The following is a 72,089-nucleotide window of genomic DNA, read 5'->3' on the forward strand; positions in this document are numbered from 1 at the left end:
TTGCCCTGTCACTTAAACAATAGCGAATGGTGTTAAATATGCGCGTTATCGCTAGCAGAGAAATTGCACGTACTGTGCGTGGCAAAAAACCAATAATGCAGGCCAAGGGCACACATGCGCCGTGCTCGCTTACCGAGATCCTGCGACGGGCGGGCATCTGCGGTGTGTCGACTCCCGAGTTCCATGGCCAGGACACTGACCTCGACGGCCTGGCCAGTGTGTGCGCTCTCTGAAGCTTTTGCGAATGGCAGCTCGTTCGACTCCTGGCAAAGCTCATCGAACTCTTTTTTGGTCGTCATGTGGAACCGAGAAAGCTACGAAAAGCTTTGCCACACCGAACGCTGTACCTGCTCCTGTTCTGTAGCGCGCACGAACCTAGACCATGAATTTTCTTTCTCGTCTACATGCCCTCGTTCTGGCACGCGGGGCGAAACAGTGTAATTGCACATGTAACCACTGCGCAGCTAGGAATCCAATAAATCTCATTTAATGAGATATTGTGTCTTTAGTATCTCATTTAATGAGATACTCAAGAATTTAATGTTCGTAATAATTTTATTAAGGTGAAAGCCTTAGATGCCTCATCAAGCGCGAAATTTCATGAAGTTTGATTCGGTATCCTGCGGCGTGTGGGACCAGTGATGCCCCCTCCTCCACCCCCCCCACCCGCCCTAAAAAATAATAAAAAATGGCCGGCATTCTGCCCTGCGAAAGTGAACGTCCAGCGAATGTAGCAAACGCCACACATAGTGATGGGAGGGGAGGGGGGTATGTTTTATTGTTACTTTAAAGTAATGGCAGTGGTAATCGTTTTGTGGTCGCTTAGATACACCGTGATTGGCTCCGCGAGCATTTTCAGCAAGACAAATTTGTTCATTTGGTCGAGCCTTGTATTTACGCTGTTTTTTTTTCTGGTGTCTTTAATTTCCTTTTTCTACCCATTGCAGTTTTAGAATGAACTGAATGAGTAGCTAGACGGGTCTCCCTTTTATATATGGAAGCGGGAAAGACACGCGAGGAGGAGGAGGAAGGGCCTTTTGTCGTCAGTCGAAGCCCTCGTGTGAAGTGCAAAGCAGCTGCAACCTAATCATTACCGGGAACGCGTGGGAGGGTGTTCCCATTGTTCACAGGCGCCTTATCATCCATCATGCGGTTTTGATGCTTGTTTTGTGGTTTTCTTTATTGGAACGAGCACTGAGCTCTGCTGTACGCCTGATTTCAGAGAAAGATATGCCGTTTGCCTTCCGTTGTTAAAAGGCCCCTAGACCACACAGAGGTCGAAATTTAGTCGAGGCGTTGCAGTTGTGCACGACGCAACAGCGAACGCGTTCGTGGACTCGACTGTCCACCTCTCCGAAAGCCCTTCCTCAGCGTCCGAGGTGAAAACGCAACGAGCGCGCGTATCTGATAGCAGAGGAGCACGAGAGCCCGAGAGTCTGTTCGTCGTTTAGGGGCCTGGCGTTTTGTTTTTTAGTCCACCGAGACAGAACCGTTGCGTGGTAGATCTCAGCGCTGTAAAATCACCATCGCGTATTGACGTCACCACATAACGTCATGATGACGTCACAGATCGCCAAAAATTTGCCACGTCATTATGACGTCTCATGATGACGTCATCGCATGACATCTAACTTTGTCAAATGTGGTCCGATCACGGAGGCAATGCAAAAACAGGTGAAGTGCTTCTGATCTACGAGGCAGTGCAAAACCACGTTAGGTGCAGAAAGCTATCGAAGGGCGGCGGGGCAGGATCGATACATCGACTTAGAAGAAAAACACGGTGGCTTTTGCCTTCGTGTCGTCCTAATTGAATGCATGACGGAGCATGTGAGTTTTTTCGAGCGACATTCTCCTAATAGCATCGAAATTCTTAACATCCGTGTAGTGGGTATATACCATTATTAAATAGAAGGAATTAACGTGATGGGAAGTGTCTCTACGAACTTTTAGCACAGAAACTGCATTAATGACACGAATACGCAACTTACAAACGTAAGCACGAATGCGAAGTCTCTCATTTAACGTGTCATTAAACTGATTTCGAGACTGCGATAACGAGCCCGTGTATATACAGGGAGAAGAGCAGTGCGTTCATTGTGCCCGCATGTGATAATAAATCATACAACAGAACAATCCCATTTGCCAACGTTTAAATAATGTTATATGCAGCCTCGCACTTGTGGTGCCAAGCCTGAAGGAAGAGCGGAGCCGGGTGCCCTTTCTTCTCTTTACTTTTTCTTTCATTCCTCTCTTTCTTTCTCATCCTCGCTTTTTCTATCTTTATTTCAGTTTCTTTTTCTATCTTTCTGCTTCTTTATCTTTCTCTCTCTCTCTCTTCATTCCCTTTATTCCTGTCTACTTTTTCTTTCTCTCTCATTTTCTTTCTCTCTCTCTCTTTAACGACTTTCCACTTCACCGAGATGAGAGAAACGGAGAAAGGCAGGCAGGTTAACCAAGCTGGCTATGCGTATGCGCATGCGTCACATGACGCGTACGCATACGTCTTCATGCGTATGCGTCATGTGATCTTCCGGTTCCGATGCCGAACAGGGCAGGGAAGGAATTTGGCTCGCGAAGGCTAAACGGGGCGAGTGGCAAGGGTTTCAAGCTCGCATCCTCACATCATGGTTTCGCGCCGCTTCAAATTATTGTTTTTCACAGCTCGTAATGAACCGATTTGAAGAACTCTGGCGGCATAATGCTCTTCATTCGGCACACATCAACTTCCAGCGTCTAACTAAAATTTGCTATGTGGCCCGGTGAGGGGCCCTTTAAACTGCTATTTTGCTGACCCAGTGACGTAAAGGCCTTCATCAGCATTATGAAGCACCACGTTTGCCTTACCTCACGGGCGAACCTTGTATTTGTTTAGTTCAGCATAAAATTAGTGTTTTGTTTCAAAGCGCTTTATTTTACCTGTTTGTGTCAAGAATATTGGCGAGCACCGCAGATTGGACAACAATAATAGAATACCCCGTGTGTTGCATAAAAGGTACACAGTCTCAAAATAGTTTTCACTATTCTTTATTGTAAGAATTTGACGATCGCAGCATGTTTGGCGAGCATAACATGCGAATGATTCGGAAGGTTTTCGACGCCGCAGCGTTGCTTTTCCTCCTTAGCGACGAAAACCTCACCAGATGGCGCACCGGTATCTTCGGTTCATAGTGGAATACGGTGGGCACTTGAACGTATCGGAGAAGGCGGGCAAGTTTGACAGTGGCACGTTGACGCTAAAAGAAAAAAAAGAAAAGGAAATATAGCTATCGGAGTTGGGAAGCACCCACGAATGCACATTTGAAAGCGTGGTCTGGCTGGGTCAGTGTTTCACTTGCCCCCCCCCCCCTCCCCTGCCTGACCCCCCTTGTACGCACGCTTATGCAAAGACTGAGCGATGCGAGCCAGCCATGCGCGTTCGCTCGACACTGCGCTCTGCTGCGAGTGTAATTAAACGTTACCGAGTGATAGCCCGCGAGTGACACTACTGGCGAAGCGCACGTACTCGCTCGAAACGACACTAAGTTTGACCATGTGACATTCGTATACGAAGCGTCGAAATGTTTCTCCCTAAAATTCGAGAGATTCCGGACTTTTCAAATTTCATAAAGATATCTTAAATGGACAAAATAGGCTGATTAGATAGTTGGTGTAATGTATATCGTGAGGATTAGCGCAAGGAAACGTCGCAGGACGACTGAATACATGAGGACGGAAGCGCTGTGTCCTTGTGCCTTGGTCATCCTTCGTCGTTTCGTTGCGGTAAACAACAATATCTCTCGTATACGTTCTCACCTCTTCTCCAGTGTGGGGTATTAAAGGAGCCATCGTCAAGCGAATTTTGTTACCAATTAGATTTCTGTGGCGGCGGCGTTACACGCGAAAAACCGGGTGCCGGCGAGCCTATACAGAAATGTGCTCCGCGAAGGTGCGCCGGTGACATCGAATTTGTATGCGCCGTTTTCGAATGACTGATGCTCTCACGGTCGTGGGCTTGTGTGCGATTAGTCCGGCCTGATACGGCAATCTGATCTTTTTAATCGAGGTGACTTGTCTTTTCACGTTGCCACATTTTGCTGTTACCCGGATATGAACGCATATGACCGTCGTTGTTGCCGGTAGCATCTGAAGTGTTGCTCTGCTAAGTACGCGAGTGAAGGTCTGAGTCCCAGCATGGAAGAAAGAAAAGAAGTTAGGAGGTAGCATTGCGCAATGCGATAGTAATCCGGGTCAACTACGCACACGCCAACCTTCGCTTGCCTCCATTTTTCCGGTTGGGGAAAGGCTCCTTAATTTTTTTTTTTGACGCCGAGATGAAATTCTGTGTGACTTCTTCTGCACTTTGCATTTTTAAAATACAATAATGAAATGTCAAACTTTCGTTATACCCGTATTGACTTGGGCTGTGTGGGTCGTACTGTATTTGCTCTTTCAGGTACTCGGGACGACTCAGGCTGCACATTACCTGTAATAAGATGAACGTGACCGGCACTTTTAAGAGCTTACGTTATGTTCAAGAGATGACTAGGTGGATAATGTTGCCCATAAAGAAAACAGGAAACATCGCCGTGATGACGCTTACCATAGCATTCGCGATAAAGAACAGCTGCTCCCCGGAGAATTCTTCCAGGTCTTTCAGACGAGTGTCTACGTTTTTGTATTCCGCTTGCAGAAGCTTTTTGTACGCCTGCAAAGTGAGATGTTAGTTGACTTCGTGATTTTAGGTCGTGCTGTGACAACTTGTAACACTTTCGAGACGCTTTGTACACATTCGAATAAAAAACTTGTCTTTTGCTGGTTGTGTCGACTTGTGGCTACGAAAGAGCAACATACGTTAAGGTTTGCATGAATTGAACCTTCTGCGTAATAAACGCTTCTGCATTTAACTTAATTTTGCAGTGCACCGTTGCCTACGATGACTTTGCTAGAGGCACTACCATGTTCGACGAGTCGTTCTGCGTGCCGCTTTACGCGAGCCACGTCAAAAAGTTTAATTTTTCTTTGCTCGAAATGAACATAAACGAAAACGAATTTCAGCTGCATTTCTAGCCTGAGATTTGAGTCTACTTACGCAAAAGCAGAACATGAATGACTTCGGAATAAACTTATATTTAAGTACAGTTTAGTTAGTAATAATTACTTGAAAATAAATAAACGTATTCTGACATCATTTTTGTTGCATTAAAATATCGAGCGCCCTGAAATAATTAATGCCTAAATTTGACGCATTTACAGACAGTTGCTCATAGGCGGCGTCTCAAAAAGGTTAAGGTAGCTAAAATACCTTATCTTCATGGGTTTTTCTTTTTTTTTTTCGTATGCCAAAGCAATGCACGCATAAGTAAACGTAAGAATATTTACGGGAACATGTTTCTTATGCTGTTTGCGGATTTATTCTCTAACAATGACTGTTAAGAGTCGCATTAAGCCCTTCTACTGTACAACTATCTACGCATACTCGCCAGCAAGGGCCTCTGAACTGGCGACTAATATATAAAATTCGGATAATGTATCAAAGAAGCGAAACGCAGTTAGGAACAGATTTGTGCAAACATCAGCCACGCAGTAATGAAGGTCACGTGCGAGCGACGTTTTATTAGCCTCAATAGGCCATACGTTCAACTGGAAAAGCCACTCAGGGACATTGATATTCCGGCAACTAGCGCAATTTTGACCAACGTTACCGAAATTTCCGAGTGGCATATATCAATGGCTTAGCAGTACTTGTTTCTGGGCTAGTTCGTTCTTGTTTACGACTTTTTCTTTCTCGTCTTCCTACCCACCGCGGTTGCCTAGCTTGGCTGCTGACCCGAAGGTCGCAGTCAAGCTGCGGCGGGCGCATTTCGATGGAGGCGAAGTGCCAGAGGCGCGTATGCTTAGATTTGGGTGCGCTTTGAACAACCCCAGGTGGTCGAAATTTCCGGACCCCTTCACTACGGTGTCTCTCATAATCATCGAGGTTTTGGGACATAAAACCCAAACAATTATCGTCTCTCGTCTCCTTCTGTGGTGGTTTTAGCGACTTTTGTGTTCCAGTAAATATATTGGTGGCATTCTGACGTGACCACGTTTCTCCGAGCGAGTGCATTACCATCATTTAAACACAAGGTCGAGTGAAAGACAAAAAAAAATTACACCATTTTCCGCTAAAGGGGACCGTGAGGCGATGCGAAGCCGGAGCACTTGCACGATCGCGTTCCGTTGGCGTTCGTTGGGCATGCTACCGACCTCGCGTCGTGGAACGCGAAGAGGAACGCTACGCGCGTCTTGTCTTCCCTCTAGCCTGGCCGTTAATTCTCATAGGGCGAGCGGGGGCACCGTAGGAGAGGAGAGAGAGGGGGAGGGGACGCGCATGCGCTGGCGCTCATCGCGGCGTTGCGCAGGAGAGAATTTCGGCATGTCTAGCCGGCGTTTCAAAGAGCGGAGAGGGGAAGTGCAGAGGGGGAAAGGGGAGAGGGGAGGGTAGAGGAGAGGAGGTGTGTGGAGAGGTATGCGCATGCGCAGTAAGGGTGGTCACGCCGCACACCACCACCACCACCGGTTTGAACTCCGCTATAAGATGCTTCGCATCTAAAAGAGAAAGGTTCGATACAGAGAAAGGTCGTGTATTCCACGTCCTGCTTACATGTATATACACCCTTAATCAGGTCCCGGATTAAGCGCTGCCTCTAGCTAGGAAAATATAGCGAGACGAAAAAGGTCTGGTTTCCTGGCTGTATACCGTGCTTTACAGTGTTTTCGTCTCAATTTCCAGATTGTATAAGTGCCTTCACTCATGTTGTTTATCGTAGTCTTAAGAAAATTATTGCATGATGTACTGTTAAAAACTTACGGATTAAACGATCTCGATTACCTTTACGTATCTGCTAGCTTTTCATGACAAAATAACACTTTTTATGGGAAAAAATGCGAGGACGAGGAAGTGCGAAGAAATATTTATCTAAGGTACAAAGATCATTATAGCTTGTGGATACACTACAACATCTGGACTCCTCTCGTTATGCTCCTAAACACAAGTGTCTTTTTAATGGAAGAAATAACATGTCATTCAACCCGAATGGTGCTACCATTTGAAGGTGGAACTCACAAGCTTTGAGCAGTCTGAATTACGGTGAAGAATACAAAACCGTATGTACAATTATATTTATTATATGCCGCCAAATCACTGATTCAATGCTTTTTGTCATGTAGAAGTAGCGTATATTACATTCCATGGCGTAATTAAGTCGAATAGCCGTTGAGAAACTGATTGCAACAGGGCACACATTAGCAATGAAGCTTCAGGGCAACTGCAGCACCAACTATACAACATTAATGTCCGGTATTATGTTGAGAATAAGCAAAATTTTAGGGGTACAGTTTTTTATTTTCGTTTTATCTTGAGATTTTTTTATGCATATAACATTCTGTTCTCTATAACCGCTTCCTAGATGCATATCCTGCTGTTGGTTACTAGCTATCTTGTGCGCGTTGTTAAACTGGATGTCCCCCTGAAATGTTCTGCTTTAGGAGCTCCTGTTGTATTGTTCAAATTGTATGCACGTTTCTTTTGAGTTACAAGTGAAAGCGAATTGAATATCAGACAGTTTACGCGGTACCCGATTAAGCGCTTTAAGCACTTCACACCAGCAAAACAATAGAAAGCAGCGCAACTTACCTCGAAAGCCAGGCGCAGTCCGCCGTTGTCTGCAATGTTCTCGCCTACGGTGTTCTTGCCATTGAGCTGCAGTTCGGAAAATTACTCAGTAAGTTTTGTTTATTATGTGTGATATAGGGTCAAACTACGTAGTATTCTATCAGATATACCGAAAGTAACAATTGCAGAGAGACGCTGCTAAGCCGGAATTTTAGGACTCCTCTTGTCTTGCGTATTGATGTGTCCAGGATCTAAGTAGAAATCATACTACTGCAACATTTCTTTGATATGGACGATTAGCCTTAAGTACTACGCCTTGACTTTCTAATCACAAAGAGCTGCACAATGTGGCCCTTATTCAGGTAGAGCCAACGTAAATAAGTAAAAAAAATGTACTGGTATGTCCCATGGTTTTACGTTCTTCGTAGTAACTCGGCCAAATGAAACTGCAGTTGAAAGGAAACTACCATCCTTAGCAGCGGCATTGCGAATTTTACTGCGAATCTCCACTAAAAAACAGCAGTACCATGCGCCCACATGATAGGTTATTTTGGCTGTATCCTTTTGGCCGCCGCTGTGCTATACTGTAAAAATGTCTGTTAACACTGCCCGCGGCAAGTTATCTTTTCGTCCACTTTTCTTCACATTTACCTTACATTTACTACTAATAACATCCCCTATACTTTCCTTGGCATTATTGTCTGTTAGTCCTCAATAATATTGTGCATAACAAAGAAAAACTAGCCCTTAAATTAACACTTCTTCCCTTCATTCACAGCGAGGGTCTCGTTCTGGCAGACTTGATGCTTTCAGATGGTATGCGAGGGATTATTGGTCATCTGCCAGCTCGTAATAAGTTCACGTGATACGTGACGTCAACCAGCAGAAAAAAAAGTGTTCCAAACTGGCCGTCATGGCTACTGGCGGCGCTGACTGACGCTCCCACGTTTAAATGTACATATATACCCTATAAAGTGGATGGGGGGATGGCCGCCGCGGTAGCTCAGTTGGTAGATCATCGGACGCGTTATTCGAAGGTCGCAGGTTCGGTCCCTGCCCGCGGCAGGTTATCTTTTCGTCCACTTTTCTTTCTTCACATTTACCTTACATTTACTACTAATAACATCCCCTATACTTTCCTTGGCATTATTGTCTGTTAGTCCTCAATAATATTGTGCATAACAAAGAAAAACGAGCCCTTAAATTAACACTTCTTCCTTTCATAAAATTTATAGGTATTTTCTGTTTTACCTATATGGAATTCCTTGGATTAGGAGAAATCTACACCCGGTTTTTCAAATTATTTAATTTGATAGTTTTGCCCAGTAAACAAGTAGTTTTTGTAGATATCACAGCCACATCGTAATATATGCATGCAGAACACTGTTAGATCTTACCTGGTCTTCAACATAAAAGTTATGTTAGGGCTGTCAAGATGTTGTGCATGGCAGCAATTCGCCTAAAAGTTCGCAACGCAGGCGTTTACACGACATAGCGCACTGTATACATCAACATTAGAAACTGGCGCAGTGTTAGCATATATAGTGAGCAGCGTGCCAGCCACGCATTTGCCCAGATGCTCGCAGCCTCGTCACTGCGTCGATGCACACCGGCCCTCTGGTGGTCAGAGGACATGAGCGCGCGTCGGCTTACGCGAGAGAAGAGCCAAGAAACAATGTATTTTATCCATAAATAACGAGAAAAATAGCTACCAAATGCGCCAAAGTAGAAGTTCAAAGCAGCCAAAAAAAGTAGCCATGGCGCCAACCAGAAATTTTCGTCGCCATACGGGGTCGTAATGTAGCCAATTTGACGCAAGGTAGCCCCCAATGGCAACCCTGCTGTCGACACAGTTTAGCTAGCAGGTGGAAACCCTTTGAGAAGTTGCACCCTTGGTGGCGCTCCTGTTAGGAAAGCGAATGGGGTGAGGCAGACCATCGCAACGGCGTATTGCAAGGGGAATTGATAACGTGCGCGTTGGATCAAAAATGCTCGCCTCTACTAACCTGTGCATACGCAGAACGATCGCCTGAGCAAAGACAGAAAGCGCTTGATTTCCTCGACTTCTCGTGTCTCTCTCCCTCTCTTTCACCGCTGCAAAAAAACGTGAAACTTGAAAGGAAGGCCACCTATCGCTACTGTGCTGTGTTGCTTTCCCGAGAGCGTCACGCATAGCGTCGTTGGTGTCATTCTAAGATTGTCTTGTCCGTCGACGAGGCCAGCAGTCCCATGCGCGAGCATCGATCGCCTTTTCAGTGCTTACGAGCGTGTGTCGTCAGAGGCTTTGCAGTGGTTCTCGAGGAAAAACGAGCGGTCTGTCTGCAAGCATGCTCTTCCAGAAAAAGTCACTTCTCCGGCTCCGTGATAAACTACCGGACTCCATGCACGAGCGGTGAGAGTCGTCTACGCAACATCTTCGCAGACCTTGCCTGGAATGAGTTCTTGTGGCAGGTGGGTCTCCAACTGAGGGAATTTTCTCCGGGCCAACTGTCTCTCGCAATGCGTTGCGCGTGCGTTGTTCCGAATATAGCGGAACAGGAAGAGACGGCAACGCTATTGTGCGAATTTCTGTCGCATCACCGCTGCACCGTTTCGGTGCACCTCTATGATCATGTATTCAAGTGTGACCACCAAAGTATAGGGCTTTTTTTAACATCCCCTATACTTACCTTGGCTTCTTGATGTTAGTTCTAATTTTCGATGTATTTTCGATGGAGGCGAAAATGCTTGAGGCCCGTGTGCTTAGATTTAGGCGCACCCCAAGTGGTCGAAATTTCCGGAGCTTCTCTGATAATTATATCGTGGTTTTGGGACGTTAAACACCTACAATGAATATATTATGTTCCCCTTTGATAATGTCTTAAAGAAGCGTTCAGTATTTCAAATGATTGTTGTAAAGATGCTTTTTTGTAAACTTTTTACGTGCTTTCAACTGGCGTGCTGTTCGCGAGCGTGTGCTAGTTGTTATGGTCTTCTTGCTAACTTGCTCGTTCCTTTCCGATCTGAGTGTTGTTTAAAATTGTGATACCGTGCTGATGAATACGCACTGAGCCATGTGCGACGAAATGTTTGGAACGTTTTTAAACTGTGCTGTGTTTGATAATGAAGAAGAAAAATATTCCGGCGCATCCCACATATTTTGCGAGTCGACGTCATGTGAAGCAGTAGGCCAGTAGCTGCTTTTACCGCATTTTTTTATTGCTTTGAGCAAAACGCTTCGAGTTGGACCGACTTCTTTGGGCACTTTGAGTAGTTCGGGGTATATCGTGGATAAACCAAAGGGTATCCTATCCTAGTTTTATCCTATGGTACGACGTAACGTCGACAATCGCGTTAGAGCGCATCTCAATTTTATCGAAACGAACTGCACGTTACCGTGCGATGATGTGCATATTATAAGCGGCGGTTTTCACCGTATTTCTCCGCGTTGAGCAATGGTTGACTATAGGTTGGCGAATCAAAGGAGTTCGTATGTAATGCTTATTACATTATTATGAAAGCGTATAGCCAACACTGCAACCACGTTTGACGTTGCCCCGACATGACGAGCGTACGTATTGCCGTGAGCAGTATGAAAGGGAACACGCGAGCGCGTGCAAATAGCTTCAAACCCAAAGCGGAGCGATTCGCTGCTGCAGCTCTAGGAAATAAAGTGGAAAGGGCGCCGCGGTCACTTAAAGTGTCGGCAAGCCGGCCTCGCTGTTGCTCATAAAACACGGCAGATGATTGCGTATCACGGGCCTCTATATTTTCCTTGGATCGATTGTCCGTTAATTCTCATTAATGTTGTGTATAACAAAGATAAATGATGCACTTAAAATTCCCCTAATTTCTGAAGCAGTTATACAAGCGATGTTTTAATGGCGCAGCTGGTCTAGGCTGGGCCTGACGACAGACGAGTGTCCGCATGTCACGCTCCGGTTCCCAGATACACCCGTAGATGGCGTAACCGCCTCGGTGGCGGATGAAGCGGTAGCCGCACTGTCACCGCAGAAAACCGCAAGGGAAACCCACAGTATTACCACCGCTCCACTGTTTTTTGTAGATTTCACTCTGGGTGGTACTGGACAATTCTTTTTTGTTAAAAAGTATCTTGCGATGCCGTTAGGGCGCCTCCAACGTTGCTCACGGGAGTGAAAACTGTGTCAGGCATAATAACTTATAAAATTTGTTCTGTTCTAGTCATTAGTGGTAAACATTTCTTTTTTTTGTTGAATGCGCCGCGGTATTTCGTGAGGATGACTGCAGTATATGAATTTTTGTTTCACTTTACATTGCCGAGTGGTACTAAAGGTTGCCGATTGGCACCCGTGGTTCCCGTCGGGATGCGAGTCATGTGTTATGGTGAAAACAGCCAAATATCGCTTGCTTCCTCATTGGCAATGGCGTCGCCAACTAAGCAGCAAGCGACCTTTTTATCTATGTGCTTTTTAGTTCATCTATATGCTTCAATGCTCTTTCTAGCGAACCCTAACGTGCATGAACTAATATTTAAATGCGTATAGGATAGCTTAATTAGGCCTTCTCGAATGGTGATGTTCGGCTATTCGCTGCTTGATTGTCGTGTTCGTTCTTTTTTCTGAACTTACAAGAATGCATTGCCGCTCCTTTTCTTTCGCGCCCGCAAGGGCCTTGAAAGTATTTGAAAAAACAACAACAACAACAACAACAAAAAACAAACAAACAAACTCGCAGGCTCCCATATGCATTCGCCTAAGACGATTCGAAGGCGAAAGCCATGTTCTTCTCAGTCGTACTGATCCTCTTCCTCCCCCCTCCGAAAGCTTTCTGCACCTAACGTGGTTTTGCACTGCCTCCGTGATCGGCGCACCTTTGACCAAGCGACGATTTCACGCGATGACGTCACATAGTGACGTCATCACGTGATGGTTTTCTTGCATCACTGTGTTGAAGCCGACGCCTGCTTTTCGCGTTTGATGAGGCATCGAAGTCTTTCGCCTTAATAAATAATGAGCGGGAAACTTTGATTCTGTGGTTCGCAGATTTTCCTTGGCTGCGTGACAGGCCCTCCCATCTTGGAGCCAAGCTGGTATTTTATGCACGCGGCTGCGGTGTTTCCTCTCGGCAACGGCCGCATATCCGAAACCATGGTCGCCGACATACGGAGGTGCGTGTAATATAACCCCGCCTTTGTAAAAGTTGCATTATTAACATATAATTATGCACTTATTTATGAGGCCTTGACTATATGATAAGCTTCAGGCTAGAAAAATTCCTAGGATGTATTATATGTCTACAATTCTGCTTGTCTCATATCGAGACCATAGCAGGTGGGTATATGATTACACACGCAATGCACGTTTAAACAGCAACAGTTGGAACAGTATGTAGAATCTAAGCAAATACCAAAAATATATGCGAGCATGCACAGGAGCTTGTAAATATGAAAGTAGAACGAATTGTTTAAATGCGTTTACTTTCAAAAATAGTAATATTAACAAAAGAAGAACTCGCATTAAAAGCAACCTCATTTTACATTTCTGTATAGATTGTGGAAAGGTCACAAAAACCAAGGAAGAAAAAACAACAACAAATATTTCGTATATTTCAGAAAACTGGAAGTTTCGACTGTTGCGAGTTAATAGATACTATTCGCTACATCTTCAAACGACTTGGCGAAATCGGATTGCGATACTGTGCTAGTTATACAAACAAGAAATACCTTCAAGGGAAGGTGGATGCTAGTAGTGATGAACGATCGTCAAGCAGGCAATTCCGAAACATTGGCTCCAGAGACGTTCCCTGTTCGACGATTTCCCACCTACGCATTAGCTATAGATGCACCTTCCACTCGCCAATCAACACGGGGGAAAAGAGAAAACTGCAAGGTATGTTTGTTACAAGATAATTCATATCACAACCCCTGTATGAATACGTGAGCATTTATCGTCGCCGTGTGTGGTACCGGAATCGCGCTGTATCCTCGGTAACGCGACAGGAGCATCCACACTATTTCCCGCCGCTATATCGCGTCCCTGAAAAGCGGTCTGAGTCGCCACGCGATAGCGGAACACCCTATCTGCTTCACGGGAAGCCGTACTTTTGGCTGCGCTAGCATATAAACCACGTGATGTAAAGATCCGGCCGCAAATTCAAAATGGTGGCCAAGGAATCTGCATACAACGATGGTTCTCGGGTGCTGACCCGAATCTCGCGGGTTTGATCCCGGCCGCGGTGGTCGCATTTCGATGGAGGCGAAATGCTAGAGGCCCGTGTGCTGTGCGATGTCAGTGCACGTTCAATAACACCAGATGGTCGAAATTTACCGGAGCCTTCCACTACGGCCTGCCTCATAATCCTATCGTAATTTTGGGACACAAAACCCCATATTATTATTATTATTATTATTATTATTATTATTATTATTATTATTATTATTATTATTATTATTATTATTATTATTATTGGGCTGTACACTATCACCCTTGTGTTACGAGTCAATGTTAAGGTAATGCTGTTCATCGGCAGCCGAGTCTCGAAATTGCGTGTCTTTCGGTGGCACAGAAAGTGCTAATACCTGTCATTATTCTTTCAGAAGAAAGTGACATTTTATAGCCTGCTTGCAAACAAAGCACAACGCTTGCTCATATCGCTCAGCAACATCTGCGGGGTAAGACCTAGTCTGAAGCCTTACCGTCATATTAGTTTCCACGTCTGTGATGTTTCCGTATTCGTCCTCAAAGCATTTCGCTTTGTCCATGAACTTGGCACGGGTATCATTTGTCCACCATTGTTTCAGTGCGCCATTTGCGTCGAACTGACTCCCTGCCGAGTCAAGAAATAAAAAAGAAACGCGAGCACTGTTGAAGGACGCAATTTCTCAGTAAGATGCCTGGACGCGTTTATTGCACACTTAACTGCGTTATCCCAGCGTGAAAGATAGGAAAGACGCCCACTCCCCCTCACACTCCAGTCACTGGTAAGCGTAACTGTTTTTTTGTGTGTGTGTGGTTAGACGCTCACGCAAAACATTTTTCGAAAGATGTCACGTGTAATTTTCATTCCATTTCTTTGTATGTTCGAACAGGTTTTGTTGTACAATGAAAACAATTTGTCCGCATGCGGTTTACTTTCGTCAGAAAATGATCATATATGCTTTAATATTTTTTTACTACTAGGCTTTCTTTAACCGCTACCCTTTCAGTGGACTCGCACTCAACAAGAATTTGGCTATGGCTCCAGCTAGCATTTTTTGTGTACTTTGTATGGCTTACGTCTCGAAGTAAATCGAATTGGATTGAAATCTACGCCCCGGGTCAACATCAATGTTATTCGGCGCTTGAGCCTGAGAGAATTGGACTATTCCGATTACATTGAGCATGTTCTGAACAATTTCAAATCGCGTAGCTTTTCACTGCAAGAAACATGTAGAGTAGGGTGTTAGCGTATACATTGCCTGTACATAATGCAAAGCAAAGTGAAGATCGAGGTCGTGGTGATGACACGTACTTTTGTATTTAACTCTGCTCGTTAGTTTATTGATCGCACCATACTGTTCTATGTTGCAGCGCAACACACACGGCCGTGCGAGGTGAGAGGCGCGCAGTAGAGGAAGGGACTAAACATCGATTACCTGAGGCTCCTAAGATTTCCTTGTGAGATACGTTGCGCTTTGTGGGGTTACCTAGGAAACTGTCACTAATCCCGTTAATCGGGACGGCAATCGCCGGGCGGATTCTAAGGGCTGGCGTCACGGCCCTCCGAAAACGCACCACGAAAGCGCGGACAATTTAGAGTTGGTCCTTTGGTGCGCCAGCGAACGCCGGTTGTGGTCCAAAGACCGAGTCAGAGCCGAGAGTCGATAACACAAACGAAGACGAAATATATTCTCAGTTAAGGCAATACAAATAACACAAACACGTGCACACTCGGCTGGTACCAGTTACAACTTCACAATACAATTCAGATGGTGTTTACACAACGGGAGCTAAACAAACAGATCACACGCTACACATGCAATCGCATGCATTACAACTATTCAACGACCGTTAAAGTCCTGAATAGATAATGGCGTATCCAGTCCGCAATACTTGGACGGTAATCGAATGCTTCTCTTCAAGGAAACACTCACGCCAGCTCCAGCGTTGATCGTCGTAGCTCAACCGTCGTCGTGACTTGTCACGGCTCACACGGTGTCGTCATCGGATTCTTCCAAATCGACGAGCGACCGACCACACACCATCATAAACACGTCTTCTTTGGCTAACGAAGCCAAACTTCACCATCACCGGGCCGACTGACTCGCTCACTGACTTGCCGACTCCCTTCACTCCTCACTGGCTCTCGTCGTTTGCACGCTTTTATCTCTTCTTCCCCGGTTTCTAGAAGCGTCGGGAGAGTTCTTCCGCGTGCAATACAGCCAAGCCTAGAGAAAGGGCGAGAGCTTTCTCGTATGTTCGAATCGCGGCGGCACCGCTCGCGGATGCGTCACCCCATCCTTCTAGAAAGATCCAGGCTTTGCCAGGCGTTCGATCGTGTTTACGGCGTCTGGCTCGAGTGGGTGAGGAGGATGCGGCGCGCCGGCGTCTTTTGATGCTTGTTTTTTCGTCAATCGCGCTTCTTGGGCGCGCGATTCGCGCCGTTCTGTCTCGTAGCAGTTTGAAAGCGGCCTCGCGCGCGCTTTATAACCCGCTAATTTGTGACAGAAACACAACTTTATACGTTTCGCATTTAGCGAGCGTATATTCGGTCGCTTCGAATATTTAAACGTGCGCAGTAAGTAAGTTGTACCTTATGTCTTGTTATTCTAATATACAAAAAAATCGATTATCGTAATCTCAAAAGCGCCAATAATTGTCCGCTATGTCACCTGTTGCAGTCTTGCACTTTGGTTCCCTCGCCTGTATATTTTTCCTTCGTCTGTATATGTAAATAACCTACGATGTAATAATAAAACTGATTGATTGATTGAATGATTGAGTGATTGAATGATTGATTGATTGATTGATTGATTGATTGATTGATTGATTGATTGATTGATTCATTCATTCATTGATATTGCAAAATCACCCACCTGTGTCATCGAAGCCGTGCGTCATTTCGTGACCAACCACTGTGCCAATGGCCCCAAAGTTGATGGAACTGTCATTCAAAACGTAGTTAGTGGAACGGACAGGACACCGTTAATTAACGATAAATCAGAAATTCAGAAACTGCTAAAGCACCTTATTATAGATAACTTGTTATTAAGGTTGCTGGAAAATTTGCAAAATCAGCCTATGTATTATAGTCTGCATTCTCTCCATCTTATAAGTCCTCCTACTTTCAATTGTTGCAGTAAATTGTTCTGAAAAGTCGGGATTGGTAACTAATCAAATGATCTTATTATCTAGGTCGTCTAAATATCTGGATCATCTGTTGTTAACGATCGAGATCTCAGTACTTGCAGCAGTTCTAGCTAAGTTTAACGCGGTGTTAACCCCGCTTTTCAAATGATGTAAATTTTTACTTATATTTCTGGATTTAAGATTCATAACAGAAGCGACTTTTCAAATGTTGTTGATAACGTACAGTTTTGAGTGCCTGTAGCGTGGTAATGATGTGTCAATATTTCTAAGAAGACACCTTCAACGGCGGTCACACGCCCACAATGGATGTCAAAACGCGACAGCTTAAGACGAAGCCTTTGCCCTGTGCTTCCGAATTCGAATGCGTAAAAAAAGACACTCTTTATTCTGTCTGCAAACGAACGATTTGATGTTATATGAACTTGTTTAACAAAAGTGGAAAGGTATCCCAACTGTTCTGAGAATATTTCATTTCTATTCGCGATAGCCGTCGCGTTGGTCGAGTGGTTATGGTGCTCGACTGCGAAGTTGAAGGTCGCAGGATCGAATCCCAGCCGCGGCGACCACATTTCGAGGGAAGGGAAATGCTAGAGGCCCGTGTACTTAGATTTAGGTGTACATGTACGTTAAAAAACCTGAGGTGGTTGAAATTTCCCTCGACTACTGCGTCCCTCATAATTATATCAAGTGTTTTGGGACTTAAAAGCCGAACAGTTATTTATATTATTATTATTCCTTTACTCACCGTGGAAGTCCTTGTCCGTAGAAGACCCCTTGAAGAATCCCTGAAGGAAACACTGTGGAGAAACGTGTATGCGATTCCATGTAGGCTTTGATAACGATCGCAACATACGGGATCGATTATAATGCTTGTAAGCATAAAGGACATAAAGAAAATTCTCACGTCGTATTCGCAGTGCATTTCATTACACGACGTCGCCATGGAAGTCGAGCTATTTTGGTATCGCCACGTGCGTTTCGAACACTGTTTTGCGACTGTAGACTTTCTAAACATTTCAAGTTGACTTCAATAGGATTTCAGCGAGCAGTGACGTCAGGGATTCTAGATTCATTCGTGTCCTTCAGTTGTGGTAGCGATGAGAAGTAGTTTAGTTAACGTGATTTCTAAAGAGGTTCATAAGGTTGCAGGTACAGTGGGCGGTGCGCAAGTATGTGCTACCCTACCGCAAAGAAACGTTCGGCTGTAAGCCGTTATATTTATATCCTGAGCAAAGGCTAGTAAAAGCGAAGCTTACGCTTCCGGTGTCACGGATAAACGTCACGCATACTCACCCATTTCGTTACCACTGGGGCTGTAGAAAGCATTCACAACCGCAGGACTGACTGGCCACCTAAACACATTGAGAACGGGCTGCATGTGACTTGCAGAATGACTGATTGGCACTCTCTACACTCTAAGAAAACAAAGATTAGACTACCTTTTATTCCCTTTGGGGAATCCTGACTTGCCAAATATATAACTCCCTTTAAAATACCATTTAACTCCCTTTTGGTAGTCATTGCACTCTTTTAGGAGATTAGTGCGATGCGCGTCTCTCCAAAATAGGTTGACGTGTACCTTTAAAGGGAGTGGGCCAAGACAGGACTCAAACAGCAACAAGTAGAATTTTAAATGCGAAGCATTTCTTAGCGAACTTCTGCGACTTTGAGCGTATCTATCTATCTATCTATCTATCTATCTATCTATCTATCTATCTATCTATCTATCTATCTATCTATCTATCTATCTATTTATCTATTTATCTATTTATCTATTTATCTATTTATCTATTTATTTATCTATCTATTTATTTATCTATCTATCTATCTATCTATCTATCTATCTATCTATCTATCTATCTGTCTGTCTGTCTGTCTGTCTGTCTGTCTGTCTGTCTGTCTGTCTGTCTGTCTGTCTGTCTGTCTGTCTGTCTGTCTGTCTGTCTGTCTGTCTGTCTATCTATCTATCTATCTATCTATCTATCTATCTATCTATCTATCTATCTATCTATCTATCTATCTATCTATCTATCTATCTATCTATCTATCTATCTATCTATCTATCTATCTATCTATCTATCTATCTATCTATCTATCTATCTATCTATCTATCTATCTATCTATCTATCTATCTATCTATCTATCTATCTATCTATCTATCTATCTATCTGTCTGTCTGTCTGTCTGTCTGTCTGTCTGTCTGTCTGTCTGTCTGTCTGTCTGTCTGTCTGTCTGTCTGTCTGTCTGTCTGTCTGTCTGTCTGTCTGTCTGTCTGTCTGTCTGTCTGTCTGTCTGTCTGTCTGTCTATCTATCTATCTATCTATCTATCTATCTATCTATCTATCTATCTATCTATCTATCTATCTATCTATCTATCTATCTATCTATCTATCTATCTATCTATCTATCTATCTATCTATCTATCTATCTATCTATCTATCTATCTATCTATCTATCTGTCTGTCTGTCTGTCTGTCTGTCTGTCTGTCTGTCTGTCTGTCTGTCTGTCTGTCTGTCTGTCTGTCTGTCTGTCTGTCTGTCCGCCTACGACTTTGTGCTCTCCTGGCCGTTTGGTTAATCGGACGTATACCAAAATTGGTGTGTCATAACATGGCCTTATTACGAACATAAATGATAGGTCATATCATGAAAAACATGACACGCATGTCATGAACAGCATGATTTACATTCCACGGCCTTTGGGCTCCCTGGCCGTTCCGTTAATTGGATGTATACCAAAATTGGTGTGTCATAACATAGCCTTATCACGAACATAAATGACAGGTCATATCATGAAAATCATGACACGCATGTCATGAACAGCATGATTTACATTCCACGGCATTTGGGCTCTTGCGGCCGTTTCGTTAATTTCATATATACCAAAATTGGTACGGCGTGACAAGAGTTCATGACGAACATAATGACAGGTCTTAACATGCAAATCATGACGCGCATGTCATGTGCAGCATGATTTACATGACATGGTCTCGGGGCGCTCGCGGCCGTTTAAATGAAGGGATACATACGATAACTGGTATGACGAGACATTTCTGTATGACGAACGTAAATGAGACGTGGTAACATGAAAATCATGATATGCATGTCATGTATGACATAATTTACATGCCACGCTCATGGCGCACTCGCGGCCGTTTCGCTAGATTGATATACACCAAAATTGGTCTTGTGCGATGTGACTTTATGAAGAACATGAATAACAGGTGGTAGCACGAAAACCATGACATCCATGACATGTATGTCATGATTTACATGCCACGCTCATGGTGCATTCGCGTCCATTTCGCTTGCGTGATAGTGATACACACCAAAATTGGTGTTACGCGACACGACTGTATGACGAACGTAAGTGAGCATTCCCGGCAGTTTCGCTAGCTTGGTATACACCAAAATTGGTATTGCGCGACGCCATTGTATGACGAACGTAAATGAAAGGTGGTAACATGATAATCATGACATGCATGAAATGTACGTCATGATTTACATGCCATGCTCATGGCGCACTCGTGGCCGTTTCGCTAGATTGATATGCACCAAAATTGGTATTGCGCGATGTGACTGTATGAAGAACATGAATAACAGGTCGTAACATGAAAACTATGACATGCATGTCATGTATATCATGACTTACATGCCACGCTCATGGTGCATTCGCGGCCGTTTCGATAGCTTGATATACACCAAAACTGGTATTGTGCGATGTGACTCTATGATGAACATTACTGACAGGTGGTAACATGAAAAACCATAATATTCATGTCGTGTATGGCATGATTTACATGCTCTACTCATGGTGCACACGCGGCCATTTCGCTCCTTTGATATACACCAAAATTGGTATTGCGCGATGTGACTGTATGACGAACATAAATGAGAGGTCTTAACATGCGAATCACGTTATGCATGTCATGTACGGTATGATTTACATGCCACTGTCATGGTGCGCTTCCGGCCGTTTTGTTAACGTGATATATACCAAAATTGGTATGGCATGACACGACTGCGTGATGAACATAAACGACAGGTCGTGCATTTATATACCAGAATATGCGTTTCATTGGCATGGTGTACACTAGATTGTGCATGCATGCGTGCATGGCAAACAATCGATATATGGTGGACTAGATGCCATGGCATGAATGATTTCATTTGGCTCAAAGACAAACAAGGCAATGTATGTAGCTCTTTGCTGGCTGCTTCGCATTACATCGATTCCCACAGTGCGTGGGATCTGCCGAATTTTTTTTTTTTAGTGTGACTTACTCTATAATAAAGTCGGTCACAATGATGGTTCTATATAGGAAGCAAGATAAATATGTCTCCGGAAGTTTCTGCTCCCAGGAATTAGACCCACGAGGTGGTACGATTAGCCGGAATGTCACCGTCTTAGTCGGTGTAAATGCATTTGATAGTAATGTGTGAACGAAAGAAGGTGAATTAACCGAAGGGGCCCGTTTCTTATTTAATCAGACACAACGCAATGATGCGAACAGATAATGAAGTTAAGGCAGTCATAAAGATTCTATTCGTAGTGTTCAACTAAAGTGTGGTAATTATGGCGTGAAGGGAAAGTGAATTAAAGGAAAAAAAAAAACAGCTTGTCGTTGCTGGGGACGCAATACTCTGGTGTCAATGATATGATTCTTTCCCACATTCTGCGCATTTACAGAGTTGGCGTCAGCTGTGCCACGGGATTGTCGATTCCGTTTGACTTCGTTGCACGAATATCGTTGCTTTAAACCCATGAAAACGTTCACGCGCTGGCTTATTCACCTTTTTCCCCTTCAATGACGCAATTATTAAGACTAAAAAATGTGAAAGCTTATGTATTCCCAAAACTATCGTTCGCCACTCACTCGGTATCCTTGTTGTACGGCTTTCGTAGCTTCAGCATTTCCTGCTTCCAGTGATTCTCTGATAAGGCGTACATCATCTCCCCGTAAGAGGCGTTGACGGACAGTTCTGGCACCTGCAACATAGATATATTGTATAGGCAGTAGTTAGCAAGCGTTTTTTTTTTTCGGTGGAGAAGCTAAGTGCTCGCCTTTTCATAAACGGAAGGTTAAGATGCGACACTACCAGTTAATGTATATGTGCACATGATCACCTTATCCGCGTACAAATAGGTGCAGTGAAAGCACTAGGCATAACAGTAGGAAATCAAGGCCGCAGATTCGTGCATGGACTTCGCGTTTTTACAAAGTTTGTAAAAAAAATAAAACAAAAATGGAAAATTTCACGTTGATTCTAGAACCGAATGAACCTGTTGCTGCTACTGGGGCAGCGTCGGCGTTGTGGCCCGGAAGTGCATTTACTTCAACGGAAACTATCGACATAGGCTAGGATTATGACTTTTATTTCGAATGTTATACATCTCGTTCTGTTTTTATCACATCGTATTTACAGTCGTTTTTTTTTCTTTTTTTTGCTCGAATTATTTCCCTAATTTTTATAACGTTTACGGGCGCTTGTACATAAGGTCAAGTGGATACGTGTGATCACATTCAGTGCAACAGAAAGGGTTCGGGAACAATTGGTTTTTATTAGGCCTATGTTGAATTCAGTACGATTGTTCATGAGTGCGATGGTTCATGGCTACGATGGTTCAATGAGTACGACTGTTCCATGAGTATGATCGGGTTCAATGAGTATGATGGCTTGGCACCATGAATTGATTTGGAAAACACTTTGTGAGGACACGCCACTGAGATTCTGATCTTTTTTTTTTCATTTCTGCAGGCACATGTACATTCGTACACACGTACACAAGAAATTTGCGTACTCACAAATTTGTAAAGTTCCTCAATGTATGTCTCGTTGAAAAGCCAGTCGGGATATCCAATCTTGGTTGCCATTTGAGCCAGCTATAAAAGAAAACAGACATTTGTAACTCTACAGAGCACACATATGTAAAGTGTACCACATGATAAAAGCGATCAAAGCGCTTCGTCTTCGCGTCTCCTTCGTCATTCGGTTTAAGTTAACGGAGCATCTGTGCTTAAAATCACACTTCGTTTAACGGGTGCATTGTCATTACATGTGGCAATGCTGGCTACGTTGTACAGATCCCAGTCACGGCAAAAGAAACTGCTCATACAAAGGTATCGCGCAATGCGTACATGACGTGCTCTGGTACTTGAGTGTCCAGCACGAATGTTAAAGGGGTACTGACACGAGAACTTTGAGTTGTCGTTTCTTTGTGTTGTCGAATGAAAGGCCAAACCCTCAAGAGTCTATAAAATGTACTGGTAAGCGTGACTGCGTCCTGAAAAATTAATCACGACATCTTTCTAAAAGATAGTTTCGGTTCCTACTGCTACCTGACATCACGACACGGTCTGAGCTTCTCTTCACGCGCTCGCGCAAAATATCGCTTAGTCGGTGACACACCAGCGGCCATTTTGTATGTTTTGGTACCTGACCTCACGACACCTAGCCATAGTGGTGCGTGAAGTCACCAGAATCCATACTGTAGCCTGACATCATGCTAGTGTCGATGTCGATAGGCGCGCCACGCGAAAATTGGCAGTAATGTAAAAAATAATATATCTTATCAGCGTTTCCTGAGCTTCACACTTGCTCAGAGCCGTCTCTGTACACAGGATATTTGCATGGCAGTGCAAAACTTAGCTTCGAAAATTGGTGTCAGTACCCTTTAATGTGATGTTGCTATACATTGCACTAAGATGCACGGTTGGGGACGTGTATTACCGCGAGGAAGTAGGATGTTCTCACAAAAGAACTATTATTCTGAGTTTGTTTAAAGTGTTGCTGAACGACGTCTAGAATTTTTGCGAATCAATGAGCACGTCATACTTCTGACTTATTCATCGTAATTGCAAGAGAAAAGAGACGTAAATGTGTGGAAAATGCATAATCGTTATTGGTCTGTCGTTTCACGTTTTGGTGGTATCAATAAGAACACTGCGTACGTACTTTTGTCTCTGCCGCATCTCTCGTAGTTTCATCCATCCACTTAAAGGTTTGCAGTGATTCATAGAAGACGATCATGAGTCTTCTCGCAAGGTCTTGGACCTGGAACAGTCAAGGTTCTGGACAAACAAATCTAGTGTTGCGTCATGTATTTAACTATTCGTTCAATAATGCATTTTGAAATGACTACTCTAGCGTATTGCGATAACTTACGTTTCCTTTACCAATTCACGTGGTTCCACCTTCTGAAAAGCAATGCTTTTTTCGTAGACCTGCGCCAAACAGTAGTTCAACGCAAACTGCCACTAAGCATGGCACTATTTTACGTGAGCACTTTGTAAAGAATAGCTAAGTTGGAAGCATTGTCTTCGCGACAGCCTTTGTAAAAATTTACAAAGCCTTTGTAAAAATTTACAAAGGCTGTCGCGAAGACAATGCTTCCGACTTAGCTATTCTTTACAAAGTGCTCACGTAAAATAGTCTCTTACGTAAATAAAAAAAATGTGCGCTTGAAGTGTGCCCATGGTACTGAAGCTTTGCACTTGTTTCGTTAAGTGATGTAAGTTTTTAGGAATGGGGAAGCAAATAACGTAGTTTTGTTATGAATCGAAGGTAACTTACGTGAGTTTGCTTCAGTTTGCGGGAATGTTCACTTTCTAAAGAAAGTATAAAAAGGTCATGCGAGAGGACTAGCGGAACATTTGCATAAGAGGCTATGTCATACTACAGCTAATGCGTACCTGTGCGTCATCTGTAATGTTTTAATTCAAATGCCTAGCAGCCACTACTAGTTCTACACAAAGTATGGTGGCTTCGCGACGTTATTTAATCTCACTGAGCAAGCTCATATAGCCTCGCTTTGAACCGCTGCGTACGCGAGCAGACAAGGTTTTAGTGACATCTCGAATGGTTTGTCTTCTGTACAAAACAATCTCACCAATTTATGCTTTAAGGAAATTCTGTTTGTATTTCAGTGTCGCTAAACAGATGCATGACTTATGTTATGCTGCTTTTTGGATATATGCGTGTTCCAATGTGTATTCGACAGGAGCACATAAATTAGTGTCCCGTGGTTGTCAATGTGCTTTAGACAAAAAAAAAAAAAGCGATGGAAACCGCAAACAAGCGAACCTTTTGACCCAGATTATAATAGGTTCAAACGGGCATACACGTTTCCTTGATAGTGATACGTTAACCACACAAGGCCGCCAGAGTTAGAGTGGATCTACGGAGCACATTAAAAATCTCTCCTGAACACGCAGGAAACTGAAGCGCACAGTCATGTGTAACGTGGTTCGATGCCGTAGGGCAAGCTAACGCAATTGGAAAAAGAAAATTCAGTTCCACCACAAGGGCGAAGCAATGAATGCGATAGTAACAAATTGGAATATTATACGAAGTAAAGCTAAGAGGTTACTCCTTTAGGATCCGATCTCGTGTAACTCTACAAAACGCTCGCGTAAGGGAGTACGGCCGCTCCATGGAGCGAAGCTGTTTTAGTGCTCTCTGTCGTCTCAACGCGAAGTATGCGGTGAGAGCACCGCATACTTCGCGAGTAGAAGGATAGCAGCCGCCTAATGATCTCTGTCGAAACAGCGAGCGTGACCTCACCCTTCTGATCGGCACGCCTTCATACTCTTTCGCCCGACGGTGGCCACCGCAATTAGCTCCGGCAAAACGGCGCGTTGCCGGAGCCAATCGCGGAGGCCACGGCCCGACAGAGCCACCGGCGCGTTTCATCTCTGCTTGAACAGCGCCCGACTGCAGCTTTCGAGAGCATTCTCGCGCACAGAAAACATACGACGCGCGGAATGATATTATCGATCTTGCCTATATACGGAACATGACGGCGACGGCAGAAGTGCTCCTCGAGTATCCATGCAATTGCTATCGCAGTAATAACGTTTCAGCTACTGTCATGACCGTGCATTTTGAAGTGGACTTTATTTAATAATTGAATGCCAAGTGAATACGCGGCATGAAAAGACGTCGCGAGACAGTGCGAATACGAAGCCACCCCCGAGAGCGGGCCTCCCGAATCGTACAGCAGAACACGAAGTTGCCCCCTGCGCGGGCCCCATGGTCACGGCGCCGGGCAAAGTTCAGTGTAAACACCGTGCGCACCGGCGCAGCAGGAAGACAGCACACTCGACCCCGAAGGAATCTCGGGAGAAGGCTGCAAAATTTCGAAGAAATTGACCTAGAGCATGGGGCAGTAGAACCTTGGCTCGGTCGAAAGGAAGACGCACAGTGACTCCGTCTGGACAGGACCCCCCATCGGCTACGCTTCGGTCCCTGTTTTCAAGTCGTTCCCCCGGCTACGCCCCGAGGGCTCCAGCAAGTGTCAAGTACAACGCCTGACCCCAACTGCCACCAACGAATTTAAGTTTGGGTTTCATTGTTTTTTACGTGCAGCGAAATTAGGTTGTCATTTGGACTATTAGTTAGCGATGCCGAATCAGCCATTAGAGGTGTAATGTAGATGACAGTACCTTTTATGAGTGTACTCCTTTTTTTTGCATGTTCAGAAAGTAAAAAGTTAAGAGGAAATGTGTGAGTGTGCATCCCCCTGGTTTCCTTCACTTTGCGGACGGTGACGGCGACATACGTTACTCAAGCTGACTCGTCATACGCGACCGTGAGCTGTATAGCGCACTGCATATGACTCACTTGCGTTCAATCTTACCTCGTGCTTAGCCTCTGGGCTGAACTTGCTCTGCACGTACAGCTTGCCCACTACCTCCGGCATGTCGTCGTTCACCGCGTCGACGCACCGTTGCCATCGGGGTTTCTCAACTTGAACGCCTTGTTTCACCGCGCGAAGCTGGAAGGAGGCCTTTCGAAAGTGGTGCGATACGGTCGCAGCCCATTTGAGCATGCGACGAAGGCCGGCGTAGTTGAACAACGTGTCACTGGAACAAGAAGCAAATGAAGGATTTGAGTAATACGGAAAAAAACATGTTTGGTAGAGGACAAAAAAAAATAAAAATTGCGCGGCTTGCACTGAGTCGCGCAAGGTTGGGGCAGAGAAGACCTGGTCGGCACTCGGGTGGTACTGACTTGACTAGGCACACGTCCATCCACACGCCGAGGCAGGAAGTGTTGACATGATCACATTGTCAATCGGGAGTATTGGCTAGGTATCGATCGGGTTCTATTGAGAATCGCTTGGCAATGACAGCGCCAATGATCTTAATTAACTTAATTAGCACAATTATCCTAATGTGACTAATTAGCCTATTTTGCTTAATTCGCACACTCGACGCTTGGTCTCGATTAGCTTGCACTTCAATTTGGCCTTGGCTTAGTTATCTAATATGCCTAATTAGCACAAACTAGGCCCAGTCTCAGTCTTAATTAGGTCTAACTCGGCTCATCTTGTCGAGCACGTCCCGACTTGCGCACCAGATTCTGAGCTCGGCTTAATTATGACTAATTAGACGTCTACATAATTAACCTAATCATACTTATTTAATTAGGTATTACCATCCTCAACTACGCTTAATACTTAAGGCTTGTTATTATTAACTTGGCTTAACTAGGCACAGCTATGCTTAACTTGTCTCGATGTTGTCGCGCCGGCATGAAAGTAAAAAACTGACAAGGTCCCTTATGTCTGTGCCTAAGACGACTGGAAGGCTAAAGCCATCTTTTTTTTCTTCTCAGTCAATGTAATGATCCTGCCCCGCCACCCTCCGAAAGCTTTCTGCACCTATCGTGGGTTTGCACTGCCTCCAGGATCGGGGGAACCTCACCCGGTTTTGCACTGCCTCCGTGATCGGCCCACCTTTGACCAAGGTACGATGTCATGCGACGACGTCACCATGCGAATTTACGTCACGTGACATCCCAGTGACGTCATAATGCCATAACAAATTTTGTCGTCACGCGATGACGTGATTTGGTGGCGTCATCACGCGGTCTATTTTTTTCATCACTCGTCCTCGACGCCGATGGACGCCGACGCGGGACGCCGATGCTGACGGTCCATTTTCGTGTTTGATGAGGCGTCTGAGGCTCTCGCCTGAATAATTTCTTGTCTTGAACGCGGACCGGACAAACGGCGGGCATAACAGCTCTACTGTAAAATTCCAGCCAGTTCAACGGCTGGAGACCGTCGGACAGCTGCCCCCCCCCCCCTCTCTCCCCGCCCTTAACTATGTGAGGGGGGCACTAAATCGGCCGCATGCTTTTACTCAGTCGGATCTTTCACGTCATTTCTTAAGGCGCCGGGTTATGGCTACGATGTTTCTTCACGATAGTGGCTGCCGAGGACCGCTGATATTGCATTTAACGAACTGGCTGCTTCCTACCGGGGACCAATGGCAGGCGCCCTTGCGAGAATCAAGTCATGGCTTCATTTTCATTTTTTTTCATCCAGTGCGGGGCTTGCTTTCTTCCGGACTCGACAGATGGGGGCGGGGCATGTTTTAGGGGGGGGGGGGGGTGCTGCGCACGCCTATGATGACCGTGGACGTTTATGGCGATAATGGCGCCCGAGGACCCCTGACGTTGCATTCTAAGAATTGTGAACTTCCCACGTCTGCCCTCGAAAATCCTGGGACCAAAGGTAGGCCCTTGTGAGAACCACGGCGTCGCCTTATCATTTTTGCGTCCATTGCGAAGATCGTTTCCTTTCGGAGTCGTTGTACAGTGAGGCTCACTACAGGAGTAGGAGAAACTCAAACAGGGAATATGTCGCTGTAGCAAACGTTTTGACAAGCCTGCCTGTCGAAACTTTAGCTCCAGCTACATTCATGTTCAACAGTTTCTCATAACGTCAGGCCTGCATCCTCCCCTGAACTTCTGAATTGTTTAGAACGACAGAAATATCTCATTTACGCATGTTTTCTTTGTTTTTGATGTCAAAACAGGCAACTATGTCAAAGTTCTCGTCTTCAGAATGTTTTTTTTAATTGACGCTCATCCTAGTACCTTCTGGGATATCAGTGGTACCTTATGACAGACGAAATTTTATATTTAACCTGTTCCGAGCAGTGGCGTAGCCAGAGGTGGCACACTGGGCCCGTGCCTCCCTCCCCCAACTTTTTTTTTGTCGGATCAAGGGCGTGCCCCTTCACCCGACAAATTTCTACTCTTGAAACCAATTTCTGCCTACGCCACCGGTTGCGAGATTCGGTGTAGCAGTCATTGCACGAACACGACATATAAGGTTGTCATGCATTCTGTTCATGCTGCATGTTCACTTACGCATCGGCGGTGCCAAGGAACGTGTTCAGTTTGCGGTAGTATTCGAGAGCGAAAAGCTCGACAGTCTCATTTTGAGCTAACGTAATGTTTGCAAGGTCAAACTTCTTCTGCAACAAATTGCCAATGGGAATCTGAAAAAAAATGTGAATAACGTTGCCGTGAGTAAATTCACTTCTTTAGAGGGACATTGGATATATGAAAATTTTTGTTATATACTATTGAAGACGAACGTCATTAGAGCCATCCACCGTGATAGCTTAGCCGGTAAAAGGTCGCGCTGCCAAGCTGAAAGAGGCCGTTTCGATTCTCTGACGCGGCGGCCTCGATTAAATGGGAGGAAATGGAAAAAAGAAAGAAAAAACGCTCGTATATTTGGTTTAGGTGCACGTTAAAGGGGCCCTGCATCACTTTTCACTGTAATCGTCGAATGGTTTCAATAAAAGAGCCTATTGAATCACTAATATCGACTGCCGCAAAAACTTCAGAATCCATCTAGTGCGAGCGGATTTACAGGAAATTGCCGCACGCTTTAAGCGCTTTCTGTCTCCTTTCGTACCAGCGAGCGCGCTGAAAGCTACGCAGGGAGAGGGAGGACAAGAGGCAAGAAGATGCGTCCCTTCGTGAGCGCGCGTCATGGGCTTGAGCACGTTCTTTTCATTTTTTTGATCGCGCGGCTTACGTTCAGTGTGATCGCGAGTGCGCGCGCGGGCACGTGGCGGCATGCCGCGGCGGTCCCGGTAACTATGCAGCTCACGATGCTCAAATCAGCCAACGGCCGCGGACTTTGGGTATATGGCGCCGTAGTTTGAGAATATGGCATCATTTGTAGAGAGATGAGGAAGCGATTTCTAGCTGACTTTGAGAATTAATTTTAAATTTCAGGCCACGTGCTGCGCTATAATGGGTGGCTCGCCTGTTCTCAGGAGCCTCGACTACCGATCGGCAGCGTTTTCTGACCGTGCTGAAAAAGTGTTGCAGGAAACCTTTAAAGAAGCCCACATTGTCGAGATTAATCCGGATACCACAGCGACGAAGTGGCTTGTAATTATAATGTCGTTTTGGTACGTAGAGTTCCATAATTTAACTTTTTTTTGAAGTCGTTATAGCCGGGTATGTCAAATTATCACGGCATGAATGCACAAATTGACGCTGAACATACATAATTAATGATCAAATTTTCTCCAGGTGGTGTGCAATTGTGACATCTTCGATATTAGCTTAGTGTCTCCACCCATGTTCTTATTTAGGGCCCATTGTGCCGGTGACATACCATGGGAGAAGGTATCTTGGGTGTTTGACATAACAGATATTTAACGTTTTGCTTGAAGAGCGATTGTAAGCATTGCAACATATGACACTTACGTTAGTAAAATTACTCTCCAGTTCGTTAATCGTAGTTCTACGATAAATAGCCAACACGTCTCGCCTCTCTTCAGGGGGCGCGGTCAGCTGGAAAAAAAACAAAAGCAGAGTTAATACATAGGGCACGCAGAAACATTTGACGGCTTACTCGTGCTGGACGCTAGCAATGTCAAACAGCGAACGAAAAAGAAGAGAGAACGGATTGGTAAGGAGAGACAGTCACCGCGAACTTCCTTGGCAGGAGAGAAAGTACGTGACTGGAGAAACACGCGCCAAGAACTTAGGACCCATCAGGGAATTAGACACGTTACCTGAACTAATTGTAAACGCGGTTATTAAAACTAAAATTTATCGATTATCGATTACATGGAACACCCATGGCAGAATGAAGCTTGCAACTCATTTCCTTTGTCTTCATTTGTGTTTGCACAGAATCTGAGTTTTCAAGAGCACAGGTAAAAAAAAAAAATTGGCTGAGGTATTACTCTCGTAAACCTAGTTATCCCGAGCCAATAAATCTGCGCGCTTCTTGCTCTTATCCCTCGTACGGTGAGGAAGAGCACAAGGTTGAGAGACGAGCCGACGAACGCACGGCAGCGAAGGAAAGAGCGAAACGAGCAAGGGCCGCGTTTCGATTATCCAACGCGTGCAACTCCGCTAGCGTTCGCTGTAGACTCGTACACAGCTGCAACATCACAACTAAATTTCGACGTCTGCTTGGTTTAGGGCAGGGTGTCGGAACGAAATGTTTTTCGTTTCGGTTTTAGTTTCGTTCCACCGCAAAAAGTTCCGTTCCGTTTCTGTTCCGGAACGAAAAAAAAATGTTCCGTAACGGTTCGTAACGGTTTTTTTATGGAAAATTTTCAAGCTAAAGTAATCATAAAAAAAACATTTAATTTGTGATGTAGTTACTTGTCTTCCTCCTAAGAAAGCGGGACAAGGGTAAAAAACGTTCTTCAGAGGAGCGGAAGTAACTGTACGATGAATTCCTACCAACTAGCACAAACCAGTATACCCTTATAAGTAATAGTACTTATTTTTTCCAAATTCAATTACGATTTTTAGTGGGCTCAATGCTTCGTGTCAAGGGGGGGAGCACAATATCAGAAGCAGCACGTCATTGAGTGTACTCTATGATGTGCGAGACCGCTGTTCTGATAAAAAGATCGCCAGACCTGCGCGGAATGCGCAGCACTGTCACAGCGAAAGTTGGAAGAGCGGACTTTGTAGAGGCCGTTGTAGAGTCTCTTGAGGCAACTGATACAAGTACACATGCACGGTACCCCCTACGCCATAAATCATCGTAATTCTTCTGAAGCAGCGAAGTTCCCACTATGTCATTTTTCGTCATTCTTCGGAGAATCGTGGTAGCCGCTACACATCTGTATGGCATTATGTGCGCTTTGTGCTGTGGCTGATGACGATGAAGAATTATGGCTGAGCACTTTGTAGTGGGTGGGAAGCATTAAAACCACACACTCTTTGCGAAATTAGCATTGTGTGATGGCTGGTTGTCGTTTTACTCTTCTGCCACGCTGTATTACATATGTTAACACGATTCCTTGCCCGACATGACGCCTGTATAGCGTATTTTTTGCGAAGGAGTTATAAGCACCAGCGTGGCACTGTGGTTGAAGACTCGACTGCCACGCAGGGGGCGTGCGTTAGAATCCCATCCGATCCTATAAATCTGTTTCTCATTTCATTTTTTCTTATTTCACGCGATAGTGGTCACGGACACGGGCGGCGGCGGGACAACTATGGTGCCAAAATCAGCTGTTGTGATCTCATAAGAGCCTTCGCTGTAACAAACTTCAGCGCCGACAATGCCCTCTACACTTTGGCCTACGTGACAGGCCCGCAAAAGTCCACTTGCGTTAATATAAACACCTCTGGTTGCCACTGTTTTCGTTTTTCGCACAATTTCAACATATCTTTGCTTTGGAATTCCTGCCTGAGCTACGCGCTTATACTGTACCCTGAGATCTGCTCACATTGCATGAGCTCAGTTTTTCTGGACTGCGAAGTTTTCTCGTGAACCGAAAAACGATTGAAAAAATTTCGGTTTCACTCCGGAACGAAATAATATATAAAGTTCCGGTTACGTTTTCGTTCCGGTCAAAAATATCGTTTTTTTCGTTTTTCGTTTTCGGTTTTCGTTCCGTTCCGACACCCTGGTTTAGGGGTCCTTTAGACCTTCGCCTAGTCACGTGGTATCGCAGCGGCGAGGCTCCGAGCGAGCGCTGCTGCGACGCCTCTCCGCAGCGGATCACGTGGCGTGACGTCACGCCTGGCACACTTGCGCTCCGGCGGTTCAAGGTCATTGCGACGCGATGAATGACCTCGGGAAACAGAATGGCAGAGCTTTCGCTCTAGAGAATACCACTCTTTGCTTCAACGTCGTGCAGCCGTTATGCTTATCAGAATGATATTATCTAAGCCCGACTAATGACACCAATCTCGAGTAGGGCTTTTTATGGGAGTTTACGCACACGAATGCAATTGATGAAAACCTTCGATGCTATTGCGGAGAAGTCGTGCTTACATTGGCTAGCTTTCCTTCAAAAGCTAAAAGCGTGTCGGCAAGCACATGTAGTTCGCCGTCGGTTAGGCTAGGCTTCATGAACTCCATCGCCGCTACAATGACGTTCCTGTAGACATCGATGATTGGCTTGCTGTAGTCGGTAGTTTGATTGATGATCTCGTTTCGGCCCACCATTGAGAAATCTGGCTGATCGAGCTGAAAGGAAGACAGGAACGCCGCTTGTCGATCGTGGAACGTAATATCGACTGTGATTTCATATCGGCTAGGTAAATTTCCAACTGGCATCAATGCAGTTCAATCCTGAAGGAAAGCTTGTGGTGAGTTCAGCTAGGAATCACCTGCTTCTAAGGATAACCGATAATCTTGTCGAGCTTATGCTGCTCGCTGTTAACATTTTGTTAAAGCTAAATAGGAGCCTCAATAATTGCTCCCACATGCGTTTTTGTCGTTGGCTCCACACAGAATAATAAATAAATAAATAAATAAATAAATAAATAAATAAATAAATAAATAAATAAATAAATAAATAAATAAATAAATAAATAAATAAATAAAAACGGCCATGCATAGGTGCAAGCCTTAAGAAGGGTACACTTTTGCTACACAGAGCGCAGGAAAAAGAAAGAAAACAAAACAGAAAACCTGAAGGAACAGTGTCATAGGAATGCAGCAAAAGAAAAAAAAACGCATGGCATTCTTTGTTTAAAGAACTTAGGGAAGAGAGCGCGCTAAAATAAAACGAAAGCAGTGTCCCAAATATTCTTCATTATATAAAGGTTTCTTTCGGTGAAAGTTAGAAGATAACTGCAACTTATTTCTTTTTTTTTTGCTTCCCAGTAGGTAGAGCTTTACCTGAATGGCGTAGGAAATGAGTTTCCGGAAATCCCTGGAAACTTCGAGTGAAAAGAGTGTAGCGATTCCAGTCTGTTTGAGGACGTCCGCGGCGGTTCTGTCGCTGGAATTCTTATCTTTGCGGTGACCAGTTATGGGCCACTGGGCAAGCCCCGAAGCGTTCATTATCGCAAACATGACGTCAGGTCGGTCTTCGAGATCAGGAACAGCTGGAAGGTATAAGAGCGGGAAAGAACTTATAAGATGGCATCATACGCTGATAATCTCTATGTCAAGAAAAAAAAAATCCACGGATCTCCACGAAGTGAATCATGACGAGTGGGCGAACCTGTGGGTATCGTATGGGTGAGTAACCGTACGTTACCCGAGCGCTGCCCGTATAATGTAAACTGAGTGACACAAAGTGACATAAAGAGTTGACGACAAAGCTAGGTCCTAAGGTCCATAATATCTACCTTGAAGTCGCCGACTAGTATAAAGGGTTTGTGCTCGTAGGTGTTTTATATTGTTCTGTCAAAATTACAATTGATTTTCGTCTATTGTAGACCTTTTTTTTTATTCACATACACACATATGTGTTTCGACTATAGCAACGGCTTTCTATATACCGTGACAGCGGACAGTGAGAGTCCCCTTTGGAACAATCATTTCTGAATCATGCGTGGTTATCGTCTCTACGGTGAAATTGGTTTGTCAGTGGCACGAGCCACAAAATACACTCTTGTTTCTCTTCCAAGCACTTCCGGTCGAGCACTAACTTCTGGTTTTCCGAATATTCAGAAAAAAAAGTCTTGTAAAAAATAAAACTGCTACGAAATCGATCGTTCTGCTTCAAGTTAAGAGTTATAATGGATAAACGTGACGTCGGATCATAAGGTTACTCGAGGTAAGCGTCAGTTAACTGTCGGTATAATTAATTGAATGGGTTCATTGAAGGATCAGACAGTGTCCTTGCGAGCAGCTTGAATCGTTGCGGCGCCTCGCGGAGCGGATCTCAACTATGCGCTTCTTTCTACGCGGACTCCGAGATCAGCTTCGGCAGCGTTACGAAAAACAAAAGTTAGCCCAAGGAATACACCACGGCACGCAAACGCCGAGAAGAGGCTTGACACACACGAGCGTTTGCGCTGACACCCCGTATCAACCTGGTGTTTTACGTTTCATAACCCTGATATGTTTGTGAGACACACCGTTATCCTTAACGGGCACCTATATTAGAGTGCTGCTCTTTATATTAAAGGGGAGATGGGTGAGTCCGACATCGCTTAAATAGGGACAGTGAAATTTTAGGTATCGTAGAGTAAAACAAGTTCATTTAAAAACTCGAGGCTGGTGAAGAAACCACAAACGGCTTTTTTTTTCTTTCTTGCAGCAGATAATCCAGTGCAGTCTTCGCTGTCATTAGTTATTTTCTTTGGAGTTTGGGCTGTAGAAAATATATTTGGTCGTCATGACATACGAACGGAAGGAATACTCGTCAACTTCGTAGATAATAGTGCCACTACCGAATCGAGTATGAATCGAGCAGCACATGCTATTGAACTCGTGCTCGAATATCGTCGCAACCACTTCGTTCTAAGCATTTTGAGCGATGATTTTACCGATGAACCTATATGCGATGTGTCTGCTTTCGTTCTTTACACGAACGCCTCCTTAGTTTGACCGAATGCTGTGGCGGAAGTGTATTATAATTGTGGAGTACGCCATAGTGGAGTACTCCGGAAATTTTGACCATCTGGTGTTCTTTAACGTGCTGTGAAGTCGCGCGTTTCGCCTCCATTGAAAAGCGACTGCCGCGGCCGGAATCGAACCCGCGGCCTTCGGGTCACCAGCCGAGCACCGTAACCACTAAACCACATCAGTGGAGTTATAACAAAACAGAACAGACCACTTACCCACGCAAGCGTTGTAGACGACAGCAGCCTTATCGGTTACGTTCTGACGTTCCTCAGTAATGGTCATGTTTCCCAATATGTCTGAAAGAGGGACCATTTCTGAACGTTTATAAGCTTTTCTTGAAAAACCAGCTGCGCTCAAGCACTGATCGCGTTAGGCGAAAGAACATACACCGGATAAGTGCGAACCTATATCCGTCAGTAATTTGCGGATCATGCATGGTACGTGACCGTGGCTGTATTCATAGGCGTGCACAGAGGGTTAATGTGCCTCTTTAAAAGAGAGTCACGTTGTGGCAAGTCAGGACTCAAAATAAATTTAATTTTAATAAATAATTTTTTTCTTAGAGCGTTTAACACCATCTTCTTTTTATTTCTTCTACCTAAATGTTTTTTAACGAAATATTATTATTAAACGTAATCCATAACTTCCCTTTTCTGCTTTAATTGTTTCATTTTGAATTAATTGACTGTTGGTTCATCTTCCGAAGCGTGCGTGAGCCAACTCTTAAAATGATTTATATTTATTTCTTTTTATAAACCAGTGTCCGGTACAACTCTATATTTTCTTGAGCGTATAGAGCAGTTACAAAAACAACCTTACCGTCAGCTAGGTGTTTGCATGAATATTGGTATTGCATAGATGTGACACAAGTGAAATGTTTTACCCCTAAGCGTTTCCCGTAGTTCATCGTCTAGCAGGCTGAAACTGCTGGTCGTTGACTGGCTCTCTGGTATCTTGTGCCTTGCCATCCAGCCACCGCAGGCGTATGCGTAGAAGTCAGTGCACGGATCTACGGACTTGTTCATGGAGTCCTTGATAATCTGTGCTGAATGAATGGATGATAAAGAAACACAGGTTACATTTGTTTGTGAAAGTCCCTGTCGTATCTAAACTTGTTACATCACGGTGCAGCCGAAGGGGCTAACAAGGAAGAGAAAGACCGCTGTTTGAACTCTAGTTGACTCTATTCCGTGTCACGCCTAGGCAAGCCACGTGCGCCATCTCTTTTGCAGTATGACTACAAATAAATAATAACTACCGTAGAGTATGGAGATATATGAAGAGTTTATGATTACGCGCATTTTGCATTATATGGGCAGCTGCCGCGAATACAACTGTACGTAAAATCCGTCATGATGACATTAGTTTGGGCTGCACCCGTCGCGGTGGTCTAGCGGCTATGGCGCTCGACTGCTGACCCGAAGGTCGCGGGATCGAATCCCGGCCGCGGCGACCGCATTTCGATGGAGGCTAAATGTTAGAGGCCCGTGTACTGCGACTTGAGTGCACGTTAAAGAACACAACATTGCCAAAATTTCCGGAGCCTTCCGCTACGGCGTCCCTTATAATCATATCGTGGTTTTGGGATGTAAAACTCCAAAAACAATGAGGATTATTCATTTGGGCTGTGTCGTTTGCTTGTTCACATACTGACGTACCTTAGCGTAGTGTGGATGGTTTCAATGGATTCTGCAGGGAAATGGCAAATAATTGAAGTTTTGACTAGATCAGCTCTAAATTCGCGCGTTGATTGACATATTTCAGTATTTCTACACGGTGGTGACGAAACCGTTGCGTTATGGAGAGAAATCACGAGTGGCGAAAATTGTGTCATTCGTCTCGACCGTTCACCAGAGTAACAAGCACGTACAGAAAATTGCAGCAAAGTGGAACAATACTGGTTCAAAACTGAACATTAATTTCAATGTCTTTTCTTGTAAATGTCGATAGTTGTATACATCCAAGTGCTGTGCTTCGTGATTCCTCGCAACGTCAGTAGTTCATTTGACTTTACACACATCGTTATGTGAAACGAAGAACGTAGAGACTTGACTAGCTGCATGAAGCTTCACGTGTACAACAATCGTAACGGCGTTGGCTTGAACATTTTCTTCTAATGTAAGTGCTCCATAATCTTATCGATATCGCGTAATTATAGATACGTGCATAAGCTAGAAAAAGTACGTACCTCGTTGGATGCAGGCAGGCGTCGCACACACATTGTACGCTCTCGCATTGTAGGTTCCTAGGAAAAACGAGTGATAACACGCTTTTTAATAAAAGAATACGTGTTTAAAAAATGCAATTCAGCGGCATTTTTTTGCGGTGAATTTGGACGTTTATCATCTCATGTCTTAAACATGAAACTGAGGTGGGATCCGAAAGTAGGCTCCGCATAGACGACCTTCTATTCGGTGAGCATCATTCTTGATAACAAGGCAGATGAGTCAGCAATCACATGGCAAAGTACGAGCAATTTCAGCAGAGTCCTTGAGGAAAGGTCATTGCAGTTGAGTCTCGGGAATCTACTGAACTTGCCAGTATGTCGGCGGCAGTGCGTTCACTCTGTGTACGACAGTCAGCCCGAATTCGCACTGCTCGCGCCGAAATGTTTGTCGGTACGTGGAAAATACATTGTAGACCACACTTGGCAGTATTGAAATTACAGTAATTAAATTACTTTCTGCTGTAATGAGTAATGTAAGGAATTACTTGTGTGGGCTAATTTAGTGATGTAATGAATGACTTCAAGCGAATAATTTCAAGCAAATTACTCATTACCTTTCAAATTAGTTTTGACTAGCATATAGCATGTTCGCTTCCCTTATGGCATAAAAATTTACAAAGAAAGAAACAATAATAACAAAGCCAAATTAATCTGAGTGCCAAACCTTAAGCCCTGGAACGAGGCAGGCCCACAGCAACGCCGTGTAGCATCCTAACTCGAAGCTATGAATAAGGTTGCCTTTGCTGACTTTTTTAAAAGTCATTTCGAAGTAACTTCATAATTTTCAGAGAAATAGTAACGTAATGCCATTACTTTCGGCTAGCTGTAATTTGTAATGTAATAACATTTTAAAAATTCTAGAAAATTAGTAAGGCAATTCAATTACTCTTTAGGATTGATTTTGTCATCTCTTTCATAGGCGCGCGAACGGGCATGTCACGTGGTATTTTTTGGTATTTGATGGGCATTTGTAATAAGCAGAAAAACACTGATGCTTAGTCGATAGAAAGTTAGAAACTGTCTAATCGGACGTTTTGCAAACCTATCTACAGCTTTCTCATTGGAATCTTTTGCCAAGCTTCGTTGCTTCGAAATTTAGTCAATTAAACATGCCTAATTAGGCAATTAGCAGAGCACAAAAATAGTGTGACGTACTCCAGGCAATAGTGACCAACATTCATTTGGTCGCGTCGGCATAGAGTGCGTTGGCATATCTTAAAACATTGGCTAGAATTAGCTTGGGTACCCTGTATATTCTCCATTGCGAATCAACAGGAGCGAAATTCTGAAGACGTGCTTAGCTGAAAGATCAACGCGGAGAGTTTTTGAACTTACCTTCTTGTTCAAGTACTTCCGCTGCCTTTGAAGAAACCGAACATATCCAGAATAACGTGAACGCCAGTTCTACGAGGCTTCGGGCTCGCATTGCTGCTCCTGCAATGAAACGGCAGAACAAAGAGCAATGGAACAATGCAAATTTCAGTCCTGTGTCGAATACTCTGTTCCATGGCAGGCAAAGAACGAAAAAATCTAACAGTCCTACTATTAAGGGGCATTTCGCACTCGGCTCCTACGAACCATCTCTAATGTCGGGTATGGTTGTTGGATATGAAATTCATACCGCGCAAAGATTGCTTTGGAAGCTATTTCTCCTTGCGAGCGTAAGGTTTAATTTTCTATTTTTCGTAGGTTATTTTGGGGCGGTTCAACGCGCGGAAGAGCAGCAGGAAATGTAGCGTGCCGATAATAAATTGAAAACTGATCCGATTATCGTTTTTCTTTTTGCAAAGTCGCTCTAACACACAATGTTTCAATGTACGCCGTAAGTGCGGTAAATAATGAAATAAAACAGCGCCGGCGAAAACAACAGACCAGACGAGAAAAAGGACACGTAGCACGAGGCGCACTAACAACTGAAAGTTTATTCAGTATATGTATGGAATAAACAGAAGAAAGAAGGTTACAAGAGATCTGACAGTGCATCACGTGGTCACCCCTACTGCGCGTGCAAAAACGGTCCTTGCAAGAAATCTGACATCCTTCTCCGAAAGCAAAACAGAAGGCATGCTGACACATGATACCCCGAACTTTTTTATCTCCAGGGCTTCAACAACCTCCCTTGTTATAATCTGTCAGCTGATTTGTACATGACGTCAGTGCTTTCAAATCGAGGTGCGCAACCGCAGCCTCTGCAATGAATACCTAGATGCCCCGACACCACTTTCGTTGTGTTGCACTTGTGCTCTTTTAATCTATCATTTGCACATCTTCCTGTTTGGCCTACGTATGACGCACCGCAAGACAAAGGGATTGCGTAAACCACATTATCGGTGCACTGTACAAACCTGTCGCGATGCTTCTTAGTGCACACATGTGTCTTACTTTCTTCGTTAACCGCCCGACACATTTTTCCCAGCTTGTCGGGTGCGGTAAACACCACCTTTACTCCCGCCCTTTCCGCCACTTTCTTCAAGTTGTGCGAAACGGAATGTACTTACGTAAGGAATGGCGGATACATTCTTTGTGCCGCTTTCTTGTGGTGCTGCGCCGTTGGCGTTATCGCCTTTGTTCCTCACTTTTAACATTTTTTTTTGCTACGCTAGACAGAATTGCTCGCGGGTACCCCGCGTCTGTTAGACGACGAACCTGGTCGTCGAAACTACTTCGCAGCCGGTGAATGCGTGATTTCTTTAGGGCATTGTCAAAAGAGGAATAAACGATGCTGCGCTTGACAAGCTAGACAGACTAGACAGAAAAATTAGACAGACTGTTGCAGCAGCGCTTGACACCCACGCAAATGTTACGTGTTTTTAGATTCGTGGATGACTTTTTAATTGTTCTAGGATGTGACGAGGAAGACCTGCAAAAGCAATCTTCTGATATACTTGTAATTTTTCGCCAGTGCTAGCGCCTTTAGTTGTGACTCACGAGCTCCCGGTTGATAGTTTTCTTACGTTTCCTCGATTTATGGCTTCGTTTCTCACCTCAACACGTCTGCTGGGCATTCCAGCCAAGAGCAAATAAACAGATTGTGTTGCTTCATTCCTACCATTCTAAGCTTGTCAAGCGCAGCATCGTTTATTCATCTTTTGACAATGCCCTAAAGAAATTAAGCGTTCACCGGCTGCAAAGTAGTTTCGACGACCAGGTTCGTCATCTAACAGACGCGGGGTACCCGCGAGCAATTCTGTCTAGCGTAGCAAAACAAAAAATGTTAAAAGTGAGGAACAAAGGCGCTAACGCCAACGGCGCAGCACCACAAGAAAGCGGCACAAAGAATGTATCCGCCATTCCTTACGTAAGTATATTCCGTTTCGCACAACTTGAAGAAAGTGGCGGAAACGGCGGGAGTAAAGGTGGTGTTTACCGCACCCGACAAGCTGGCAAAAATGTGTCGGGCGGTTAACGAAGAAAGTAAGACATGTGTGCACTAAGAAGCATCGCGACAGGTTTGTACAGTGCACCGATAATGTGGTTTACGCAATCCCTTTGTCTTGCGGTGCGTCATACGTAGGCCAAACAGGAAGATGTGCAAATGATAGATTAAAAGAGCACAAGTACAACACAACGAAAGTGGTATCAGGGCATCTAGGTATCGATTGCAGAGACTGCGGTTGCGCACCTCGATTTGAAAGCCCAGGCGTCATGTACAAATCAGCTGACAGATTAATAAGGAAGGTTTGGTTGAAGCCCTGGAGATAAAAAACGCTCGGGTAATCTTGTGTCAGCATGCCTTCTGTTTTGCTTTCGGAGAAGGATGTCAGATTTCTTGCAGGAACCGTTTTTCACGCGCAGTAGGCGTGACCACGTGATGCACTGTCATATCTCTCGTAACCTTCTTTCTTCTGTTCATTCATTTGAAGACAGTATTTATTCCGTACAGATACTGAATAAACTTTCAGTTGTTAGTGCGCCTCGTGTTACGTGTCCTTCTCCTCGTCTGGTCTGTTGTTTTCGCCGGCGCTGTTTTACTGCGAATGTGAACCAACTAGCCCGAAAGTAAATCTTGACAAGTAACGATTTCGATGCTTTTGTATTAAGATGTAACTATTTAGGAGGAGCACAAACAATACGAGACTCCTCACACGGTTGCTAGCGATATAAGATGGGTTTCACTGGCACCGAAGGTTTGCGATTATCTCAAGGCTTGATGCAAGATAGGTAGTACACCATGTACATCGTCTTTTCTGGGAGTTCTGAAATTATGTTCATTATATATATTTTTAAATTAGAGCTCAGTGGTCGGTGCCCAGAAACGTCACAGTAATTTTAGAACGAGGTAACGAACAACTGCCCATACCTATCCGGAAAATTTTGCCGCTCGGTATATAGATAACGTATAAGATAGCATTATTGCATATTTCATTGTTGTACTGCTACTGGTACTTATTTCAAACTGCTATTCTGCTGCTCCAGTGGCGCAGAAGTTGTCATCGGAAGTATCAAGCTTTGCTTGCATCTTTCCTTCCGGACAAACGTTATTACTGTTTTGCCCAAATAAAATAAAATAAATTAAAATGTAATAATGAATTGGCATATTACCTTATGATGCAGGCTGCTTATCCGTTCCGCTAAGGTATTCGTTACTGTATAGCAGCTTTTAATGATAATTCCGATGATCCATTACCATTGACGTTTATCGTACAACCACGAGCCTGTTCTCTGTTGTCGTACAGCAATGACAATGCCTCGTTGGCGCTAGCACGCTTTTAAGTACTGTCATGTGTCGTAACTTCGAGGTGACGCAAATGTCATAGCGATTCTTAGATTGAGCACCTTTCTAAGCATCACTGAAGTGGTCTCTGTACATCGAAGTAGGTCGGTCTTCCGCGAAGCGTTTGCCTACTTGACCTACAAAAAAAATAAGAAGTAACTTCTCTACAAAAACTAAGCCACAGTGGGGAGACCTTTCTTTTTTCCTTGGAATCACGCTATTAAACGATATGACAGAGCGTTGTGCTCCAAGCACTCTAATCCGGGAAGATATTCTCAATGTTCTGATCTCCTCGTTCTTTTTCTTGCTTAGAGTGGGGAACTTAAACAGTGTGACGTCAGGAGCACAGTTTCATGTCCAGTAAATGTAGAAAAATAAAAGCAAAAAAAAGAAACATGGCAGCATGTTACACTCTCCTTAACATTTGAAGGCTACAGTCCGCTGCACACTTGGTAATGCATGAAGTTATAGACAATTTTACGTAAGACACATAGGCGCCGTCCTCCTGGGCTGTTAACAGAATGTTTTTTTTTTTTCATTTTTCTATATCGCGACGTGAATCACGAAACGTCTAACTGCTTTCATGCGCACGCGGTTCCCGTAGGACTGTTGTTTTAATCGTTAACGATACAAAACGGCAAGGTTAACAGCTCAATATGGCGGCTAAGAAACCCGTCAGTAAAATAGTCTATATACAGTCACACACTTCCTGCAAAACGTAAGAAACCGCAGTGTGGGACACGTGTTAAATTACCTTAACTTTCTCAGCCGACTTCAGCGTTCCTCCCCCGGTCACTGAAGGTTTCTGCACTTCACGTCATCATATGACGCCGCTAATGTAACGGATCTGTGACGTCATTATGACGTCACAACATAATGTCATTGGTGACGTAGGTCACGTAAGTTTTTGTGCCACTTCATTCGCCTGCCCCATTTCGCTCAGGTGACCTCTCAACAAGACATAGCTATCGCTTAAAAAGGCGTACACCAAGGAAATCCGTTTTCTAATAACAATAATTGTTGGGGTTTAGCTTCCCAAACCGACGATATGATTATGAGGGACGCCGTAGTGGAGGGCTCCGGAAATTTCAGCTACCTGGGGTTCTTTAACGTGCACCTCAATCTAAGTACACGGGCCTCAAGCATTTTCACCTCCATCGGAAACGCGGCCGCCGCGGCCGGGAATTTCCGCTTTCTCTCGGCGAATGTATTGCAAGGAGGTCTTGGTAATACGTGACAGATTGGTTGCTCGAAGGAGCACATACAGTAATGTACCCAAGAGAATAGACTTCTGTGCTGGATGGTTTGAGGCCCGTGTACTTAGATTTAGGTGCACGTTAAAGAACCTCAGGTGGTCGAAATTTCCGGAGCCCTCCACTACGGCGTCTCTCATAATCATATCGTGGTTTTGGGACGTTAAACCGCAGATATTATTATTATGGTTTGTTGCATTCAATGAAGGCATAGCGCTCAAAATACACAGCGCTGAGTTGTCAGCAGGGCACGTCCCGCCCTCATCCTTGGTTTCTGTGTTTTAAGCGCTATGGCTTTGGCTATATGTACTCGCCGCTGTGGCCTAGAGGTTATGGTGCTCGACTGCTGACGCGAAGGTCACGGGTTCGAATCCCGGCCGTGGCGGCCGATTTCGATGGAGGTAACATGCTAGAGGCCGCTGTGCTTAGATTTAGGTGCACGTTAAAAAACCCCGGCTGCTCGAAATTTCCGGAGCCCTCCATTACGGCGTCGCTCATAATCATACCGTGGTTTGGGACGTAGAACCCTAACAGTTATTAACTTATTATTAATCGCCTACACTGCGCCTTACTCGAAATAATTGTACTCCGAAAGCAATAGCGATACTGCCGAAAGAACGCCGAAGTTCAAACAGATTATTCCACCGAGTATAATGCAGGAAAAGCGCGCGCACTGCTCGGACAAGACCAGCACGAGTGCTATCGCACTGTACAGGTGTCGCGGTGTTCGCATCCCAAAATTTTGGAGCACGATTCTTGTTGATAATGTTTTTTAGAGCGACAGCAGTAAGCTGCCTCGAAATGTCATTCATCGCGTCGCAGTGACCTTGAGCCGCCGGAGCTCAAGTGTGACAGGTGTGACGTCACGCCACGTAATACGCTGCGTAGAGGCGTCGCAGCTGCTCTCACTCAGAGCCTCAACGCTGCATGAGGTACCACGTGACCAGGTAAAGATTTCATGATACTCTGTATGCGTAGCCTTTGCAAAAACAAGCCAAACATACCTTTGGCTTGTGAGAACTAGGTTTTGAATAGTGAAACCGCAGACATTTTAAAAAGATATTAGTTACGTCAGTTCCTGTTTTCTCGTACACTGCTCTTTACAAAGAAGTAATCATAATCATAATCATGATTGTCAACGTTATTGCGATCGTTATCAGAATCTTGCAGGACTTCACTTATTCTACTTCACGAACGCATGTGCCGAGATGTAAATATAGAGCGCGAGTGCTTATATCGCCATTATTCCACGGATTAATTTTGGGACAAGCATGATGCTGCCGTAAGTGCTTGTGAAAAGTCACATGGTTCCCTTATACATTTGCCTAGGGACGACTCGAAGGTGAAAGCCACCTTAGTTTTCTTCTCAGGATTGTATTACACCTCCCCCTCCCTTCCCCGTCCCCCCGCACTTTAAGAGCTTTCTGGACCTCGCGTGATTTTTGCAGTACCTTCGAAATCGGCCCATCTTTTAACCCGGCGACGATGCCATGCGATGACGCCTACGTATGACGTCCGGTTATGCGACGTCGTATCGTGACGTCATCACGTGGTGATGTTTTTTTTTTTTTCGCATCATACCTCGCCGCCGACGGCCAATCTTCGCGTTTGATGTGGCGTCTAAGGCTACACACGTGCTCGAAACCTAGCGTATTAAGCAACAGCGCGATCATAAAGAGGCCTGAAGCACTGGGCGTGCCGTTTTCACTGCCTTGGCGAGTTGGATAAACAAGCGGATGTGTGATGCTGACGACCCACCCTTTCTGCAGTGGATGTCAAGGACGAGCTAGGTTCTATCGCAAAACTCTAAGAGTGATCTTGATTGATCGGTCACACGAAGCTCTCGCATTATGTCACGCTACGACAGCCGTTGCCTAACCGTCTCTTGAAGCTGTGTGTTGCACCTGACTTACAATAGTATCTGACAATGAAGCCAAAGAAGGCATGCATAGTGGCCATGAATTGTTTTCTCTTAAATTGAAACGAATTAAACCGGACGAAAAATCACCCTTTCCGTCGAGTGGGATCCGAACCCACAGCCTTCGAATTCGAAGGTTGTGGGTTCGGATCGCACCGACGGAAAGGGTGACTTTTCGTCCTCTTTTAATTCACTTCAATTTACGTCCTAACTACTACACTACAGTTACAAGGCGACATTTCGAAGGTTGCGGGTTTATATCCCACCGACTGAAAAGGTGATTTCCGTCCTCTTAAATTCATTTCAATTTACGTATTAGCTAGTATAGACTACTGTTCAAAGACAACAATTAATGACCGATAAGCTTTCTTTGGCCTAACTGTCGGTTGGATTCGTTTGGTTACATCTAACAAAGCAAACGAGCCCCTCGAAAGAATATTATTTCGTTCACTCGCAATAGGTGACTTACGGTGAGGTGGCTGTGGAGATCGAGCCCTCGATATCATTCGCTGTAGATATCAGAGGCGGTCGTTCCTGGTTCGACCAACTCGTCACGAACGGCAGCGATGCTTGATCTTGTCCGCCTGGTCACTGTGGATCACACCCACTACGAGGGGGTATGGCCAAGAATCGGGCGGCTTTATAAATTGATATAAGAGAATAGGACTTCCGAAGCTCTCTGGCGTAAAAAGAAGATGACACAACTGCGCTCTCTTGTAGAACCACGCGGAGAGAATGAGGACTGGCCCGCGTCTCTTTGCTCGGTCGGTTAGCTCACGTGCGGCTCATAATGGTGCAAACAGCAGCTGTTCAAACAGTGAAAAAAAAAGAAGGAAGAAATACGATGCTCGGTAGCAGTCGTCTCCGTGTTATTCTTTCTACGGAAACGTCAGCGTTTCATCTCTTCCGTGTTTCGCATGCATGCTCGAAACACGGTAGAGATCTGCCCTCGTAACAGATAAGCGCTAGCCCATTCCCTCCCCACCCCCCGCTCCCCCCATTCCACCCTCTTTTTGCCTTCCATTAGCATTAGCTTAGAATAAGATAGCTGAGCTTGTTGGTAGGTGTTCATGTAAAAAACAAAAAAAAAAAAAAACAGGAAAAAGAAGCACCGCGGTGGTATAGCGGTTATGGCGCTCGACTGCTGGCCCAAAGGTCGCGGGATCGAATCCCGACCGCGGCGGCCGCATTTTCGATGGAGGCGAAAATGCTAGGGGCTAATGGACTTATATTTTGGTGCACGTTAAAGAACACCAGATGGTCAAAATTTCCGGAGCCCTCCACTACGGCGTCTCTCATAATCATATCGTGGTTTTGGGACGGAAAACCCGAGCAATCATTATGTTAACGAAAAAAAAACGACGACTGGGCGTGCAAACACGCACACAAGAGAAAAAAGTAAGTACGTTCTTTTTCTTTCTTTCTTTCTTTCTTTCTTTCTTTCTTCCTTTCTTTCTTTCTTTCTTTCTTTCTTTCTTTCTTTCTTTCTTTCTTTCTTTCTTTCTTTCTTTCTTTCTTTCTTTCTTTCTTTCTTTCTTTCTTTCTTTCTTTTCTTTCATTTTTGAGCATTAGTACTATCTGTCAGCAAATCAGAACTTCAGCATCAGCGGTAGGCCCGCATGCAAGCTGAAGTCGAAATGAACAATTGCACTTGTGTTAACTTTATGCCGGTGTAAACTGCTGTTATAAACTATTCCGATAAAATGTAATAGTTTCACAGTGCTCGACTGCTGACCGTGGGATCAACTCTCGGCCGCAGTGGCCGCATTTCGACGGAGCCGAAGTGCTAGAGGCCCGTGTGCCTAGATTTAGATGCTCGATAATTGAACTGAAAAACGTTTATCAAAAAATCCCACCATCTCCCGCTAAAGGGGACCATGAGGCGATGCGAAGCCGGAGCACTTGCACGATCGCGTTCCGTTGGCGTTCGTTGGGCATGCTACCTACCTCGCGTCGTGGAACGCGAAGAGGGACGCTACGCGCGTCGTATCTTCCATCTAGCCTGGCCGTTAATTCTCACAGGGCGAGCGGGGAGCACGGTCGACAGGCGGGCGAGAGGGAGGCAGCGTAGGAGAGGAGAGAGAAGCGGAGGGGACGTGCATGCGCTCGAGCTCATCGCGGCGTTGCGCAGGAGAGAATTTCGGCATGTCTAGCCCGCGTTTCAGAGGAAGAGTGGAAATGGGGAGGGGCGAGTGGAAGGGGAGAGGGAAAGTGGAGAGGGTGAGGGGAGAGGGTGAGTGGAGAGGTGTTTGGAGAGGGTATGCGCATGCGCAGTAAGGGTGGTCACGCCGCACACCACCGGATTGAGCTCCGCCTTAAGATACTTCGCATCTAAAAAGAAGAGGGGCTTGAGAAGCCCGTGGGTGGGGCCCCTAGGGAACCCGAAATTTCCGGAGTCCTCCACTGCGGCGTCTCTCATAATAATGTCGTTGTTTTGGGACGTAAAAATGCAACAATTAATACTATTACAATCGTTTCAAAATCGCACGACTCGCGCTGTGTTTTGATTGTACATAAATCTGCTGTGCAAGTATGGAGGGACGCAGACGAGTGATGTCACGTGTGTTCTTATGACCTTAAACAAACAACGAAAAAAAAAAATCTATTCTCTCAACTATTATCTCAAGGGTTGTGCGGAGTCACGAAAATGTCACTGCTCTCACATTCGTGAGGCCGACAGTTTCATGTACTGATATTTCGAAAGCTTCGTGCTTGACCGAGGATCGGCGAAGTGAGCGACAGGTTGCAGTTTGCTTTTACACAAACGGGTTAGCGAAAGAGAGAGGAAAGGTTGACCTATGTTCAGTAGGACCGACAAATGGGCGAGTCCGTACAGGTTCACTATTATGTAACGACGCCACGGAATAAGCGCCTTTACCCAGAACGAAGACGACGCACGAACGCAAGCGAGGGCACAAAAGACCCACGAATACGAAACACGGTTTGTGTTCACGTGTATTCGGCGCTCTCGCCTAATTCCGTATTACCGTTTCCTAACAATGACCTATATTCGTATACATCTCTTGGGTAGCAGCCATGCCGACGCTTCCGTGAAAGCGGTGCGTTGATGCGTTATTCGAGATCGCGCAGTTGTTGATGCTGGCCCCATAGGCGTGCGCAGGGTTCCCCATCAGGGGGGACGAAGGTTCATCGCAGCACCCCCCCCTACCCTACAAAGTCAGTGTATGGGTCAGATTTTGCGCCCCCCCCCCCTCTTAGATGACTAGAAGGGTCAATGTGCGGGGCAGGTTTCGCGCCCCCCCCCTCTCAGGTGATTAGGGGGGGCGGCCGCCCCCCCCTGCCCCCCCCTGTGCGCACGCCTATGGTTAGCCCTACAACCTGGTCATATGTCGAGTGTTTTGGCAAATGCCAGTGATGAACGAAGGCCACATCGAGAACTACGTCATCCAGATGACATTGGTTTGACTGCGGGTGCTCAACTCGTGCACAACGCTGTCAGACGCAGGCAGCACTTTCCTTTCTGGCACCTTGGCTGACATACAGAAAAAAGAGTAGGTTCTGACGGTTGCAGTATTCGGCGCTGTTAAAACGAAGCAGGATGAGGCAGAATAGTATAAGAGATACAGAAAAGTTAGCCATCGCATAGGTCAGCCCCTTGGGGCACAGCCAAAATTTTTTTTCGTGGGGAGGGGGGGGGGGGGGGCTTCAACCACCCTTTATGCATGTTCGTGCGTATGTTTGGATGTGTGCGCGTATATATACTACTTGTAAAATTAAAAAAAAATAGGGGGGGGGGTTTAAATCACCTCCAACCTTACCCCCCCCTCCCCCCGCCCCCGCTCAAAGCCACTACTCTGGCTTCGCCAGTGGCTGCTTCGTACACAGGAAAGGAGGTAAAACGTATTAATTCGGATGGAAGGATACGTGCAAAAACGAAAAAGGAAAAGAGAAACTAGACAGAGGCAGAGATGACACTAGCTTTAACGGATAGTTTTCTGGTGCTACAAGCTGATGTTTTACGTTTACATCTCCGTAGGCACTGAGTGTTGTCACTTTGGTGTACTACACAAAGTTTTGCTTGGAAAACTTGGGTTATTTCAAGCCTGCATACTCGTGAGCTAAACCGGTTGTGTTCTTCACTAATGATAATCTTCGTCTATCTTATACATCCTAGCACAACTCTAGGATCTCAGTAAGATGTCGATTACTTCAACTCTGGTAGCCTGTTTTCTGGACAAAAAAAATTCAGTCTTCATTACTTTTTTTTTTTATTGAGCCTGGCGGCTATAATGTAGATAGCGAGTAGTAAGAGGCCACAGCAGTGGTGTTCATTTCTGGGCACTCGTGCAGGGCTCAAGTCTACCAAAGGACACACTTCTTTTTTCCTGGGTGCATTGGGGACGTCCTTTTGCATTTGAAGGCTCTCGAGAAGGCCGGGAAGTTCTTCAAGGGCACGTTCACTCTGAAAGACACGTAAAGATTAATAAGAAACGAGATCATATACACCATCGCCTTTAACACAATGACAGAATCTATCATAACGTAGTTCAGCGCAAAAAACAGGCAACAGACGAGTAAGAGGACAAGGACCTTGTCCTTGTCCTCTTACTCGTCTGTTGCCTGTTTTTTGCGCTGAACTACGTTATGACTGACTCGTTCCAACTCGCCCAACAAGCAACGTTGACAGAATCTAGCCGTCGAGAAACTAAGACCTTTATATGAAAGGTGCGATCGAACGACTGCGTTTTGATATATAACCGATACGACGAGTGTATGAGTAACTACCTCACATGGGCGTTTTCTTTTTTTCTTTCATATTAACTACAGGCGCGGTTGTGCGAGTATGAGAGCGCACTGTGAAGTTATCTGTCATATTCACTCGATGTATTGTCGCCTTTGTTATGTGTTTATACATTGAAGGCGCTCGTTCCCTTTGACGCTTCACTTCCTCTCATAAAACGCGCCTTCCGCGAAAGGCCTTCTGTGTTTTTTTTCTTTTGAACCTATGCGGTGGTCAAGTGGTTAGAGCGTCCGTCTCTACTGCGTGGAGGCACTGGGTTCGATCCCCGGTGCAGCTGTGAGGAGAGTGACGCTGACGAAACGCCCCGATTCTGGCATTTGGCAAAATTCTTGGGGCGCTAATTACGGGCGGATAGGCATGCGCAGTGTTGTTCACTAGGGAGGGCCAAGTCTGAACAGAGCAATACCCCCCTCCCCCTTACGGTATTCGAGTGCGAAGGAAAACAAGTACAAGCTTCACAATGGATGTACAAAGCAAAGAAAAAATGGGGCAGCTATGCACTAGTGGTGCGGTGCCGGTGGCCTTCCCCACCTCATCACCCTCACTTCCTTTTCCCACCCCTTTGCTTTACTATACTATGCATGGCTATGCTATACTATAGGAGCTTCTTGGCACATACCCGCTTTCTGTGGCGCATACCCGCCGAGTTTTTGCGAACGCTATGCACAGTAAGGGCCGGCTTAAACAGATCCGCTATTAAAATGAAAATTAAGCAATGAAGTGTTTCTCCCTAACGCATGCCTTTGGTTTCCGGTCTTTGGGGGGTAAATGTGGGAACTAAACAGCTCTCAGGCAGCTATATCCCCCACCCCACCGATTCCTGAAAAATTTTCACCAAATATTATGGCGCCGCCTTCAGACCCGCACCCTTCCCTCCCCCTATTTCCTTTCCCGCATTTACCCGGGAGCGTACGCCCCGTCCTGTGCTCAGTGCGCTCACCCCCACGCTACCCTTACCCACATTCTCATGGAATGCCCGGCAGACCCTCCCCCGCGGGGCCTGGAGCCACTGACCACATGGGAGGAATGGGAGACCCTGCTGCGCTCGACGGACCCGGCCAAGTAGAAGATCACCACTGACCGGGCCGCCCACGTCATGGAACTGCATGAGCTCATGAACGCATAGCGCAGTGGGGTCGTGCGGGGACCCTGGGACGTATGTGCCTAAATCTCTTGGTCAAATAAAGTTTTACCTCCTCCTCTCGGGCAGCAACATCAGAAGCCCTCGGCCACCATTATAGTCAAAATCCTGTGTCGCCATAACTCTATACATCAAACAACGACAGAACAAATCTGAGTAAAGGTATGGGGCAGACCTTAGCGCCCCCATTTAACTGATTAGGGGGGAGCTAGCGCCTCCCCCCCCCATGCGAGCTTCTATGACTGGGCGTCTCACCTGTATTTGGGAGGGCTGTGAGGGTTGTACTGAATCTGCTGCTCCAGATACTTCTTTCTCGAATTTGCGCACCAGATCTGCGCATGAAAGAAAGCGTGTGGAATCAAAGCAAAAAATTCAAGGTTATCTGAAGTAAAACGAATATAAAACGTTATCACATTTCTCAAGCGCGCATTAGACGTTGGTGGTTTTACTGCGGTTAAATGAAGCGGAAGTTATTCGGCTTGGCTTGTGAAAGTTTCGCTAGTGTCTGCAGGGCATGCTTTATCAGATCAAACTAGCGGTGAAATACGGTGCAGAAATGAAAGATGTGGACACGAGGGAATATCAGAACGACAAAAAATCGAAACAAAAACAAAAGCTCTCGAGCTTATCTTTAGTCGAGTTAAGGAAGCGATAAGAGATGTATGAGACAGAAAATGTTTATATTAACACTATATTAACACTTGCGAATTTCGATAATTTCATCGTGTTTCGTCTTTAGTAAGCGGGCTGAGAGGCCGAAAGTATCGTCATCGGAGCATGCAATTCACACGGTAATTATCAAATGAGCCTCTATCATGTTAATCCATGCGAATGTGATCAATTGCGATAAGTGCAAATTTTCGCGGATTTAATCAGACCATGTTTTAAAAGGACCATAAACCACTACGACTTCAAAGACGAGAGTGTGTTTTTTTCCCCGCTTTCACTAATCTTCCTACAGATGCTATCTCCTCCTCGCCACTAATTTCTTCATAGAGCACGTGGAGAATGTCAGCACTAAGCGTTGATCTTATCAGCATTTGGCTACTTTCCGTCTACACGATCTTATCTCCGCATGCGCAGCCGAAACGCACAAAACGAAGTGAAATCAGTTGATCGCGCACGATAGTCATGCGAGACAAGGCAGAAAGGGCGTGGCCTGTCTTATGTCTGGCAAACACTCACCATTGCGTTAGAGATGAAAAATAGCTGTTTCCCTGAATATTTTTCCAAGCCCGGAAGTTGTACGTCTCGTGCCTGGGAACGTCTGAGCATAGCCTGATATGTCTGAAACAGAAATAGAGATAATTTATGTCCTCTATTCCGATTCGTGCCTCACGCGAGTGACGTCATTTGCTTCTGGTTGTTTCAAGTTTTGGCCCGATTGTCGAAAAAAAAAAAGGTGTTTTTAACTTGGCAACGACCATGAGATTTTTTTTAACATCAAAGTAACACAGTTTGAAGATTGCCGTGCAAGGAAGGGTGGTATGGTATACCGGTATTTAAGCGCAACGTCGATGCGAAAAACAATCATTTACTGTTTTTTTTTTGCGACGTCTTCTTGAAAAGCCTGGCCCAGTCGCTTACCTGAAAGGCCAGTCTGACGGCTGCGTTGTCCGCAATATTTTCTCCAACCGTATTCCTGCCGTTGAGCTTGTTCATGCGAGAGAAGTGAATTTATGATTAGTTTTAGAACATCTCTTGTGAAGTGCACAGATAAGTTAGAAGGGTGGCAGTTTGAGCTTGTTGGTATTCCATGATTAATATAATGATTGTTGGGGTTTAACGTTCGAAAACCACGATATGATTATGAGGGACGCCGTAGTGGAGGGCTCCTGAAATATCTACCATCTGGGGTTCTTTAACGCCTAAATCTGAGTACGCGGGTCTCAAGCATTTTCGCCTCCATAGAAAATGCGGCTGCTGTGGCCGGGATTCGATCCCGCGGCCTTGGTATTCCATGATTAAAGAGAGCAAGAGTGTGGAAGCTAATAAATGGAGTCAAAATACTAGGCACACTGATGTGCGCTTACGCCCTCTCAGATAACATAGACAAGGCTGGTCGGTACTTCAAGGGGCTTAAGAATGTGTTGCGGTCTAAAAGGTCGAATTGTATAAGACACGATCCAAGACTTCACGAATGGCTATCTCTTAGTGTTGATTTTTCGGCTTCAGTTTGGATTTGCACATGGACCGTTAAGAAATGACTCTCTTCATACCTGCCGTAATGCAATGCTTATCTTAATTCGTATGTATATACTCGTAGCATGTTGCGAAGATACGTTCGCATTCACATCCACGATTTCTTTCTTCTTTGTTAAAGTTTTATCGGCTGGGAATATTTTAGGCTCCTATAAAGGGTGTCATTATGGTTGAAACGAACAACCAGGTAATTTTATGATTTCGTGTTGCTAGAGCGCACTTGAATCAAGTATAAGGCTTATATAATTGGTAGTAATACAACCAATAGGGAGGGGGAAATAGTATTACTAAAGGGCTCTGATAATTTCTAACTCGACGAAGCGAAGCGAATGAACTGTGAATCTAAATAAAGTAATCAGCACTTGAAAAGAGCCAGTTTGTTTAGGTTCATCAGAAGGTGGCACTACGGCGAGCACAGTAACCTACTAAGTCAGTGGAACGAGGAATACGTGACAAGAGAAGGGCAGTCAATGAAGAATCTGTAAGCATTGCGTATACTAGCCGTGTGGCGTGAGGTCTTCCCTGCGTCTTCTCAGGACCGAAACAAAGTTCGCTCGCTCACTCACTCACTCACTCACTCACTCACTCACTCACTCACTCACTCACTCACTCACTCACTCACTCACTCACTCACTCACTCACTCACTCACTCACTCACTCACTCACTCACTCACCACTCACTCACTCACTCACCACTCACTCACTCACTCACTCACTCACTCACTCACTCACTCACTCACTCACTCACTCACTCACTCACTCACTCACTCACTCACTCACTCACTCACTCACTCACTCACTCACTCACTCACTCACTCACTCACTCACTCACTCACTCACTCATCACTCAACTCACTCACTCACTCACTCACTCACTCACTCACTCACTCACTCACTCACGCACTCACTCACTCACTCACTCACACTCACTCACTCACTCACTCACTCACTCACTCACTCACTCACTCACTCACTCACTCACTCACTCACTCACTCACTTCACTCACTCACTCACCACTCACTCACTCACTCACTCACTCACCACTCACTCACTCACTCACTCACTCACTCACTCACTCACTCACTCACTCACTCACTCACTCACTCACTCACTCACTCACTCACTCACTCACTCACTCACTCACTCACTCACTCACTCACTCACTCACTCACTCACTCACTCACTCACTCACTCACTCACTTAGAATGAGAAGCATTATTGAAACAGTGTACGTAGATGGCAGGAGAGAAAATTTCAGCCAAAATATGCACGATGCTCCATACAGTTTAGCAGCAGAAAAAACATTTATGCCCCTGTCACACGGGCTCCCATGAACTCCGTTTAACTCCCTCGTCTTTTCCTCGAGGGAGATGGGGTTCATGTCACACGGTCATCATTTCGCTGAGGAAGTTAAATGGAGCTTTTGGTGGAGGGAGTTCGGTAGTGACCATTTTGGCTCGATGGAGTACTCTCGTTCCCAGCCAGCTGCTGCTACGCTGAAAATCGCACTAGCAAAATCGTCCTAATGAGCTCAGTTATAATTTTAAAAACTATGCTCTTTTTTTGCGTAGCATTTCACGCCCCGTAGTGTAAGTTTTTAGTTGTATTTTTTCGGACATCAGCGCTTGTACTCTCCACACCAACGCCTCGCCAAGCCGCCGCTGTGAAGCGTAGTGCCATATTTGTTTCTGCACGTGTGAGGCGCACGCACAAGCACTGTGACAGCAATGGTGATTCCGAGCACTTCATCAACACACAAAAACACGTTTTTGTTGCTTTAAAGGCGACTGCAGAGGCAAAAAAATGGACGTTTCGACGAGCGCAGCAGCGCTGTTTCTGCCCCATGCGGCAACCGTCAAAAGCTTGCACTGAGCCGTGTAGCACGGCCACAACTCCATTCTCGTAATGCTCCGTCAGGGAGTTAAATGCCGAACGGAGTGAAATGGAGTTCGGTGGTGGCCGTGTGACAGAGGTATAAGCCTGTCTATAGTCAGTACAGAGACAATTCGGCTCTTAAACGGTTCCAGCCAACGTATGCTGGACCACATTTACACAAGCACCCTAGAAAGTGTGGTGCGGGACAGCCGCCAATGCAGCTGAATGCTGTTAACACGCAAACACACACACGCACGCACAGCATGCTTAGAAAGATTGCGGAACTTATAAAGCCAACGAGAGAAGTACAAACCGACATATTTGCGTTCTTATCGATGATGGCATTGTACTGATCAACAAAGCATTGCGTCTTCTTCATGAAGCACTGCCGAGTAGCGTTGCTCCACCACTGCCGTAGGCTTCCCATAGCGTCGTACTGGCTACCTACGGTATAATACAAAAATACACACAGCTACCACAATTCTGCCAGACACCTAAGTCAGTGGTTAGGGTTGCCTCCAGTCTTTTCTTTCTTGCACATCATAATGGCACAACAGTATGCTCCATCCAAGTCCTATAAATCTTATCTGCTTTGATGCTTCTACCAGAGAAGGCAGTATAAGGGTGACGTTTATTCGAAACTCACTATGCATGTTTTGATTCCGAAATTGCAGAATCCTCAACTGTTGCATCAATTCTAAAAAGAGAGTTGTTAGTCGGCGTTTGTGGCGTCCTGACTTTTCTTGTGTCCGTGTTTGCACACCCTGCCTTTTTCGAATGAATACTTACCAACTAGCTCAGCTCTCTGTTATTCTAAAACTGTTGCATCAAGTATCGGCCGCCAATGCTAGAAAATTCTTCACGATACAGCTTGAGCTTTGGTATCTATGTGCGTTTACTCGTGCTCATACACATTATAGCACAATGTATGGTTGTTCTTACATCCTATAATGTGCCCACCTACCATAATCGTCAAATCCATGTGTCAGTTCGTGACCAATGATGAAGCCAATGGAACCAAGATTCACAGATCTAAAATAGCAAAGACACGGCAACGAAGGCGTGAGTAAATATTGGGCTAAAATGAAGCACTATTTATGTATGACATATCGCAAATTGATACGTACGCCGGCAGGCCATCCCTGTAGAAAACTTTTTGAAGAATTCCCGAAGGAAAAACTGCAATTGTGAACCATTTTTGAATACCTCAACATGCGTTCAAAATGCTGTAGCCTAACTTTATTATCTGCGTGACAAAACCTCCGAATCTTTAATATACAATGCATGTTGGCACACTTGGATGACGCTTGCTATTAAAAAAAATTTAAATAAATATGGCTACAAAAGGTCACATAATCACATAAGGTTACACTTAAGCAACGTAAATCAACGCTGTATAAATCAGGCAGACACTCAGTCTTAAACTCATGCAGAAAACATAAAAGTCCAATCACACTGCAGCTCTAAAGCGCGCTAGAAGTCCAGTCATACGGACACGAAATATGTTGAAATGGTCATACACGAATCCAAGAAGATAACGCGGCAAAGGTCAGATCCAATTAGACATACAGTGATCTCAGACTACATGAAAATGTGGTTCTCAAGAATTTTTATTGAAAGCTTTGCGCCCTTAAAGACGCTAGGTGCTTTTTTTTTTGGGTTGAAGCTAGCGTGTACTTTATTCGTTAAACGCACGTGTCCCCTGAGCGTGAGTCACAGGGAACATCGAACCGGTTGATAGTTTTCAATTGACGGCTAAGCAACTTCTGCTATTCGTCTTTGTAGTTTAAACTATTTAATTGCATATAGTTCTTTACCCAGTTGTCCGATAATCTCTAAGCTTGGTTTGACCGAAATTTCTGTATTGTAATGAATTTTTTCGTGCTCATGACTCGTGCAACTCAGAGCCGTATATTCCTTCGGAGAGTTCGGCGGAGGGGCGGAGCCAACAACCATCCAAATTTAGCGGCGGCGCGGCGCTGTCCGCCATTTTGTGCCGCGGCACTGTAAGCTCGCGTTGGCGTGCGCCCGCAACGCTCCGTCTCTGGCGATCCCTTTCTTCAGCGAGTTAAGGGGCTGATATACTCCAGCGTAACGTCGACGCGCGCGCACGCTCGGCACTGTGACGCTACCCTAACAAACGTGCAGCACTCTATAGGCCAACGCGCGATGCGACTGACGCGCCCAGCGTCCGTCAACGCGCCCCGGCTGCAGCCGGCGCGAGATGCGACATGCTGCATTCCACGCCGGCGACGTTATCCAGGCTGAACTGCGTCTGTGTCTCTACGTGAAGAAGGGACGCGTAGTGCGTCGCGCAAGTGGGAGTATAGAGTGCTCTGTTTTCGCGTCAACGTAACGTGACGAACCTAGCGTCGCCAACTCCGGCCGCCGCGGGCTGACGCGAACGCACGTCGGAGTATAACAGAGCCTTTAGAGCAGCCTACCGCGCTGCAAGCCCCCATTGCGACGTCCGTGCAGGTCCACGATGTTCCACGCAGCCGACACGTGCACGAACAGCAGCAAAGACACACCAGGTCGGTCACAGAGGAAGCATAAATGCCGACAGCGACGTCACGGATACAGCATCACGAGAAACCTCGGCACGAAATGGCGTCGGCGGCGCGGAAGCGCGCTGTTGCCAGACTGGCGGCGAGATCAAAAGAGCGCCGAACTCTCCCAAAGGGAATATACGGCTCTGGTGCAACTCAAAACACGTAGCGCCACCTGCACCGAGCACACCACTCAAATCGGTTTATGCTCGTCACGTCAAGTGGCCAAGCTTATCGAAAAAAAAAACATGTTGGAGTAATATGGTACAAATGTTGCGGAAGGAAGTCCTAGAGCTCTGAACAAACTGCCAGGGGGACCTCATGCGTAGCCAGATAAGTATCCATACATGTAGTCATATAGGTAGGCATATATGGCTAAGTAAATAAGGAAAGTTCTATAAGGTTTTTAGTAGATTGCAACATATTTAACCAGTATCATAATATATGCATATGGTGCCTTCAGATGGGGATCTTCCGAGCGACATTTTACGCCACTCAATAGAGTCAGAAGTCAGGGAAATCGCTGTCTTGCTCTGAAAACAGTGCGAATTTACTTATGGTTGCGAAAGATTGATTGCTTCTTTAATACATGACTGTACGAAACCAACTCGATGTCGTTCAGCTATGTTTCTGATAGGTTGGTTCAGCTTACTCATGTTGTTCGCTTCTGGATCGTAATAAGCGTTAATAGCAGCCGGTCCCATCGCCCACCTGGAAAAGATGACGGAAAATTCAGAAATGGTAATTCAGTGCAACGCAGACGTGAGAAACATTGTTTGAGATATGTAGGTTCTTGCATCGTCATTGCTATTAAAGAAATATGCGCACCTTAAAATGGCGTAACGTCGCGAAGGCTGATAAAACAGCGGATCGCGTGGCATCAGCGCGCCTTCCCTCCGCATTCGCCAACGCTCGGCGCGCCGTTCCTCCTCTCTCACCCGCAACACCTGTGTCGTCGACGCGCCTTACACTTCAAATAAACCTGTGTTCGAGCACGCGCTACCATTGGTCGACTCCTTTCACCGGCACAGCCAATCGCGCTCCGGCTCTGTCCTCCTCTCCACACCACCTGCTCCGCTCCCGCCATAGCTTCGGATTTGCTCTCCTCCTGTCTACCCAGCCTCACCCTCTCCATGTTGCTACCCTTTCTCTGCCAGACTCAACCGCTCAACTACAACTTAAAGGGGTACTGACACGAATATTTTCAGTTGTAGTTTTCTTGCGTCAAATGAAAGGTCAAACCCTCAAGAGCCTAGAAAAGGCAGTGTTAAGCGCCAGTGCGTCCTGAAAAAGTTATTACAGTATGTTTTTAAAAGCTAGTTTCGGTTCCTACTGTACCCTGACGTCACAACACGGTATGAGCTGCTCTTCACGTGCTCGCAAAATATATAGTGGGGTTTTCACGGCCGCTCCGCACCGGTGGCTCCGTTGGTGACGCACAAGCGGCCATTTTGGAAGTTTTGATGACGCACAAGCGGCCATCTTAAAAATAGAACTAGCCAGACTGCTGCGTAAAGTCACCAGAATTTGTACTGGAGCCTGTCGTCAAGCTAGTGTCGATGTCAGTAGGTGCGCCATGGAAAAATTGATTATAATATCAAAATAAAATATCTTAACAGCATTTGCTGAGCTTCACACTTGCTGAGAGCCGTCTCCGCATACAGGAGATTTGTATGGCAGAGTAAACTTGCCTTCGAAAAAAGGTGTCAGTACCCCTTTAAGAAGTCAGGAGAGGCCCCGCCCAGACGACCGAAGCACCGCAGCCGATCGCCTCCGCGACTAAAGAAATAGTCCCGCTCATGCACGCGCCGATGTTCTCCGAAGGCGAAGCCACCGACCGTCCCGCTCATGACGTCAGTCCCGAGTGCGCGCCCATTGGTGCAGGCTTGTGTTCATCCGCCTTTGAGGAGGAAATGGCGCTAGGCTTCCCTCTCATCCGCTTAGCTTCGGGAGAATATTTCGGCCGCGCGTTAAAAAAGTCACGTGGTACACAGAGCTGCTCCGCGCGCGGCGGTCGCGGTTGCCTAGACGACGAAGACGCGGCCGCGGCGGCACTCCGACCGTCGTTGGGTTCTGCGGCAGTGCCATGTTTCCTTTGGTATTACAAAGTATTCAGTGGGCATTGCGATCAAGCAGTGACTGCATGAGCTGCACGTCACAGCGCACAAATGCAACATTCAAGAGTAAAATTTAGCACAGCTTCACTGACTTGGCGTCGCGAAGACTGATGAAACTGCGGAGCTGGTGCCTTTTCCTTGGCTTTGGGGTGCGTTTTTTACTAAGTACTATTTTAGCTGTCGATACAGCGATGATAATATGACGCCGCTAAACGGTCCGTGAGCTCCTGCTTTGGCCACTCGCAAGTCAGGATCGAATTCCCTTCGTTGCTGGGCGGCCGACGTCTCTCTTCCCGACGAGTTTTGTCGTGCAGTTGCGGCGACACGCCTCTCTCACTCGAAACTCGGGGTCGGCCCGTCATCGTTGGGCCCATATGCTCTAGCGAATTCCCATCATATTTCCCGCCGCGCCGCTTCTTCTCCCGAAGACAGAACCTTGTTCGTACTCGCCATACTCGTCGCCGAACGTCGTAATGCTCTGCGCCGACAGTGCACGCTTTTGTACTGCTTTGTTCACTCAGAATTTATACTTGCAGCAACAACGAAATGAAACAATGTTAGTGCTGTTAAATCAAGGTGTGCGGCCTAGAGGTAGGGGGCACTCTTGTAAGCTCAGTGCGAGCAGTCCGGCCGCATTAGAATTAACACCACAATTAAAGCACGATATGCAACACGTACGAACTGACGGTCGGATGTCAACAAGCATGCACGCTAGCAATAAACAAAGATAATGATGTGCGTCTATCCTGGCCTCTCCTAACTCCATCGCACAGTAGTCAGGGAACACCAAGCCCAGCTTTTTACTCTGCCGAAATAACATAACACTACCGCAGAAGGGCAGCGCATACTATCGATACGATGGCCGGAGCCACCGCGTCTCCGTCTCGCCGGTCTCGCTCGCCTAAACGGCCAGACCCCCGCCAGAGGGCCGCACCGGCCGCACTTTTTTAACGCGCGGCCGAAATACTCTCCCCTTAGCTTCATCAATGCTCTCCCTCTAGGCAGGGTTCGCTCTCGCAGCTGGGATAGAAAGTGCGGACGGCGGATCCCCAGTGATTTACCACGGCTTTAAACAGTTCCGCTTTTAAAGATCATTACAATGTCTGTTGCGTTTTCGTACAAGGACACCGCGACTGAGAGGTCTAAACGTGTGGGTGTCTGTCTCTACGGAAAATATAGACAAGTGCACTTGGTACTTTGGCGCCTCTGACGTGCTACGGGCGGTAAAGGAAGCCTCGGTATACTCACTTTTGTGCCCTGTCATATCGACGGCGTAGTTCCAACAGACCACGTCCCCTGTCGTGTTGGCTCATTTCGTAGTATATCTTCAAGAATGAATCTCGTGGATGGAGCTTCCCAAGCTGAAAGAGAGTGTTACGTCTCGTCAGTTAATCCGGCACAAAAAAAATAAATAAGGACTTCGGATATGTGCACTTACGTTTTTGTACAGCATCTCGACGTGTCTGATGTTTAGCATCCATCGAGGGTACCCAATCTTTGCTCTCATTTCTCGCAGCTGTCAGACGAATTCAGACACAAAAGAAAACGTTCAGTCATCAGTTTAATGCACGCGAATGCCATTGTCCAGCTTGTTATATAGCGAAAAGTCATGCGTAGTAGTGTGACCTTTTAGTAGCATCAACGCTCTCCCCCACTTCCCCCTCATTGTCATCATCAGCCTAACTGCGCCCACTGCGGGGCAAAGGGCTCGCACATATTTCGCCAATTGACTCGGTCCTGTGCTTTTTGCGGACATGGTGTCCCCGCAAACTTCTTAATCTCATCTGCTCACCTAACTTTCTGCCTCCCACTCGCGCGGTTGCCTTAACTTGTAATACAGTATGCTACTTTTGATGACCAGCGGTTATCGGCAAAGATGTCCTTAACTCCCGTTTGTTTCCTGACCCACTGTGCTTCCTTCTTGTCCCTTAAAGGGACACTAAAGAGAAACAATGAATCGGTTTAGATTGAAAGAGTACTTTACTAATATGAGAAAAATCGTTTTGCTCTTTAGTGTCCCTTTAAGGTTTCACCTATCATTTTCCTTTCCATGGCTCGCTGCGTCGTTAGTTTAAGTTTATCCCTTTCGGTAAGCCTCCAGGTCTCTGCGCCGTTGGCAAGTGCCGGTAAGATGCCTTCCCCCTCCGCATCCACCCCCATACTCTGCTAAATATAATCGTCGCATTGTCTTTGTAATTTAAAGGGCCAGCCAGCCACCGATTGCACTGCAGGCGCAGAAACGAATGTACGATCGTACCTTGTGCAGTGCCCTTCGCCTAGTGCGTTCATCCATCCAGGAGACGCTCTTCAACCTTCTCCGCAGCGTCATCCTCATACTCCGTACTATTGCTTGCACCTGGAACAGTCATCGCAAAAACCTGCCGAGGTGTTTCTTGATGTCTATACCTTGAGGCAGGCCCGTAGCCAGGAATTTTTTTCGGGGGGGGGGGCACTTGCTGAAAGCCTTGACTATTTGAGAAAAACGCCTATTTTCATTATTTTCGGTAAAACGCCATGTGTCAGAAAAATTTCGGGGAGGGGGGGAGCCGCCCCCCCCCCCCCCTGGCTACGGGCCTGCCTTGAGGTGCACCTGAGGAGTTTTTGTGTACAGAAGTGGGAAAACAACTAACTGTGAGAAACTTAGTGGAAATTTCCGCTAGGCAGGCGCGCACACTTGGACGGATGTGTGGACGAACTGCTGTGCCTTTGTACTCGTGCCCCTGTTTGTGTTACTGCATTTCAATGTAAACCAAACAAGACGGAGCTTTAAGGGAAGATCAAAGTTTGAAGTGCGGAAAAACCGTGGGACAAGGAATGGCGCTGGAGCCAACGGCATGACGTTTATTACGGGAAGTGAGATCATTAAAGGAATTAAGTCAAGGGGATGAAGTAAGTGCGAACTAAATTAAATTAGTTAGGTAAGTAAGTACTAATTTAAATAGTTGTTCAGATTTTTCAGGTGTATCGAAGTTTTACAGGCTTCTTCTCAGGTATAACTAGATGAGCCTGTTGTTCAGATCGCGCAGCGTAATGTGTCGTGGAGCTTCGCAAAGCTCTTGGGAATCGCTAAGATTCTTCACATCAAACGGACTCTATACTACAGTCGGTTCCAACCTAACCCCCGTATTCAGAAACGCTCCTTCACTTGAACTTGACTTGATACCGCCTTCAACGCGTTTCGAACGCGCTGCCTTTAGGCTGTGCCAAGGCAGCACAAACGCGTTTCGAACGCGCTGCCCAAGGCGGTGGCAAGTCAAGTCGAGGAGCGTTTCTGATTACGGGGGTAAGTGTAAATAGAAGCCCCACTCCCATCATTCCGGTCATTCATATGTGCAAGAAAGTCGTGCTAGGTGGTTTCCGTTCTAACCGAAAGTACATTTTCGCTGCTAATAAACGTACTACCCATATTAATAGTTAAAAGTTCGTCATCGTATACTTAAAATATTAGGTTTCCCCGAGCAGAGATGTCAAAATCTTTGCTGAAATTTGCCAGGAAGTTCAAGTTTTCGACCGAGAACCAGTGACACGAACATGTGTCTGTACGGGAAAATAACCTACTTGATTTTCGCTTAAGGCGCTTGACGTCACGAAAATGAGCAAATGAGATTGGATAGGACATTCATGCAAATTCTCTATGGTTGGGACAGCGACGGCTGTCGGCAGAGCTTACAGTTATTCGTAAGTTGTAACCGACTGTATACACATACTTCGATAAAGCGAATACTAGGCATCAGTGTCATTCTTTTCATCAGACTTACGTTGTTCTTGGCATGCGGGGCAGACCCATGCATAACGTAAAGCCGGCCCACGACTTCCAACATTAGCGTTCTCAGCAACCTGACGCAGTTCATCCAAAGCGGCGTCTCGCTCTTGTATCCGAACGCAGCGTTCCTGACAGCTTGTTCGGCGTCTCGAAAGCTTTTCGACGCGTAAGAGGCCCACTGTAGCATGGTGCGCCAGCCGATGTAGTTGTACAGCGTGTACCTGCGTTAAGGGGAACAAGGCAGGCTGCGAGAAATAGAACACAAGCTTTTCGCGTGGCCTCCGCGATTAGCTACAAAGCGCAGCGGAGATTGAATGAAAATAATATCGCAAAGCGTGGCCTCCGCGATTCGCCTGCCGGAGCTCCACTGTGCTCTGCATTTGCCCTCTTTCATGCTCCTCTGTGCCAATAGGCACCGTCCACTGACCAGAGGGAGCTACGTAGTTCTCAGGACGTCCCAAAGTGGCTCCGTGCAGTGGAGTTTTCCAGTGTAACTGCAGAGGCAGAACGCAGAGCATGGCGGATAAAAAAAAGCAATATTGAGACGGGTCCAGACAAAATGGAACACGATGCGCGTGTCTGCCCGCTGCATGAGTGGGCGGACTGTGACCGGGCTAGAGGAGGTGACGAGTTCGCGCGTCTGTGTTGTGCGTACCCCTAGCGACCAATGTCAGCGAACTTGGGACGGGCCGCACGTCATGACCTTGAGCACCCCTTTCTTCCTTTCTTTCCTTTCTCCTTTCTTCCTTGAGCACTCCTTCCTTTCTGTGCCCACGCTTCCGATAACGTAATTTTCCGAAAGAAGAGCGAGCGATTTCTAGCTCTTTGAAATGACAGCGTAAGTTCCCTGCCTCATGCAGTGTTCGAGTAAATGGCTCACATGTTTAGCCCATTTAAAAGCTGCACTCTATATAGATAGATAGATAGATAGATAGATAGATAGATAGATAGATAGATAGATAGATAGATAGATAGATAGATAGATAGATAGATAGATAGATAGATAGATAGATAGATAGATAGATAGATAGATAGATAGATAGATAGATAGATAGATAGATAGATAGATAGATAGATAGATAGATAGAATCTATGGAATGGGGATAGGATAGAACTGAATGAATGGAATAGGATAGATTGGATGATTGTACTAACGGGTGAGTTGCACGCAGCAATTTGGTTGTCGACGAGTAGTAAGGGATGGCGAAAATGCTGACGACCTCGTTTTCCGTCAACGTGATGTTGACCATGCGGAATTCGTTGTTCAGTAGGTCCAATAACGGAAGCTGAAGAGAAAGGAAAAAAAAAATCATTTTAACAGCAAGATGATGCCACAAAAAAAAAACAAAAAAAAACACGTCAACATGCACGGCCCGATTCACGCGTTACTAACAGAAAAACGGAAACAGCCGAAGAAGATGGTATTGTAAGATGCGTTTAAATATCGGCTTCTGAAATGACTACGTCACTGACATCGATTGTCCTGTATCAGGCACTGATCTTGACGTTGTTCACAGAGTGCCAGCCAAGTCTGGACAACAGAATATTGTGGCCCGTTTCTGTTCACGAGAGCAAAAGAACGAGTTTGTTAGGAAAGCACGCAAAGCTCGCTTGAATACACGTGCTCTTGGGTTTTCTGGAGAGGGTACCCATGCTGTCTTTGTTAATGATCACCTCTCGCCGGATAACAAGAAGCTTTTTGCTAAAGCACTTGTTCTCAAAAAAGAGAAACAGTGGGCGTTTCTTTGGACTGATAACTGTCAGATAAAAGCAAGGAAATCTACTGATTCCAGGGTGTTTCGCATAAAATCAGAGCTCGACCTGTCCATTATCTCCTAGATATATTTTACTTTGGCAGTTGTAGCGTCTATACAATCGCAGGATGGCGTATATTTCACCGTCTGAACTCTCATCACGGCTGTCTAAACCATGTAGGGCGTTTGTTCACTTTAACGCTCGAAGTATAAGAAAAAATTATGATAATATTACCACATTGTTGTCAGCCATTGGTCACCAGTTCTCCATCATCTGCATCAGTGAAACGTGGCTATGTGAATCTGACAGGAACCTATTTAAGTTTCCTTCCTATTCCTCCGAATACTGTCATCGAAGCGACGATGCACATGGTGGAGCAGCTGTTTTTATATCATCATGCCTTCACTATCATAGGCGACTGGACTTGGCACTAAATATTCCTGATTGCGAATCCGTGTGGATCGAACTTCATGAACCACATTTTTCGCAAGATAGTAAGAATTTAGTTGTTGCCTGCATCTATCGCTCACCGTCGTCATCTGTCTTGGAGTTTTGCCTAGCTTTAGGAGAGGTGTTGAATACTCTGTCATTAGAAGGGAAGCGGGTGATTATTTTAGGAGACATGAATATCAATCTTCTTGATGACACCAACGCAAAGGTTTCCGAATACATTTCCTGCTTCAGTGGATATGGCTATGAGTGCCTCATAACTGCACCCACTCGTGTTCCATTTCAAGGCAATGGCACTATTATAGATCACATTTTGTCTAACCTCATTAGTCCTCCTGAAGCAGCTGTCATCGAGGTGCCTGTCACAGATCATTATCCTATTTATGCAAGCATAGGCATTTCCAGTAATAATAAAACAAGTCGAAGCTTCAAGAATAACCTAAATACTGCATCATTCATTAACATCATCGAGCAGTGTGATTGGTCGTCAGTTAAGAAGTGCAAAAATGCTGAAATAGCCTATCAACAATTTTCCTCTATCATTTCAAATGCAGTCATGGCCGCTTCAACATTAGTTGTAAGCAGAAAAAAGTACCTCGTCCCAATTAATCCGTGGTTGACACCTAACCTGTTAAAATGTCTGCGGAAAAAGGATAACTTATACAAAAAGACGAAAAAGTCCCCTTTCAATGTTAACCTTCAAAAGCGCTATAAAGAATACTCAAACACATTAGGTAAGTTACTTAAAGCCGCTAAATTAAAGTACTTCGAAGATAAAATAAAGCGAGCCGGAAATGACGTTAAGCAGCAGTGGAAAACTGTAAACTATTTTCTTGGCAGGACCACGGTACATTCAGATATAACCTTGATTCACTCAGAAAATCGTGTGATCGAAAACCCATCTGATATCGCGAACTCTTTTAATGACTCGTTCGGCATTGATATTCAGCAGTCGACAGCATCCCTCGAATACACTTGTTCACGATTACCACATTCATTCTTTCTTTATCCGACGTTACCCGAAGAAGTGTTCACCGTTATCAATAGTATTAGGAATACAAGCGCTGGTCTCGATAAGTTCTTTGCTGCCGACATGAAACTGATAGCTCATTTAATCTGCGATGCATTATGTTACATTATAAATCTTGTATTTGAAACTGGATTTTTCCCGACAGCCCTGAAAAAAGCAAAAATTATTCCCGTCTTTAAAAAAGGCGACAAGCGCTTAATCTCGAATTACCGGCCTATAGCAATTATCTCATTCTTCAGTAAAGTCATAGAAAAGCTTTTTGTGGGACGGTTAAGGTGTTATTTAGACAAGTTTCATATTCTTTCTAATAAGCAGTTTGGTTTCAGGCCCGGTTACTCAACTGAACTTGCCATGATATCCCTAACTGACGAAATTAAATCTGCTATTGATAGCGGTTGTGTTGTTGGAGGTGTTTTTCTTGACCTTTCAAAAGCATTTGATTCTATTTCTCACGTCATTTTATTTCAGAAACTAGAGTCAATTGGTGTATCTGGCGTCCCACTAGAACTAATTCGTAGCTATCTGCGTGATCGAGAACAGTTGGTATATGTGTCCGGTACCTTTTCCAACCCTAAATTCATCAACATCGGTGTTCCGCAAGGTTCAATTTTGGGCCCGCTTTTATTTTTAATCTTCATCAACGATCTTCCTCATTGTCTAGCACATTCGTCCTGCATACTCTATGCGGACGATACCACTATAATAACTGCAGATAAAGAGGTTGACTCGATGTTGTTTAAACTAAACACCGACCTGAAAAATATCGTTAAATGGTTCAATAAGAATAAATTAAATATAAACGCTAAAAAGTCAAACTTTGTTGTATTGTTGTCACCTAATCGAATTATACCTAGGAACCCCACTGTCTACGTAAGCGATACTCAAATTCACTCTACCTCTAGTACAATGTTTCTCGGGGTCGAACTTGATGAACATTTAAAATTTAATTCACATGTATTACAGCTTACGCGGAAAGCCGCATATGCCATTCGAATCTTGCTAAAAGTTCGCCCTTTCTTTCGTTTTGAAATATTGTTGTCACTTTACTACGCTTTCTTTCGCAGCAACATAATCTATTGCATTTCATCATGGGGAAACACGTATGCCACTCATTTATCAGCCATCCAACATCTTCAAAACCAAGCATTGAGGATAATAACGTTCAGTAGCTTCATGTCCAATGCATCATCCTTACTCTGTTCACATGGAATTTTATCAGTTCAGAAGCTGGCCAAATATTTTCTCGGCATTCTTATCTACAAATATGTGAATGGAAAACTTCCCATTCCTTTACTAAACTCAAGCCAGTTTCCTCAGGCGTCATCTACTCGTTTTGCAAAGGCTAATAACTTCCTTTTACCCAAACCCAGGACTAATTATGGCAAGTTTACCATAAAATTTTCGTCTGTATCCTTGTGGAATTCTTTACCTTTGGAGATCAAAAATAGATCCCTCGAAATGTTTAAAAAAGGCTTGCGTTCGCACTTATTAAATTCATAGTGCTTAATATTATAAAGAGTATGTTATAGCATTTTTGTGTTATTTTGTGCTTATCTTCATATTTTGTATAACTTATAGTCCCTATCTCGTGCTTATCTGTATATTTTGTATATCTCAATTTTTCTTTCCTTACCGTCATAATGCTTGATATTATACTGAGCGAATGTTGTTGCACTTTTGTGTTAGTTTTTTCGTGCTTATCTACACATTTTGTATAACTTATATTCGCTATTTCGTACTTATCTGTATATTTTGTTTATCTTAATTTTTCTATCCTTACCACTGTTTACTATTGCGTTGTATCTTTGATTAATGATTTTATAGGAGGTCTCACTCACAGTCTTGCGACTTTGAGACCTCCTTCTGTATTTGTATAGGCACCGGGCGGCCGTCGTAAGGCGCCAGCTACGCCTCTCCCGAAAAGCGCCCCCAGCGGCGGCAGGGACAGCACTGGCATGTGAAGCAGACGACGCGGAGCAGGCTCTGCTACTTTCGGCACGTATTCGAACAGAAGCGCGGCGTTTCTTTTCGGGCAATTCGAAGCTGTATGCTGTTGCGTTTGTTGCCGAGAGGCAAAGAGAAGCGGCAGCAACAGTGTTCTTTTGAACAATGCACGAAGCGTTCGATTCTCGGACATGTGTTCAGACAACGGGGCCCGTCGTCGGGCTTCAGGCAGACTCCCGCGCAGTCATTTGCGGTCGTGGACGCGTTTATGGCCGCCAAGTCATCTAGAAAGAATGACACGGTGTCCCTCTCATGTCCACACCGATGAGCGCTGTCGGAACATCAAACGAGTCAGCTTCTTTGCGTGGTGCTGTGCTTGTAGGCGTTTGTTTTCGTTCGGAGACGGACCAGAGGGGGCACGATGCCTCCCCCCTTTCGGGACTGCAAATGAGGCAGGCCCGATTGGCGACACGATGTAAAATTAGCATCTTTCCATTTTAACTGCCGATCTCGCTGTTCCTCATCATTGTCTGGAGGGCTCCTGGCGTGAATGCGAGTCCTGACAGCGCAAGTGCACCCATGGCGCTGCCAGTTTTTTTGCGCTGCAGTTTCAAAGACTTGATCAGCTGGCGTACGCGTTTTCGTGCGTCTGCTCTAGAGAAGGGTCTCCGCTTGCACGAAGCAGGTCACGTGCACGACATCACGGAATGTAAAGGCGACAACGATTGCAAATAGCGTTGCAAGTGCGCCCCGCAGACGAAGCTTAACGGGATATGCTACGATGTGGAGCTATATGTAAGTAGCACCATTTCTATTTTTTAAATGCGAAGCATTTCTTAGCGAACCTCAGGCACTTTGAGCGTTTCTATCTAGGTATCTGTTTATCTAGCCGCCTACGTCTGGGTGCTCTCGTGATCGCCTCCTTAACTTGGTGTAGACCAAAATTGACATGGGAGGGTAAGTGGATTTGACGAATATGACTGTCTGCTCATGACATGAATAAAGTGAAAATCCTGTCGCGTACGTCGTCAAACCCTTTTCTCCAGACACGTGTCGCACATACCCGTTTACCACGGGCATCGGTGTACGGGTATGCGCCACAGGTGATTGACAGTTTATATCTACCCAGGTACGACGAGAACAGACATTGGTAATTTTTTTTTAATTTCGAGAGTTTGCCCAACGGCATACATAGTTAAATATACAGATAGAGGCCGGCTTCCGCTATATACATCAACAGTGCTCTATGGTGGGGCCCATAGAGCCACAAATCATAATCCGGTGGTCTTGTCGGATGAAGGCCCACTGTTCTCAGGTAGCGCCGCCGTATCTGATTAAAATGCGAGAGCGTTAAGAAAAACCGACAACGTCAGCGTTGACCCGACGAATGCAGAGAATAAAAATTAGGATCCCAGCAGGAATCGAACCCAATGGTTCTGCGTGGCAGTCAGGTATTCAAAGAGCCACGCCAGGTCTAGAACCTGCTTTGGAAAAACACCCTATGCAGGCGTAATGTCGGTGCAACGTCAGTTGTGGTTGTGGTGCTGGCTATCTAATTTTATAACAAAGCAATAAACACTACATATGTACTCCTATAATACAGTCGTCATGTCAGGTTAACGTCTGTGGTTCCAGTGTTTGCTCTGCTTTTATAGCAGTGTAATAAACGGTACATTTGTATTTCTATATGATACAGCAAGCTAAATTCAAGCGTTTCTCGACCCCGGAGGAATACGCAAACGAAAGTTACGTATGATGTTCACATAATCGCACCGTAAAGTGCACTTCACTGCGAAAATACTGATGTATGTGCTGTAACGTGGGTGCTGACGTTATGTCAGACCATAAGTTACCCTTTGAACGCCAGTGTAGTCGACGTGCCTGGTAAGACCACGATGTGTACACAACTACTGCACTTACAAAAACACGTCGATCCACCTCGTAACGCTTGGCTCAACACACAAAAAAAAAAATGCAGCATAGAACTACTCGCTGACTGCTTCGCATGAAACCGATTCCCACAAGGCGTGGAATCTGCCGAATATTTAATACCTTGTTATTCTGTCTACACGTTAACATTGTCTCCCAACATTTGAAAAGGATACCCTACGTCTCCTATTCGAGTTTCGGCTTTCTTTACGCGATGCTTGGTCGATCGCGTGCACATGCTGTTCCTTCGGTGTACATCGTGCAAACTCCTGTTCCCGTTTTGCTTTCCTTTTCTTTTCGATGCGTCGCCGATTCTAATATTTCAACAGCTATCCTCAGTCTATGTATTTCATGTAGCTTGACGCAACGAGGGCCGTCGTTAGCAGCCGATGCGCGAACAAGGCCGTCGGGGACGGCGATTGCAGACGGGAACCGATGGAACTGGATCTACTCCCCAGCTTTATCCATGTTTGCATAGCTGTTTGTGCAGCCTACAGCGCAGCCTGTCTGCTCGGGCTTGGTTCCCGGGGCATTTGGGCAGCGCAGGACACAAGCGACGAGAGCACAATGAAGCCCAGCCAACATCCAGCACCGCGTCCCCGCAGCAAGCGCCTGCTCCTTTCTGGCACTCACATTCCATTAGTTCCGCGCCTCCACCGAAAGAGGCGCCACCAGTCCAAACTCGCCCCACGCCCGGTGCCGATATAACACATGCAATTTATCACTTGTATCTCAATTTCAAAATAAAGTTCAATAAAAGGGACACTAAAGTGATATAATGAATCAGCATAGATTCATAAATTGTACTGTGAGAACTCTAATGTCGTTAATTTCACCATCATTTGCTTATTAATACAGGAGAAAATCAAGGTCGAAGATTCATTTTTAAATTTCGCGTCGCGATTTCTGTACGT

At 45.3% G+C, this 72,089-nt stretch overlaps 1 protein-coding gene across 1 annotated transcript; it reads right to left on the reverse strand.

The window, feature by feature from the left end:
- Positions 1-3,052: 3,052 nt before the first annotated feature.
- On the reverse strand, positions 3,053-39,217 carry LOC119404716 (neprilysin-1). Its single transcript, XM_037671363.2, has 20 exons — positions 39,108-39,217; positions 37,734-37,790; positions 36,429-36,590; positions 35,761-35,841; positions 33,866-34,074; positions 33,014-33,208; positions 30,469-30,555; positions 29,107-29,237; positions 26,582-26,807; positions 23,899-23,997; positions 22,749-22,826; positions 21,819-21,931; positions 18,235-18,293; positions 17,687-17,738; positions 16,668-16,735; positions 14,289-14,419; positions 7,655-7,720; positions 4,580-4,684; positions 4,386-4,462; positions 3,053-3,233 (listed from the first exon to the last, which is right to left on the reverse strand). Exons 1-20 carry the CDS (start codon positions 39,196-39,198, stop codon positions 3,134-3,136), a joined length of 2,187 nt encoding a protein of 728 aa, XP_037527291.1. The 5' UTR covers positions 39,199-39,217; the 3' UTR covers positions 3,053-3,133.
- Positions 39,218-72,089: the final 32,872 nt, after the last annotated feature.

Source organism: Rhipicephalus sanguineus, chromosome 9 (genome assembly GCF_013339695.2).
Source record: "Rhipicephalus sanguineus isolate Rsan-2018 chromosome 9, BIME_Rsan_1.4, whole genome shotgun sequence".
Taxonomy (NCBI): domain Eukaryota; kingdom Metazoa; phylum Arthropoda; class Arachnida; order Ixodida; family Ixodidae; genus Rhipicephalus; species Rhipicephalus sanguineus.

What these genes read in the sequence shown, in the direction of transcription:
- LOC119404716 (XM_037671363.2), bottom strand. Translation starts at nt 39,198, where the DNA reads ATGCGAGCCCGAAGCCTCGTAGAACTGGCGTTCACGTTATTCTGGATA. An exon ending in TACGGACAAGGACTTCCACG is followed by an intron (nt 16,736 to 17,686) that starts GTGAGTAAAGGA and finishes TTTGAATGACAG; the next exon opens with TTCCATCAACTTTGGGGCCA. An exon ending in ACGTGGAAACTAATATGACG is followed by an intron (nt 7,721 to 14,288) that starts GTAAGGCTTCAG and finishes TCCGAACTGCAG; the next exon opens with CTCAATGGCAAGAACACCGT.